This window comes from Cyprinus carpio, chromosome B3 (genome assembly GCF_018340385.1).
Source record: "Cyprinus carpio isolate SPL01 chromosome B3, ASM1834038v1, whole genome shotgun sequence".
In the NCBI taxonomy this organism is placed as follows: Eukaryota; Metazoa; Chordata; class Actinopteri; order Cypriniformes; family Cyprinidae; genus Cyprinus; species Cyprinus carpio.
In genome coordinates, this window is record NC_056599.1 from 4,439,672 (window position 1) to 4,511,080 (window position 71,409).

Below are 71,409 nucleotides of genomic sequence, written 5' to 3' on the forward strand. Positions count from 1 at the left end.
AAAAAACATTTTTAGGTGAATGATCATGCAAAGGCAAAAAGAATCTTATGCAAACTCTTTCGTGTCAAGTTTCGTTTTTAACCATGGCTTCCCCATTTAGAAGCTGAATAGTAGCCTACTATCCGGTCATGTGAAATGGAAGCACACAGACACAAACACAAACACATGGTGATAGTTTCATAGTCATTCACACAGTACACAAGTGATTATCCTCTGCTCATAAGCACTCTGTCTCTTTTCTCTCTTCATGTCAGATGTGAAAGAACTGTGAAAACAATCCTTAGACAGTTACATGACTCCAGCAGAAAGATGTGGTTAAATAAAGTCATAGAGTCTGTGTGAGGATGTGTCCTTCCGCCATTTTTACACAGATCACAAGTCCAAAATAAAGCACAAAACAAAGACAACCCACAACATTAACCAGCACGCTTTATATAAAACACTTCACATTGTGTTTTTAACAGGAAACGCCCATGTGGTTTCCTGCCTCACCCATCTACATTTGTCTTGATCACACATTATCTAAAAATAAGCTGATGCTTTAATTCTTGTAAATCCAGCTCACTGTCTAATGAAAGAAGACGGCGCAGAATCCAGATTTACATTCACGAACAGATTTTATCATAAGATAAAAATCACGCACCAGTGCGGTGCATCCAAGTCAAAACATTTTCAACATCCTTTTCTCCTCTTATAATTGTTTTATAAACTTGTTGATCAGACATTGCTACATATTGAAGAGTAACATGTAATCAGACATAATCAGACATAGCTACATACTGAAGAGCATCATGTAAGATGTACCTGCAGAAAGAATCTTGGACGTCCTAACACAGTGTGTCAGCTCATCAGTCTTTTACACAGGCCTGTGTCTTCCGGGAACAGTGTAAAGCACACAGAAACAGACCCAGGGTGGGTTTCCAATTAAACCCTGCAGATCTAATGAGCAATACATGAGTTTAACACAGCAGGGATTAGTATTCATTATGCATTAATTAGTTTAATACAGCATTTAGTGGAGAGATTAGAACAAAGCAAAGGCGGGAGCAGCTAAAAATGGCGTCATGGTGTTGTGTGGGTGGCGTTTCTAGTAAACTGCATGCATGACGTCCGAAGATGCACGACTCTGGCCAAGCAGATCATGAACCGAAAGAAGCTTGATCAGATTAAAAAAAAGGACATTAGGAGCATGATTCTGGACTATGGGATAGTGGATCGTGAGAAGATTGATGATTTTTAAGATTAGGACATTAGGAGCATTAGAAAATATATACTGATCAGTTAAAATAAGAATTGATAGGATTTTTTAACACTGTCTGCTTAAAGTTGTGTTTGATGAGAAATAAAAGCAGAATCTGAAGATCATAAGCGTTCACTTGTGACACTAAAACAAATTCTGGTAACACTTTACAATAAGGTTCCACTAGTTAATGATAGTTAATGTATTAACTAACCTGAGCAAACAATGAATAATACATTACAGTATTTATTACATTAGAAAATAGAGTTGTTCACTGTTAGTTCATGTCTAAGATTAATAAATGTTGTTTATTCTTAGTTCATGTTAACTAAAGTATTTAACTAATGTTAACTAATGAACCTTATTGTAAGTGTCACCCAAATTTCTTGTGTGTGCAAACATACTTGACAATAAAGCTTTTTCTGACTTCAGCACAGTTTGTGCTTAAATTACATTTACAAAACGAGCCTAAAGAAAGCATTTTTAATGAAAGTTAAGGTGCACATGCTTAATAAAGATGGCAATGAAATAAAAATATTCAGTGAAATTAAAAAAAAAATAAAAGTGAAATAGGGTACAATCTGTTAATATGAAGGGATATTCTGTAATTATTTTCCACAGGATTTTTACCTGCATTTTTAATTACTCATTGTATTTTGTGTTTTTGGATTACAGGGTTATGACAGATAATGAATAATATCCTGGAAAATTACCAGGACCTTTTCCATTTTTCTAGATATTTGTCTCACAGTGTACCAGCTGATCAACAATCACAAGTACAAGCTACTAACAAAGTGCACCATAAATGAACAATTATTAAATGACTAAATTATTATCGTTATTATTATTATTATTAAATTAAACAACTGCAAATAGCAGCTAACTTCATTCACGTGATGTGTGTACTACTATGCATCCTACGTTTTCTGTTTTTGTGTCATTTAAATGGTAAATGTTCTTTTATTATTTGAGTCACTGATCAAAAGTTGCTAAAAGTTGTCAAATAAATTATAAAAATAGCTAGATTTGTTGCTAGGTGCTTTTGGAAGAAGGGGTTGCTAGAGTAGAGTGAAAAGTAGCACTGTCTGTTGTTGCAGTCACTGCTATTGTGATGGGACAAAAAAACAAACAAAAAAAAGTAGAAATGTCTGTATTTAACAAATAAATAAAACCAAAACTTGGTTGGAAGAATTCATATCTATTAGATTGGGAGTCTGACTCTCTAACCATTAGGCCACGACTTCCCGTAAATTTGTTGAAGTAGTATCTCAAGGTATTGATACCTCCACAGAAAACTGCCTTGTTGAAGTGGCTTTGAAGATGACTTTTTAATTTGACCAGTTTCCAGTCCAAGCTAAAAGACCTGCAGCTCAGGTAATGTGTCACCTAATATATTTGTAATTATATAGGAGTTTGCAAATGGGATTAAAATAACTAAATTATAAAGCAGGGATGGGCAACTGGCTGCCCTATGGCCCGCTGGATTATATTAGACTCGGAAGATCAATTTTAAAACATTTGAAAAGCAAGTCATCTAAAGACTGCTTTCAGTTTATGATGTTAATACTGCCTCCAACCAGGAGAGGTCGCTAGTTCCCAACCGCTCACCTATTAATTACAGCAGAGTAAAACATGCACTCTAACACAAACATTCACTAACATTAGCAAGTAAAACATGAAAAACGGACCATTTAAACAGCATTTTCCAGTTAAAGCAGTCAGTTGGATTCATGTTCATAACTCTTCCCATGGGCTCATGTCTTCATGAACGATAAAGAACTGAGAGTGTTTAGGTAGCGACGAGAGATAACAGGGCTAATTTATTAACAGCTACTTAATAATTAGATCATTCTTTCACTTTTATTTTTATTTTATTTTTATTGTAGTGCTGTCATGCAAGACATGTCCATAATGTTTTAGGCTAACCCTAACCCTAGACACTAAAAATATTATTGATATGTAAGCATTAGCCCTTTTTTAAATGTTATTTATTCTTCATATTGTTAAAAAAAAAAAAACATTTGAGAAGACCAATAATAATAATAATAATAATAATAATAATAATAATAATAATAAAAACATATATTGCTTGGCAGTATGACCTAACATTTATTTCATAATAATGATGTACAATTATATATCACTGATTATTTTATTTTATGAGTGTTAATAAAAATAAGAACAAATGTGCAAATAACAAACACTAGGACAAATAAAGTGCAGGAAAAATAAAGAAAGATTTTTGTAAGTACAGTAGTGTGTATTTCCCATACAGCAAAAATATATATTTTTTCAAATATATTTTTACATATATTTTTCCCAATATTTATAAAAATGGCCAAAATATATATATTTATGTACATATATTTTATACGAATATATTTGATGACCTTTTCTGTATACATTAAAAAAATACAGTAAGAAAATGGTTAAATGAATGGCAGCAACAGCCACCAAACAAAAAACCATAAAACTAAAGTAAAAAAAAAAAAAAAAAAAACCTTTCACAAACATTTTCATTAAATGTTTTACAAAACAGGTATCTTTTGAATTATTACAATTAAATACCTTAATTTTAAGCTTGTAGAATTTAAAATGTAAATATAAACATTAAATTAACATAACTTGGGTGAGCAGATTTTGCTCAACTCTATTTTTTAAGTCCTTCTCCAGCAGGCTCATTTTCTCCAGAATAATCCTAGAACAAGAGAAAATGGAAACACTTATGAAAAATATTAAGACGGGGTGCAGACTTAACATTAGAAGATATGACACAGCAGGACATGCATACAAAATACTGAAGTGCTAAAGTTTGGTTAAAACATTTGTAGACATGACAGCACTACAGAAACACAACATAGAGAAAGACTATTGCCTTATAAAGTGGTTGAATTATAGTTTGTGGGCTTTGTCTTTTAAGAAAGCCCTGGCTTTTACCACTCGTTTCACTAGGTATTTGTGTAAATGAAAACACAATACTTACATTTCAATGTTAATTCCCCCACAGAACTCTCACCCGCAATCCGTCTTGGAATGCAGTCTTTGGAGGGTGCATCCTGAATTGGGACAGATTACATCATGATGCTGTGATGCAATCGCACTTCGGAGTCCGCACACTTCAGTTTGGGACACAGCTGTGGACTTCTGTGCATTCTTACTGATGCCCTGTGATGATCCCAACTAAACCAAACCAGTGCAAGAAACACACTGAACAGAACTGCTAAGTGATTGAAACTATGACTGCGCAAGTCTATAATAGATAAGAACACTCAAAAAAAGAATACTTTAAAAAATACAATAGAACAATATATTAAAAGAGATAACTGTATACAGGTTTAAAAAAAGAAAAGGAAAATAAATCAATAAGTAATAATGTGGAAGTGGGATAAACCCACTGTGCTGCTTTGACACAATTTGGATCGTAAAAAATGCTATATATATAAAAAATAAATAAAAATGAATCTTTCTGTGTCGGCCGTTTGCCTGACATCAGCACTCTGATCAGGCCTGGTGTTAGAAGTGTCCTTCATCCCTTTCTGGGCCTGCAACCTGACCCACCTGATGTAAGACTGAAATTAGTATTGATAAAGTTGATTAAAGTAGTCATTTCTTGGTGAAATGCTTCAACTGCATCTTGTTCGTCTTCATCAGGGTTAATGTTCTTGATATGCAGCAAAGTGCCTCAGTGTGATGTTTTCTAACTCACATATTTGGCAGTCTTCCCAGATCTGATAACACAAACAGTTCAGAGCATGTTTACGACTGAGCTGCTGGGCACTGCTGTGCACCGTGCTGGGGAAACTTACTTTTAAAAGAAATGCATTACAATATTGCGTTTCTTCATTAAAAAAAGTAACTAATTACGTTACCTTTTATGGAACGTAATGCATTATGTTACTTTTGCGTTACTTTTTAAATCTGTACAGGGCTGCCTTGTTTGTTTTTAAAATAAAAAAGTTATATTTTTGGCAAATATAATAGGCTTTTCACAGCAAAAGTAAAATTAATACGCAGAAAAAGCAGAAAAAGAAATTTCAACACACTTAAGCAATAAAAAAAAGACACACTAATGTTTGTCTAGAGTATAATTTTGCTTATTAGTATGGTTGAACTGGATCATCAAAGGTCAGAAGCAAATACATCAGTTAATAGAATGGGATTAAATACATAAAGGATATTTGTGTTGTTTAACATTTAATTATTGCAGGTTTGCGTCATATTCTGAGTTGCATTAATTTTATTCATTTTGAGGAATACTGAATCTGTGTTGTTTTTTGTGAGTGAGCTGAATTAATGCATATTCACATTTATTTTAGAACTACAGTAACATCTGATTTATCTCAACACGGGGACAGGAGACCTGTCAATCAATAAACACTTCCTTTATAATCACTCACGATCTCACGAAGTTAGGTGATAATCAATTAAATTCTCTACACTGCACAATGACTCTCTAGTTATAATGAAATGATTCGTACTGAACTGAACACCTGAACAAAAACAACTTAAAAGCTCATTCTAACAATTCGATTCAATTCTCATTCACAAGCTCGCGATTTGATTTGATTACTGATTCGATTCAATGTCGATTATTTGGATATTTATCAGGTACAGTACATGCCAAATTTTCTCAAGGAAAAAAATGCTGTAAAATATACATGAGAGTCATTTCTTAGAACTATAATATTGAAGGCTAATATTACACTTAAGTTTTTTAAATAATAAAGTTACAATTGCATAATAATATTTCTACTTTAATTATTATTATTTTTATTTTTAAATATAAACCAAATGGTGGCTGTAATAAAAAAATTATATATTTTCTCAAACATAAATTAAACATTGGAGAACAGTAAAGTTTATAATGAATATGTTATATGCCCCTCTCTACAGTTTATTTTTCTGACTAATGAGTTTATGGTTACCGAATATGTTTGTTTCTGAGGTAAATGTGACGTTACGTGACATTGTTTACAAGCAGTTATATTGGCGTCTTTGTGATGCTGAAGCACTGATTGAGCGATGAGACTGGATACGGATTGTAAAGTTGTGCTCTTTCTTTTAACTTACCTTCAGATGTTTAGTCATGGACAAGTATCCATTTATTTATTTATTTTTTTGTTCTAACTATATTTATACTCTCTCAGTACCACATCAAAATGTATTATCCCAAATTGTACATTAAACTTTTGATGACAAAATATATATATATTTTAATTACATGTATACAACTGGATATAATGTATAGAAATATATAACATTATAACCATACAATCAGAGCAGTAATAGTAATAAACCAAATTAAATTGTGCATATATCTAGCCAACTATTATTTTTTTTAGCAGGCAGTTGTTCTTTGAACTGATCTTACTTGTAAGTACTCCTAATGCTGTGTTCACACCAAACGCGAATAGAGCGTCTGGCGCGAATGATTTCAATGTTAAGTCAATGTAAAGACGCGTTTACGCGCGTCTGGTCCGAGCGGCAACCTCCCGCTCTCTCTCGTGAAGCCAATAAGGAAGTGACTAAAACTGTAATTCATCGACTGGCCGCTAGAGGCTGGCTGCAGAAGACAGTCAGTCCCATAGACTCCCCATGTTAAAATGCCCAACTTTACAGCAGAAAAAAAACATGTTTACAGCCTGGTTCCAAAAAATGATTTTGGTCTATATAGCTAATTTTGCCCTTCATGACAACTGTGAGGGGGGTGAATTTTTTTTATAACTAATCCGTTTAAATTATATTAAGCCTTAAAGTTCTGCATAATTAAGGGCGTGGTCACTTGAGTGACAGGTGGATTGGCGTTGTTTATATTTATGTTGTGATAGGTGGGCGTGGATTTTGCTATATGCTCCCGCTTTTTTGCCCATTTTCGATTATCCGGGAGAGTCATGCAGTGACGCGCTGCCAAGATGGCGACAGCCCGCTCTGCACACTTTGAGCTTCAAAACCGCTATTGAGAAGTCTATGGGTGACGTCACGGATACTACGTCCATATTTTTTTACAGTCTATGGTCTGGTCTCGCGGTGCGAATGAGGCGTTTAGCGCGGCAGACGCGAATTCGCCTCATTTGCGCGTCTAGTTCGCGCGAATAACGCGAATTGAGCGTCTGGCGCGATACGCGCGAATGTGCTTTTTGTGCATTTACGCGTTTGACGCGAATTCGCGTCTGCTGCCCGTGTTGAAAAATTTGAACTTTGGCGTCAATTTGCGCCGTGTTAACCAATCAGGAGCCTGCTCAGGAGTCACTCATTCAACATGGAGGAACGACTGATATTGTCAGTGAGCAGTCACCCGGAGCTATATGACAAAAGTTCATATTTCTATAGAGACAGGAATAAAAAGGACCTCGCTTGGAAGAGTGTGTTGTTAATACACATTTAACTTTTGAGTCACGTACATCGTAAAGAGGACTTCGCTTCGTTTCTACAACTATTTTCCCCCTAATATACAGCTACTTTTCGCTAACAAGATGTTTATTCAGAGGACGTGTGCAGGAAAAAGTGGAAAAGCCTCGAATGCTCGATCAACATCAGCCATCTTGCAAACAGACAACCGCCTAGCACTTGCCCCTCCCTCAAGAAGCGGATTTCGCCTCGGACACGCGTCAATTTCGCTTCAAACTCTTGCTTTCTACGCGCGTCCATTTCGCTCTAGACGCGCGAATGCATTCAAAATGTTCAAGCGGCAAACTAGACGCGGTAGACGCGAATTTGACGCTCTATTCGCGTTTGGTGTGAACGCAGCATAACACTAAGAAAATATCTCCTTCTGGATAGTGAGTGGACAAGAAGAGGACATGCTTATGTTTAGAGTACATTTATTGTATATACTTGTCCTATATTGTATATTGTATATACTCACCCTCTTTGAATGCCTTGTGGCCTAACATGATCAGTCTACATACTGTAGCATGAATGATTACTTAGAGACTGTTTAGTGACTATAAATGTTAACTGTTACCTAAACACCCCCCCCCCACCCCAACACACACACTCTGTTAAATATATATATATATATGCTCAATGTTTTACGTTACAGGCTATGATGGTTTATGATTAGGATTGCACTCAAAGTTAGATACTAACTGGTGTGTGTTTATCAATATCAAATAAAAGTAGACTGAGAGAGTTCAAGAAGGTGAATGGTTTACAGTGAACCCACTCAACCATTCTTCCTGGGGATTTAGTATACAAGGCATTTCCTTCAACTAACATCCTGGCCTCCCGGGCGGGCTGCTCGATATGTCCCACCATCTCTTCCTGTTTCAGTCGAAATTACGTCACCACACAGAATAACTCTGTGTGTTTCCAAGCACTTAAGGGTACCTTTAAGCATATCAAGCATTTAATTTTCTTCATTCAAAGGAGAATTTTTTTCCCTCTTGTTGTTCCTCATTGTTGTGCCAGTTTTCATGCCATTCCCCACTATTATCCTGTCTTCTTCTTTCTCAATGAGGTTTTATACTCAGTAAGTTAATTGAAAGTAGTTAGACACCACCTACATCTATCGGACGAAACAAGCTATCATATACTAGCACAGCACACAGTGAAACTAACCGATGTTCCTCTAGGACCCTGGTGTGCTACATGAAAACAAAAGAGAACTGTTGCGCAGCCTCTCATTGCTTTCTGGATTTGGTACTGTCATGTCTACACTTCTCATCTTTAGAAGGGTCACTTCCATCTGACTTCCTTTTAGGAATCAAATGAATGACATTGTGGTCTGACCGGCCAAGCGGGGGTCTGCATTCAGATCTATAAGCCCCTGGTACATTCCCATAGCATTGATCCAGGGTGTTACTGTTTCTGGTTGGGCATGTGACATATTGCTCCAGGTCTAAGAGATGAGTGATGTCACAGTGGTTGAAATCACCCAACAAGAAAACAGGACCACCAGGATACTGCTCCAGAACATCATAGTAAACAGCAGCGATGTCAATGGCAGCTCGAGTCATATTAGTTCTTGGAGGGATATACACATGGATGAAGGTAAGTGGTGGCGCATCCTCAGGGTGGTCATGTGGTATAATGGACACAACCATTAACTCATAATCTGGAGTAATCATGATGTTTTCCACCTCCACATCAGTCGCCCAAGCCTTGTTCACAAGCACTATCAATCCCCCTCCTTTACTTTTCTTAGTAAGCCGTGCATCACGATCAACCCGGAAAGACTTATATCTATCTAAGTTAATGCTGGGCGAGTTCCTGTTCAACCATGTCTCTGTGAAGAACATCAGATCGGAATTAACGTTTTCCACATCTTCCATCATTTCTTGGAGCTCCTCTATTTTGTTCGGAAGAGAACGTACATTAGACATCATTATTTTAGGAAGGCGGAACTGAAATTCCTTAACTTTTGTTTTAGACTTGTGTGGTGGTTTCCTCTGAAAAGCAGGTTTCCTCTCCTGGTTAAGGCTCCTATCTACAGTTGAAGTAGTCTTCTTCTTCCGTCTTTTGTTCTTGTTGTCACCTGATTTGTCTTTGCCTGTGGAACAATTCTTAGTTACTCCTATGTCTTTTGTGCATAGGAGAATAAACCCCTGTGTCTTCCTGTCCTGCTTTTGGCTCTGTTTATACTCCATACAGATGGTGCCTCGAGTGTATATTTGAGATCCAAACATCTCCTGAGCCAAATCAATGTGACACTCCATTTCAGGGATTTGATTGAGCATGACTCTGAAAGATCCAGCAGTGAGTCATAAATACAAGATCTACCGTATTATTAGTGTGTTAAAGTAAGCAGTCTTACTCATGTTGCTTACTCGATATACCATGTACATAAAATGTTCAGAGAAACACTTATGTACTTACTGCAATTCATTCAATGGCTTTTTAAATTTCTTCACGGTCTCACGGATTTCATCAGCTTTTGTCTTCAGATATGTGCTAGCTTCAGTCTGATGTTTGTTTTTAATCAGTTCTTCACAGTTATCAATCAGATCAGGAACTGTTAATATCAGCCCAAAGATTCCTCCTGCGGCCTGCAAAGATGGAAAAATTATATATATATATATATATATATATATATATATAAATTCCCAAAAATTCCCAAACCAACATTAAGAAACCATGGGGGGAGAATATAACATGTAGAACCACCTTTAGCAACAATTATTTGAAGGAAATGTTTTCTTTAAGAGTTTATCAGTCTCTCACATCATTTTATGGCCCACTCTTCTTTACAACATTTCTTCAGTTAATTCATGTTTCAGGGCATTCATCAGTTGTTGTCAACTGAGGTTTTTATTGGTATATAAAAGTTGGTGAGGACTTCACAGTTGTTATTTAGACCTTGATGATGAAAAACATACTGTACTGTATATACATATGTGTGTATGTGTGTGGATTATATCTATGAGAAAATACCTGGCCTGTTCCCTTTAACACAGTTTTCATTGAAATATCAGCCATTTCTTTAGTAGCTTTCACAAGAAATGGAGCATAATATTTTTGTCCTTTTGTTGCTGCTGTTTTCAGAAAGATGGTAGAATATCCAAGGTATGTTATGAAAGAACTGACGGTGTAGAAGAATGCACCGTGTAGAATAAACTTTGGATATCTGTGATGTGTATACATGCCATCACTTCTCAAGAGGTGTCTTAGGCGACTGAGGGGCAGATCTCTACCACTGCGTTTGGCCAAGGCTCTCAGGATCCTCGCTGTGATTTCACACTGCACGTCATCGGACGATGACACTTCAAACCCTTCACTCTCACACTCCTTCTGGAGTTTCTTCTGGAGCCTTTCGATATTGTTCTGAATCTGTTTGATTTTGTCAGCAGTCTTCTCTGCATTTTCCATTGTTTTACTGGATTTCCATTTCTCCACAAGCGTAAGTGTAAGACTAGTTGCAGTACCCACTCCGGCTGTGATTCCAGCTGCCAGTGCCAGCGAGGGTGCAGCCAGGCCTCCAGTCAGAATTGTTGCAATGCCTGTCCCAACAAGAGCGGCAGACCCAAGCACAGTTGCTGTGTTTCCCACCAACTGGCCTGCAGTCATCACCTCCCTCATGTCCTCCAGCTCGGTGGCCAAAGCCTTGAGATGATCTGCACATTGCTTCTGCTGATCAATCCAACGGAAGAGCTCTTCACACAGTTCGTCTGCCACACCCATAGTACAAGATAGAGGAACTGGAATTAGAAAGAGGAAAAAAAACTGAGTTATTTAGATTCTGAAAAATACAACCCGAATTCCGGAAATGTTGGGATGTTTTTTAAATCGTAAAACAAAAGTGCTGTAAAAACTGCAGTGATGGCATAAGTTTCAAAATATTTGATTTAATAGATTTAACTAAATAAATGTAAATATAAAAAGAGTCTGATGGTGAAACAATGGAAAAGCTAGTTATTCAACCAGAATCTCCATCACAAGAAAGACTTGAGCAGGACATTTCTCATTGTGAGTTTTTACTCTATTCTAAACACTCAGTACATAAATACATCAGTAATTAATCACACGTTGTTGTTCAAATACAAATATTATTTGGGAATTAGTAAGTTAAAAATTAAAAATGTTTTACAATTAAAAAATAAACAGCATTATCTTGACTTGATGACTTGATGTCGATAACACAAAACAACTACAGTGTTTGAGGGTCAAAGTAGAAATTTGCAAATTTGTTACATGCCGAAAAATTTTAGAATTTAAAAGATTAAGATTAAGTTTAAAAGAAATCAATTAATCAAAAGTTTTTGTTTGTAAATCAGATATTTCCATTGAGTCACGACCCATAGCTTTCATTCCCTGCCGTCTTATTGTTTTTGCAGTTGCAGGTCTGAAGAAATAGCCTACATTGCAGTAAACGTTAAACCAAGTTAAGATCACCTTGTTCATTTTAGAACATCCATAATTCACCTTTAACCTTTGTGAAATATAGAACATAACCTAAAACATACATTTAGACTAACCAAGACTTTCTAAGCTTTATTCTGGAAACATCCCATGAATCAGAAATGATTTGTTTTAATAAAAGTCAAATAAAAAAAATTACATATAAATGTAAAACAGTCAGACCTGAGGAAACCTGTGTTCCAATCAGCAGACTGGGTTTTCTTCAGGATATTATATTAGAGATGTGTTTTGTGTTCTTGAATTCTCTTGCTGGAGTCTTTTGCCACTGCACAGGATTTATATAAGTGTACTCCTGTTGCGCAAGACACATGTCAGCCAATCAGAAAGGATCTGTGTGCTACAGAGATATATCCGGGGTCTGCTCTCTTTCCAGAAAACCACATGACTTTCAGAACAAAGGCCACAACGGATGGGAGGGAGGGTGGGGGCAAATGACTTCCATGATCTGTGTATGACCAATGAATGTGCTTGCATAACTTGTCTTATTTTAATGTGAGAAGGCTATATATTATTATCATTTGGGCATGTTTTACACTCTGTAGTGTGGACACACATGAACACTGAGCACTGTGATTCTAACTCAGGGAATTTGGAGATGGATCATTCAACCTGAAGCTGTTTTTAAACCAGAAAGTTTGTGATTATTATTTAAAATGTTCTATTACAGTTTTTCCTCAACTGCTTAAACACTATAACCAGGTTTTTGAACTAAAATTTCAAGACCATAACACCATTTATTAAAAAGCACACCCATTTCCCTAAACTATAAACTCTATTCCCCTTTTTGACACGTGAATCAGATTTGTTGAACTGTTACTGCAAAACTCTGCACACAAATCCCTTCATTTCTCATTGTCTACACTATGTTGTCATGTAGTAAGCACTAGCATTCAATACTGTTTACTCAAGTCATCATATCTTGAGCTCAATTAGCACACAGATACCCACGTGGAAACACTTAGAGTCAACATTTAATCACACACCAATCAGAACCTTCAATAGATAGATAAAAGAGCGCCAGTCAGTTCATTCAGTTTTGGAACAATGGATCCAGAGAGACGTGACTGAAAAGATCGAGGACATCAGAGAGGAGGAAGAGGATGAGGAAGAGGCTGAGGATGAGGGGCAAGGAGACGAGGAGTCCTTGTCCTTGTCCATGGTATGACTATGAGCGAGCGAACTTAAGTTTCTTCACCGTCGCCTCGATCATAAGAACATTTAGGGAGGTGTACCTCAGTGTACTCTACTGTAACGCTTCCAGACCGAAGATGTGATGCTGGGGCATCACACTAACCCTAAACCTACCCTAACAGTCTACTCTGAGAGTTAGTAGACATGTACTGTAGTTGCAAATGAATGAGACCTAGTTGACATGTAGTTGAAATGTAGTTACAAAGTTATAGTTAGTAGAATGTCTAAAGTGGATTATTATAATAAAGTGTAACCAAATATACATACATAAATCATAGCACACTTACCCCAGCATGAGTGGGAGCAGAGAGGGGCCCAATGCAGGAAGTGCTTCAGCAGATTTGGCATAAATGAGGGAGAATGATGCTCATTTGGCTCCCCCTGCTGGTGCCTCGGCAGTGATGTACTCGAAGTGCCTCTGAAAAGGTGCAGGTCCCATATCGAGCTGACAACTAATCACATTTTATAAACATTTGATGTGTCATTTTTCAGCAGTACTGTATTATGTGTGTTATGTATGTAGGTCAAAACTTCATACAAAGCTTTACAAAGTAATTCTAACATGCACAGGCATGCATGGTGTTTGTCAGGGATTCAGCCAAGCTAACAAGCTCCCTATCACCAGCATTATCACTTTTACCTGTTGCAGCCAATCAGCATTCACATATAGCCACTCACACTCCCCAGTATAGTGTCTGGTGTCAAGGTTACTATACCTGCAACACTTACCTGACTCATTCTAGCTAGCTGTGTTCCCCTCAGTGTTCGCCTGTGCTCCTGCGATCCTCTTGCTCTGTCGTCACCTGGAAAGGAAAAAGACTGAAGTTACTAACCCAGTTAAGTTCTGTTACCAACTTCTCTGAACTGTTGATGCTTACCTGCCTCCACCATCTCGATCATCTGCTCACCTGCAAATAAACCTGTTGTTATTCACTACTTACCTGAGTGTTCCCTGTGTGTTGTTGACAGTGTTGGGTAGCTCTTTGAAATGTTTTTTTGTTATATATATATATATATACCTGAGTGTTCCCTGTGTGTTGTTGACAGTGTTGTATATGTGTGTGTGTGTGTGTGTGTGTGTGTGTGTGTGTGTGTGTGTGTGACCGTGCTGAGTGCTGAAATTTTTTTTTTTCTGACCTTATAGCCAATAACAGCCAGCGGCCTCAAGTTCTTTTTAATGTATTTAACTCTCTTGTTAACCCACGTTATTCAGATTGTATTTAGCCATCTTTAATATTATGTGACAACTTTCTGAAATATTTTGTGGACAAAATTTCTGGTCTCAGTTTTCCACCCATCACGGTTATCAGTAACTCCCCTGATTTTTCCTTTTGCCCAGCTCTCTTTCAGCAGTTTGAGCCGGTTACATTCTCCTATCTTTTTAACATAGTTAAACAGCTACGTCCTGCAAACTGCCCTCTTGACAGTATTCCTGCACGCTTGGCTAAAGATGTCTTTGACACTGTTGGGCCAAGCATTGTATCTTTGGTCAATACATCTCTCAATTTTTGTCATCTGCTGCCCCTCTTTATTGTGGCGTCCCCCAAGGGTCAGTATTGGGCCCTATGGTGTTTTCTTTGTATATGATGCCCTTGGGGTATTTTTTTAGAAAGCACAATACCACCTTCCATTGTTATGCGGATGATGTACAGATTTATTTGCCTTTCAAAACAAATGACAAAGCTTAATTTTTTGTCATTACTTAATTGCCTGAGAGATTTAAAAATATGGCTGGATCAGAACTTTCTTTGTCTTAATGAAAATAAGACTGAGATTGTTGTGTTTGGTCGTCCTGGGGATTTAAGTGCTTGTGTAGATGCACTTGGTAATTAAGGTTTGTATGTTCGTCCATTTACCAAGAATCTCGGTGTGATTTTTAACAGTGCTTTTACATTTGAAAAACAGATTAGCTCTGTTGTAAAAGCCAGTTTCTTTCAACTGAGACTGTTGGCTAAAGTCAAGCCCTACCTGCCACATAAGGAGTTTGAAAGTGTAATTAATGCTTTTATAACATCTGGACTAGACTACTGTAACTCTTTATATGTTGGTTTGGATCAGTCATCTCTTCAACGCTTAAAGTTTAAAGCTTAAAGTCCAAAATGCAGCAGCTCGGCTTTTAAATGGGACTAAAAAGTATGAGCACATTACCCCTGTCCTAGCTTCACTACACTGGCTTCCTGTCCGCTTCAAGATTGATTTCAATATTTTATTGTTTGTTTTTAAGATTTTAAATGGGTTGGCCCCTACGTATTTATCAGAGCTTTTACATGTCCACGCTCCTGTTAAAGCACTGAGGTCACCAATCAGGTGCTCCTCAATGTACCAAGAACTAGGTTAAAAAATAAAGGTGACAGAGCTTTTTCAATGGTGGCACCTAATTTGTGGAATAGTTTACCTGTACACATAAGAACTGCTCAGACAGTTGGAATTTTTAAGTCATTACTTAAGACACACCTATATTCCATGGCTTTTATTTCAAGCTGAGCTGAGACATTGTGATGTTTTTACTGTATTTGTCTTATTTGTGTGTGACTTTTTATTTTTATAAATAATTATCAAAAAAAAAAAAAAGTTGAACATTTGCATTTGGACTTTTACAACAGGGCCATTTCATAATATGGTCTTAATCTAGTGTATCCAAATATCTATAAATCTTAAAACAAAACTCAAAACATCACAGAACTATGTAAAGTTATGCATTACATGATTCTAAACAATCATGCAAAATTTTATGGAGACTGGACAGAAACTGACACTGTAATAGTTATGAAGGGTAAACATTTGAGACATTTTAGTCTTGACAATTATGCAACATTATGATTAAATTTAAACCTGAAAAATATCATAAACAGGACACTTCCAGTAAGCATTTTATTACCTGCAAGTTATTTAAAAAAAAAAAAAAAATCCATATCTACAACATAATGTGTGTCTGTGTGTGAGCATGTTTAGTCTGTATTAAGTAATAGACTGTGTTAAGTAATAAAGTTAAACATTTTCATTACTCTATGATGACCCTCCCCCCAACACACACAATGTTTTATGTAATAATAACAATGTATTAATAAAAAAGGTTACATTTAATAAATAATTACTCAGATCTCTCTCTCCTACTGACAAGTAGGAATGCGTTTTGTAGCAAATTAGCTCAAAAAGGGAAATGCATATTGTGACGCGTGTCCCGATGCCTCATCAGCGTCACCCTGGAAACGCACGAGTAGCACCTGGAAAACTCATCACCGGCTGATCGGTCACGGCTGCCGACAATAAGCCGCCGCCACTGACACACAAGTGAGTGATCACTCCAGAAGACTGGATGCTAACGATGTTCTTCGTGTTCCCCTACAGAGAGCTTGTGACCGATTAGCACCCCACGCACGGACACGCCGCACCTGGAACACCACCACGATCAGCGCACCAGCACTTCCCACTTCCGACCACTAACGTTTGCTTTATTATAATAAATCCACCCTCCGGGGCCTTACTTTGCACTCCTCGCTGTTGTGTGATTCTTCACCCTGTTACACTGGTGGAGAATGCAGGCAGAAGCGTGAAGAATCACCGACAGCCACCCTCACTTTGCTAAAAAACAAAACAAAACCTTTTTTACCCTCATTGCTGTTTTCTTTTCTCCCTTTCCCCGTGCAGGCGGACGCTACTCCCCTCATCATGGAAGAGCTTCTCAAGCACCTTACCGAGGTCAGCATCCGCCAGCAACAAATTGCTGAACACCTCGCCAGCCGTCAAGGGGAGACAGAACATGAGCTCGCCATCCTCCAGGCAGGCCGACACGCTCCGCCGCTTGATCCCCGTGTCCAGGCCGCGCAGCTGATACCCAAAATGACCGCCCATGATGACGTGGAGATGTTCCTGCAGATGTTTGAGAACGTTGCCATACGAGAGCGTTGGGAACGCCCGGCACGACTGCTCGCACCCCTCCTGACCGGCGAAGCGCAGCATGCCTACTTCTCCCTCCCACCCGAGGTCAGTGAGAGTTATGAGGAACTGAAGCGGGAAATCCTGTCTCGGGTGGGATTGTCGCTGATCGCAGCGGCACAACTGTTCTTTGACTGGGAATACAATGCACGGTCCCCAGCCCGGGCCCAAGCAGCAGAACTCTCCCGGCTCGCGCAGCACTTGCTGCTGGCCGGGGGATCCCACCGCTAGCCAGGTGGTGGAGTGTGTAGTTATCGACCGGCTCCTGCGCGCACTACCCCGTCCCCACCGTCAAGCGGCAGGAATGCGGAACCCCACTACTCTCGGCGAGCTGGTGGAAGCCGTCAAGCTGGCGGATGTGGCCCAATGTCAAGAGGCTGGGGAGCGAGTGCCGCTGTTTCCCCGGAGGGTGGTCCAGGAGCGACGCATGCCGGAGAGCGCTTCACGACCAGTGAGCAGGCCGGCGGCTCCCACACCCCAGGACGAGCCCATGCCCACCGAACCACCCCGCACTTCCATGCAGACGTGGCTGTCAGGCCGCATTGTCCACCGCACCCCACCCGGGGGGGGCCCACGAGCCAAGGTGAAATTAAATGGCCACCCATTAAATTCCTCCCCAAATTAAATGGGGACGAAAAAACCTTGTTGGTGGTGCCCCGGACGAAGACAGAGACGGTGATGGAGCTGGCCCACTCACATCCCATGGCCATCCACCTCGGGGTCCAGAATACCATCCAACAGATCCGGGATCGCTTCCACTGGCCCGGACTGGACGCTGAGGTGAAGCGATTCTGCCAGGCATGCCCGACCTGTCAGCGGACGTCGCCATGGACCCCTCCCCCCAGCCCGCTGATTCCACTACCCATCATTGAGGTGCCCTTCGTGCGGATCGAGATGGATCTAGTGGGGCCGCTGCCGAAGTCCACCCGGGGACACGAGCATATCCTGGTGATTGTCGACTACGCCACCCGGTACCCTGAGACTATTCCCCTGCGGAAGGCCACCGCCAAGGCCATCGCCCAGGAGCTGTTCCTCCTCTGCAGCCGAGTCGGCATCCCAGCTGAGATTCTGACCGACCAGGGGACCCCCTTCATGTCCCAGCTGATGGCGGACCTCTGTCGGCTCCTCAAGGTGAAACAGCTCCGGACCACGGTCTACCACCCTCAGACGGACGGCTTGGTCGAACGGTTTAATCAGACCCTCAAACAAATGCTGAGACCTGTGACCACTGAAGACAGACGGGATTGGGACCAAATGCTGCCCTACGTCATCCGAGAGGTCCCGCAAGCGTCCAGGAGTTTCACCCCCTTTGAGCTCCTGTTCAGGCGGCAGCCCCGGGGCCTCTTGAATGTCGCAAGAGAGGCGTGGGAGCAGCAGCCAGCTGGCCACCGGTCGTCGATCGAGCATGTCCGTCTGATGCGGGAGAGGGGTCGACAGAGTGATGCCCTTGGTCCGGGAACACCTCAGTCAAGCGCAGCGGGCCCAACAACGCCACTATGATCGGGCAGCGCAGCCACGGGAGTTCCAACCGGGAGACCACGTCCTGGTCCTGGTCCCCAATGCGGCTTGCAAATTCTTGGCCACCTGGCAGGGGCCGTATACCGTGACCGAGAAGGTGGGCCCGGTCGCCTACAGGGTGCGTCAGCCCGGGCGAAGACGGGAAAGCCAATTGTACCATATCAACCTGTTAAAGAAATGGATTGGAACCAGGACCCAGCTCACCACCCTTGCCACCTCCTCTCCCGTGGTTGTGGACATGGAGCCCCAACTATCAGCCGCCCAGAAGACGGAGCTGCAGCACCTGGTTGGTCAGTTCTCCGATGTGTTCTCCCCCTCGGAATTCGACGGCTATCCAATGCCCAGAGTGGACGAACTTCTCGTTCGGCTTGCATGGGGCACCGGCGACCTTCCAGCGCATGATGGCCATCCTTCTGCGGCCCCATCAAGCCTATGTGGCCGCCTACCTGGACGATGTCGTTGTCCACTCCGAGCGGTGGGAGGACCACCTTGAACGGCTCCGGAGGGTGCTAGGAGAGCTTCGGAAGTGTCACCTCGCCCGTACCGAGGCCAAGTATCTGGGTTTCCAGGTGGGCCGCGGCCTGATTAAACCCCAGCAGAAGAAGGTAACAGCTATCCTCTCCGCGCCACGTCCCAGCTCCAAGACGCAGGTACGGGCTTTTCTGGGGTTGGCAGGGTATTACCGTTGTTTTATCCCTAACTTCTCCTCCTTAGCAGCCCCCCTGAGAGACTTGACCAGACAGGGGCAGCCGGAGAAGCCATCCTGGGGTCCTGCAGAGGAGGAGGCATTCCGTCGGATCAAGGCAGCCCTCACGTCGGAGCCAGTCCTGCGGGCCCCGGACTTTAACTGCCCCTTTCTGTTGCAGACGGATGCCTCGGGCAAGCCGTCCTCTCCCAGGTACAGGACGGCGAGGAACATGCCGTAATCTACATCAGCCGGAAGCTGACCCCCGCGGAACAGCGCTATGCCACCGTGGAGAGGGAGGCGTTGGCCGTCAAGTGGGCAGTCCTGGAGCTAAGGTATTATCTATTGGGAAGGAAATTTACCTTGATTAATGACCATGCCCCCCTGCAGTGGCCCGGACGAAAGATACAATTAATTACAATTAATTATGATTATTTACAATTACGTATATTAGATGCCAGTAGTAAATGTAGCAGAATTAAATTGCCATCAACTAATCTTTAATCAACTCTAAGAAAGGATATTTTTGTGGCCACAGAATATAACTTTGTTACAGAACTAATGCATTAGAGCATGCAGCTACATCGGATCGTAACAGGGACATTATTCACAAGCAGTGACAGAATCAGAAACTCATGTAATCTGTGCACAAGAGTTTTATTAACTAAACACTAACACAAACTAGTCTAACACATATCTGAACCAATAGAGATCTACACTTTCGGAGGGAAAGTTTACGACTCTTTGTCTTGGCAGCATGGTACTTTGCATATTTAATGGGATTGGGTGTTGATGCACAACTAGTAAAGATTCTCAGAGCATTAACATGTTGCGTAGGTATCAACATATAATGCACACTCTCACTTAGATCATCAAAACACGAATTCAAAGAGACCAAACATGGTATAGATGAGGTTATTTTAACTAGTGATCTACCATAATGCATGCATAAAACAGTATACAATACAAAAGACAATATATGAGAACAGTAATAATATACACAGTGACCTGACGATATGCGTGTTCATTCAAAGAAAGTCTTTTTTCCTATTAATTCATTAGAATTTTTATGGGCATTATGGGTGTTTCCTATGGGGAAAGGTAGTGAGAGGGAGAACTCTCGACATGCCATTAGGTCGTAAAGTAAATCTGGTCTGATAAAGGTGTCCAGGTTGCCATGGTAAAAGAAAGATCTTAACTTTAAAATATTATCTCATCTGTTTGATAACCATGATAATTTTAGTTAGGACCACATTTAGGACAAAAGCTACTACAGAAAAGAGTCTACCATTGACTAATGCTGTAGTTACGTTTTTTTTTTTTTGCAAAAGTGAAGTAGCTTCTGTTATTCTGTTTCCCTCATCAGCAGCTCGCGCAGTGTTGGTTGCTTGGTAACAAACCTGAGAGTGGATTGTCGAACTTGATGCCATTTAAGATTTCCTAACTAGAGATAAGATACGACTTTGTAAGATGAATCCTAAATCAAGTTAAGATTTGCTTCTGTAATACGAATTTGCAAGAAAAAAAAATCCTAATTTAACATATCATAGCTTAAGTTAAGACCTAAGATAAGAAGTTTTCTGTAATACGCCCCCTGGGATATCATTTATATCATGAAGCAAAATGATGTACAAGAATAAACTTTTGTGACATTGTTCTTTGGAGATGAACTCCATCTTTGAGTTGATCTGAATCACAGTTGAATCTACTGGTTTTGTAGATGAACTTTATTCACTGTGAAAACTTCAGATAATGTTTCGTTATGTTGCTTGTAATGGATGCAGCATCAGATCTGAAAGTACTGGATCTGAAGATTATCTACTTTCTGTGAATGTTTTTTGTATGATTGTGTAGAGAAGATGAATTATTGAAACACTTCCCACATTCAGTGCAGTGATACGGTTTCTCTCCAGTGTGGATTCTCTCGTGTATTTTCAGGGTTCCTGACTGACTGAATCTCTTGACACAGTGTGAACACTTAAAAGGTTTCTTGCCAGTGTGAATCCTCTCATGTCTTTTCAGCTGTCCTGAATCACTGAATCTCTTTTCACAGTGTGCACACGTATAAGGTTTCTCTCCAGTGTGGATCCGCTCATGTTTTCTCAGACTTGATGACACACTGAATCTCTTGTCACAGTGTGAACACTTGTATGGTTTTTCTCCAGTGTGGATGTTCATGTGATACTTAAGGTTTGCTGATTGTGAGAAACTCTCCCCACACTGACCACATATATATGGTTTTTCTCCAGTGTGGATCATCTCATGCTGTTTTAAACCGCTCGCTGAAACAAAAGTCTTTTCACACTCAAAGCACATGTACTCTTTCACACCAGTATGTGTTTTCTGATGTACTTTCAAATATTGTATTAATGGAAAACTCTTTCCACACAAATGACATGAATGTGGTTTCTCCTTTGCATGAAGTTTCAGGTGTGTAGTCAGATTTGAAGAAAACAAAAACATTTTCCCGCACTGATCACATGTGTACAGTTTCTCTTCTGTGTGGATGTTCATGTGTACCTTGAGGGTTGATGATTGAGAGAAACGCTTCCCGCACTGTTCACAAATGAACGGTTTCTCTCCAGTATGAACTCTCACGTGGTTCGTAAAGCTTCCTTTTATTGCAAAACTCTTCCCGCACTGATCACATGTGTACGGTTTCTCTCCAGTGTGGATCCTCTCATGTTTTTTCAGATTTCCTAAATGACTGAATCTCTTGTCACAGTGTGAACACTTAAAAGGTTTCTCTCCAGTGTGAATCATCTTGTGTGTTTTCAGATTTCCTAAATGACTGAATCTCTTGTCACAGTGTGAACACTTGTAAGGTTTTTCTCCAGTGTGAATCCTCTTGTGTGTTTTCAGACTTGATGACACACTGAATCTCTTGTGAATCCTCTCATGCTGTTTTAAACTGCTCGCTGAAGTAAAAGTCTTTTCACACTCAAAGCACATGTAGTCTCTCACACCAGTATGTACTTTCTGATGCACTTTTAAATGTTCTGGATGTGAAAAACTCTTTCTACACAAATGACATGAATGTGGCTTCTTCTTTGTATGAAAAGTCAGGTGCTGCTTCTTTGTTTGAGCTTTCAGGTGTGTTTTTTTGTATTGATTTTATGTTTTGGGTTTCTCTCCAGTGTGGATGTCCATGTGTAGCTTAAGGGTTGATGAGGATGTGTAACTCTTTTCGCACTGATCACAAGTGAATGGTTTCTCTCCAGTATGAACTCTCATGTGGTCTGTAAGGTTTGCTTTTAGTGTGAATCTCTTCCCGCACTGATCACATGTGAACGGTTTCTCTCCAGTGTAGATGCTCTGGTGCTTTTTAAAACCGCCCGCTGTATTAAAAGTCTTCTCACACTCAAAGCACATGTACTCGCTCACAGCAATATGTATCTTCGGATGTCTCTTCAAACTTTGTAAAAATGAAAAACTCTTTCCACACAAATGACATGAATGTGGCTTCTCCTTTGTATGAACTCTAAGGTGTTTCTTCAGGACTGAAGCCCACAAAAATGTTTTGTCACATTGATCACATGAGTACAGTTTCTCTCCAGTGTGGATGTTCATGTGATCTTTAAGGTGTGCTGATTGTGTGAAACTCTTCCCGCACTGATCACATGTGTATGGTTTCTCTCCAGTATGAACTCTCATGTGACGCTCAAGAATTTGTTTTGTATTCGAAACTTTTTCCACACTGAGTGTAGGTGAAAGATTTCTTGCAAATTATTTTCTTTAAATCGTTCGGTTTTTCTACATTTCTGACATGATTTTTCTCCTCATTGTCTTCAATCAATTCTGAAACAAAAGTAAAAACAGTACATTTGTCAGTAACTGGTTAAAAAAAAAAAAGTGAAAGGACATAAAGATGAACCCTGATATAACAGCAGAAAGTAGACAATTGCATTACAAAATTTTGATCATTTTGATACAGTTTTATAAATTATACATCTTTTTCATGAATGAGGTACACTGATTCAAATCTTCAAATTATTAGTTTTAACATATTACAGGCACAAACCTCGTGTTTCTATAGGGAGAACTATTAAATATGTTTGATCAACAACATGAAGGATCTGAGGATCCTCAAATACAATCTGCATCAAGAGAGCAACCATACACGGGTTTTGTTTTTCTTTTTTTTATTAATCTATAATCATTTATTCATATACTAATTTATAAACATTACTCTTTCATGTAATTTTCTGTCTGTTTGTTTTCTTACTGACTATTATTGGAGCAATATCATCAATGTTATAGTCAGTAAGAAAACAAACAGACAGAAATCAGTGTGGAGAAGATCAACAGCAGTTCAGACTATGAAAAGACAATGCAGAAAAGCCGAGCGGATGTGGTCGAAGACGAAACTTGAAATTCACTATAGCATCTATAAAGACAGCCTTCATGCTTTTAATGTGAAGCTAGCCACAGCTAGACAGAATTTCTTCTCAAACCTTATAAACAGTAACTTAAACAACACTCCTACTCTTTTTGCCACTGTTGAGAGACTGACAACCCCCCAAGTCAGATTACCAGTGAAATGCTCTCAGACAGCAAATGCAATGAGTTTGCTTCCTTCTTTTCTGAGAAGATCATCAATATCAGGAAGGAGATTAGCACATCCTCAAGCAATGCAGAGGTCAGACAGATTTGGCCGCAATATCAAAAAGATACTATATCTATTTTTGAAGCAATTGATAGCAAAATTTTGGAAGACATATTGCAGCACCTAAAATCATCAACAGTTGAACAAGTACTTAAACTCAAATGGATACCTGGACAATTTGGATACAAATGGATACCTCGGGCTTTCTGGGATGGTACTCAAATGGTTCAGGTCATACTTAGAAGGGAGAGGTTATTATGTGAGTCTAGGAGAGCATAAGTCTAAGTGGACGTCCATGACATGCGGAGTCCCACAAGGCTCAATTCTTGCACCACTCTTGTTTAGCTTGTATATGCTCCCACTAAGTCAGATAATGAGAAAGAACCAAATTGCCTATCACAGCTATGCTGATGATACCCAGATTTACCTAGCCTTATCGCCAAATGACTACAGCCCCATTGACTCCCTCTGCCAATGTATTGATGAAATTAACAGTTGGATGTGCCAGAACTTTCAGTTAAACAAGGAAAAAACTGAAGTTATTGCATTTGGAAACAAAGATGAAGTTTTCAAGGTGGATGCATACCTTGACTCTAGGGGACAAACAACTAAAAATCAAGTCAGGAATCTTGGTGTGATTCTGGAGACAGACCTTAGTTTCAGTAGTCATGTCAAAGCAGTAACTAAATCAGCATACTATCATCTAAAAAACATTGCAAACATTAGATGTTTTGTTTCCAGTCAAGATTGGAGAAACTTGTTCATGCCTTTATCACCAGCAGGGTGGACTATTGTTATGGTCTCCTCACCGGCCTTCCCAAAAAGACCATTAGACAGCTGCAGCTCATCCAGAACGCTGCTGCCAGGAAATCTATATATGCTCAGAAAATCTGAGCATATCACACCAGTCCTCAGGTCCTTACACTGGCTTCCAGTTACATTTAGGATTGATTTTAAAGTACTTTTACTCGTTTATAAATCACTCAATGACCTAGGAACGACATACATTGCAGATATGTTCACACAAAACAAGGGGAGTCCGCCCTCATTTACTATGCCGCCCGCAGTTGGAATCAGCTTCCAGAAGAGATCAGATGTGCTTGTTTTATTTTTGTTATTTTACTTTCTTTTATGTTAAGCACTTTGGATTACTATTGTGTACGTAATGTGCTATATAAATAAACTTGCCTAATTTAGTGTTTGTATTATTTACCATTTATAGGATTGTATTATTTGATCATTTATTATTTTATAATGTTTTATATTTCATATCCCTTATTATTTTCATTGTTTAATCTAATTATTGTGAGGTTTCACTAACTGTTTTGTCTGTATGAATAAGAGATAAGAGGGAATGTTTTTGGAAACCAAGGTTTATGGGATGTTTTTGTGAAGCAGTTTGGTAAAACACTACTTGTTGGATGTGTACTGGTCAGATTAAGTGTGAGGATTGAAAAATATCCAACTAATATTTTTCTATAAACTTTGCTCCTTTTTATCATCATCACGTCATCTCTCCTGCTTCTGCTCTTCTGTGGCTTTGCTCAGTCAACTTCTTGCTTTATAGCGTTTCATCCAGGTCGCCAGTAGCAAACACTGCAATGGAATTACTACATAATTACACCATTTGCAAGCATTTTATCTGCATTTTATGTTCTGCAGAAAAAAAAAAATTATATTGGCTGCATTTATGCCGATATATCTGCAACAGGCTCATATCGGCCGATAAATTCGACGAAACTATCAGTCGGGCTCTACTACACTGAACAAAATTATAAACGAAACACTTTTGTTTTTGCCCCCATTTTTCATGAGCTGAACTCAAAGATCTAAGACTTTTTCTCTGTACACAAAAGGCCTATTTCTCAAATATCGTTCACAAATATGTGTTAGTGAGCACTTCTCCTTTGCCGAGATAATCCATCCACCTCACAGGTGTGGCATATCAAGATGCTGATTAGACAGCATGATTATTGCACAGGTGTGCCTTAGGCTGGCCACAATAAGAGGCTACTGGCCATTGGCTACCAAAAATAGCTTACCCCACCTTTAACTAGGGATGTAGATTAATGTGCCGGTGTTGGGTAATGCGATATATCACGGTAATGAATATGCACAATATTGTTATCGTGGTCACTTCTAAATACCGCAAATAATTATATATTACAAATTATTCAGAATTTGGAATACATTTTAAGAATACTTTTCCTATCAACTGGTCAAAATGCACAACACTGCTGTATGCTGCTTGAAAGATGTGTGTTCGCTCTGATGTTAACAAGCACGCATGAGCACACATGCCAACCCTCCCGATTTTTCCGGGAGACTCCCGAATTTCAAAGCCCCTCCTGAAAATCTCCCGGGCCGACCTTTCTCCCGAATTTCTCCCGATTTCCACCCGGACAACAATATTGCTACACCATCCGTCACTGGGCGCCGTTTCAGACTGAACAATAATAAAGGTTACACCTCGAAGTCAAGCGCGGCAAATTCAGAACGGAAAAAGAAGCAGAAGAAGAAGGGGAAAAGGAAGAAAGAAGAGACATGGCGAATAAAAAGAGAAAATATGCCTGCAAATTCCTAACTGAATGGAAAAAAGAATTCACGTTCATCCAGGACAGCTCGAAGGGGAAGGAATATGCTGCCTGCAAATTCTGTAGATCAGACTTCTCCATTGAACACGGTGGCCGAACGGATTTAATTACACACATAGGGTCAGAAAAGCACAAGGCTGCGGCAATGCAGCACCGGTCACAGCCCAGTATTTTGGGCCATCTTTCCAAAGGTAGACCCGATGGTGTTATTTATGCCGAGACAAAGATGGCAATGCTGTTAGCTACAAACAACATCCCGTTCACATTTGCGGATGTTTTCAACAAATCCGTGAAGAATATGTTCCCGGATTCAGATATTGCTCACCAGTACGCAAACGGAAGAACAAAGGCTACTCAAATAGTGAAAGGTGAGTGTATATAAAATAATACTGTTTTCTAAGAGTTAGGGTTGAGACTTGTCCCTTCATAATACGGATTTGTCCCGTATTTTAAGATTGAATTGTTAAAGAGTATTAATTCTTTCTTAGTAAGCAGCAAGTACAGCACAGTTAGTAGAAAAACTGTGTTTTCATTACTGTGTACTTTTATAGGTGCCATTGCCCCGGAATTGGACAGGAAAGTGATCAAACTGTGCCTTGACCAACCCTTTGGTCTGATGTGTGATGAAAGCACAAGCAGAGAAACACGGATAAAGTATGTATTTTGTATTTACACTTCTCTTGTAAGTAATTTGTGGCTGCTGTCAGTGAAAATTTCTCTCTAAATATATATATATATTATTTTTTAAAGGAGTTTGTAATATTGGCCAGGGTTTGCGATCCGAAAACTCAGGAGGTGGTGGCGAGGTTTCTGCACATGCCAGTGTGCAACATTGGCACAGCAGAGAACCTCTTTCAGTCACTGAACACAGTGCTAAGGTAAAATTAAAGTCACTAATGTCCATGTGAATACATTATAATATGCTTGGAGACAGACAACTAATAAGTAATGTTGTACTTTGTTTGTTCCTAGTGACAGAAAAATTGACTGGAAAAACGTTGTGGCATTTAATAGTGATAATGCCAGTGTCATGAAGGGGAAGCACAATTCTGTTGTCAGCAGAATTAAAGACATGCAGCCATCCCTAATTGACATGGGATGCATCTGTCATCTGGTCCAGCTGGCCACAGGATGTGGCATTAGGGCTCTACACCAGCCTATTGAAGAAATCCTCAGCAGCATATATGCTCACTTTGACATAAGGTACGCATATTGATATTCCGCCCGGCCGTTACACTTGCACATAAGTTAAAAGAGAGGCTCTGTGCCACAATTTGATATTTATTGGATGTCATTTTGGTTCCCTGGCTTTTCATTATTTAACTATTTCTTTCCTGTTTTTTTTTTTTTTTTTTTTTTTAACCTTCCTCAACTTTAGTGCCAAACGTTGTGAAATCTTCAAAGAGTTTGTGGAGTTCACAGACTCAGAGACTCTGAAGATACTCCGATATTGTGCAACCAGGTGGCTCAGCTTGCTGACTTGCATAAAACGGGTGCTCAGCCAGTGGGATGCACTGCAGGCATATTTTTGCTAGTCATGAGGATGTGGAGAAGCCTGGCAAAGTGAAGATGCTGGCAGAGCATTTAACCAGCAAGAAGACAAAGTTCTTCTTCCTCTTCCTCTCCCAGGTTCTGAAACCACTGGCAGAGTTCAATGTTATGTTTCAGGTCAGCCAGCCTATCAAAAGATAAACTTAAATAATTATAATAAATAATGCTGATATCATCATTTTTCATAACAGATCATCCATCATGTGTTTGTAGGCTGAAGGAGTCATGATTCATAGGCTGCACCGGGAGATGACCAGCTTGGTGAGAAGATTCATGGGAAGATTTCTCCCTGCCAGCCTTATTGCTGACGTCCCACTGAAGGACATCAAGTTCAAGGAGGCCAGCCTACAGTTTCCAGACAAAGAACTCTTTCTTGGAGCAGCTGCACAAACCTTCTTGGAGGACAACATGGATGAACTTTCCTCTTCTGTGCCAATGATGATAAAGTAAAACATTATGATTATTGTGTTATCCAAATCAGCTTACATCCTAAGAGCTAACAAACTGACATCCCATCATACAATGCCTGTACTTTTTTATGTGATCATGTGTCAGAGCAGTGAGAGACTTCTTTGTAGCTGTGACCACAAAGATGATGACTGCATTCCCCCTCGACAACATCATCCTCCAAAACCTGACCGTGTTGGACCCAGAGTCACAACATCAATTTTCCCCAAATTCAGGTGCATCCCCTTTTTTAAATGATGTGGTAGTTGTTTAATAATCAATCAGACGTTACAGATGATAATAGAGAGAGAGAACAGAGAAAGAAATTTTATCCCCAGCTTACTTGTGCTTAATTTGCGCATTTTCAATTGCAGTTATTGAGCTAGGGAGAAGTCTACCGCAGCTGCGGTTGGACCTGGATAGTTTTAGGGAAGAAGTAGTGGAGTACCAGGTGCTTGGCAGGGAAGATCTTCCTCAGGAAGCAAGGATCGACAGGTTTTGGGCTATGCTAGGGAGAGATGGAAGATTCCAGACTCTGGTGCATTTAATGAAGGCACTTTTGTGTGTGCCACACAGCAATGCATCATCAGAGAGGGAGTTCAGCATGGTTAGAAAGATAGTGACAGAGAATAGAACAAGGATTGACAATTCAACGCTTAACTCACTACTTTCCTGCAAATTGAATTTCACAGGTGCTGCTCATAGCTACACTCCTTCAAGGGCTGTGCTACTGGCTGCGAAGCATTGCACCTTCAAATACAACCATCAGTAGAGGAGTGTTGTTGTTATTGTACATAATATGTATGTATAAATTATGTACAAATAAATGAATTATATTCTTCTTTACGTTTGTTTGTGTGTGTGATTATATATGAGGCCCCCCCCGAATATCTCCCTAATTCTGAGGTCTCAAGGTTGGCAAGTATGTGCATGAGAAGCACATGGGGAACATGTGAGAGGGACGCTGAATGTAAGCACATTCACTCTCTGACAGCAGATAGCACTAAACTGCAGAAAATGCAGCCCTTACCCTGAAAACCCCACAAACAAAGCATGCTTCTAAAACGTATTTAAACAGCCATTCAGATTTGTGTATTCGCTATGATGTTCATCACAGCACCAAATACTTAAATATTTAGACTTAATAGGCTATTAATTTAACTTTTTTTACATTTTAATCTGGACTACAACATGCCCTAGATGTTGTTTGAAAGTGTTTTGATTCTTTATTGCTCATTCACACTTTACATTAGGGCTTCATTGGTTAACATTAGTTAATTCATTAGTTAACATAAACTGCCAATGAAAAATTATTCTGAACATTCATTAATCTTAGGTATTCCAGTATTTAATAACACGTTGTTTAAATCGAAAGTTGCAACTGTTATTTAATGAGCTAACACGAACTAAGACTTGTATTTTTTAACAAAGATTAATAACTTCTGTAGCAAATGTAGCTGTTGCTCATTGTGAATGTTAATGCATTAACTAAGTTTAACTAATGAGGTCTTATTGTAAAGTGATAACTATTGATCTTTATAGTTGTTTTGCACTTTAATCTGTGTAAAACTTTTAACTTTATATATTTTTCTGTATTGCTTTATCGTATTTAAATGTTCAGTTATTTCTGCTATAAGAAAAAAGTTATTAAATCTGTTATACTGTATTATGACCAGTTTTTTAAAACTAAATTTAAATACCGTGGTAATACCGTATACCGTATAAAAGCAATTAGCAATTAATCGCAACATGAAAATCTGATACCGGCATATCCTATAGGGATGCACCGTATATTCAGCAAATGAAATTATTCAGCCAGAAACAACAAAAATATCTCTTTCGGTGTTCGGCTGAATAAGCGAAAAAGGATGATTTATGTGTTCGGATGAATGAGTGAAGCGGTTGATTAGTGTGTACTGGACAATGAGTAACACTGTCGGATGTGTGAAAGTATTTAAAACTATCAGAGAAATACACAGAAATCATTACAAGCACGAAGCACCGACAGCAAGAGACTGTTTAGTGCTGCATCACGTCTCTGATGAGATGAAGAGGTGGCTGATGCTGCTGGTTAAGCTACTGTGTGATGATTGAAATCACGAAATTACCCTTAAACGATTAGTAAATAAACTGCAGAATGTTATATTTTCTAAAGCACGCACAAATTGCATGTATTCTGACAGCGCTGCACGAGCTCGCGGCACCAGGGCTCAAAGTCCAAAGCGCGAGGAAAATCTGCACTGAACTGGTTACTCGTCAAGTGCTCAGTTACATTTCTGTGAATTTCTTTAAAGGCGTGTGACAATGTGATACATGCGACAAACATCTTCCCAAATTTGTAATGAGAATCATTTATAAATCATCATATTGTCGTCAACAAAAAGAAGCACTAAGATCTTCCTGCGGGTTTCTTCCAAAATAAAAGCCAAGAAAACACAAGAACTCCATCGACTTTCATAAATGATAGTGTTGTAATTTTACTGTCGTTCTGTAAAATAAATTAAAAAAGAAAATAATAATGATGATAATAATAATTACCCTACAATGGCTCTATTAATATATTATAACATTCACACAGTGTTCAAATTGGGATCTGTAATATATTATAATGTTTTAAAAGAAGTATTTTCTGCTCAGCAACTTATTAATGTTCATTTTAATTGTGCTTTGTTGGTAATAATGTCTGCTAGAATGTAAAAAAAAAATGTTCAGTGTTAAGTAAATATTGTTAAATTGCTGTTTTGTAATTGATTTTTATTAGAAAAGCAAAACAAAACAGTAAAAAGCACATTTTAACAATTTAATTAATGCAATGGTGAAAAATAGGCCTACATGGGGAATTTTTTTTTTAAAAACCGTGTTCGGCCTTCGGCCCAGTGTTTCGGTGCATCCTTGCCTTTTAACTTATAGAAATTACACTGTACAGTATTCTTTTAAATTTTGGAGGGATATGACATTGTTAATTACAGTACAAGATCACCATGACACATGCAAACAAATTATGTGTCCAGTACAAAAAAACAACAACTAAGGAAACAAATTAAAACAAACATGAGGTGGCATGAGCTCGGCAGATGGAGCAGATTTGGTAGGCACTGGTGGGGGGGGGGGGGGGGGGGGGGGGGGGGGGGGGGGGGGGGGGGGGGTGAATGCAGTTCGCTTCTAGTAATGGAAGGTGAAAGATTTGTCCCAGTTTATGTTTCCATGTACACAGCTGAAGTGTGCGGTCATTTGGGCTTTTGTGGTAACGTCCACTGCGGGACTGTGGTGCTGCCAAAGAGTTTAAGGGTCGCCCCGCGGCTGCAGCTTTCTCTCATTTTGGGGCCGTTTTTGTGCAGTTGGTGTGGTGCTCGTTTGACGTTAATTTTTTTTTTTTTTTTAATTAAACTCTTTGTGGCTGTTATGTTTTGAGCCCAAACTAACTCAGATAGTCATAAATATATGCCCTTTACATTGCACAAGGCTTAATTTCTAGGGGGGGGGGGGAATTAAAAAAATTAACCATTTAAATTAATTAAACAATTTAACTACGTGACATAATAATATAAAACCAATACTAAAATGTTCAGAAAAACATCCCTGTTATTGCACAAAGTTCCGTTTTTTGAATTACCGTTTTATGTGTTTTAGAATAATTTTACAACTTTTAATGTTTGCAATAATATAAATCCATTAAACGACAACACCATTTGATCTAAAGGTATCAAACCAACTGTAAAATATATAGAATATTATTCAGCATAATGCACAAGGCTTAGTTTTTCAGATTATGGCTTTATTGTTTTATATACAGTACTGAATTCATATTTTTCAAAAGTTTTATATACAGTACACACTTTAATTAAACTCTGACACCGTTTGAGATAAAGGTATCAAACTTTAATAAATGTAATATATTCTGTAATATATTCAGAATATTATTCTTTATAATGCACAAGGCTTGGTTTTTCAGATTATGCCTTTATTGTTTTTATATTGTTTTATTTTATTAAACTAAATTAATAGGCTAAGAACACTTGATATGACAGCAGGCCTGGGAAAATACAACGTGGATATGACAAAGTGAACAAGCATAGTATTATTTAGATATTTTCTGCACTTTTTCATGTAACCTCTAGCTGAATACAGCAAATCTGTGCACATAATTTAAAAGTGGCATTGGATCTGTGAATGTGATCAAAAAGTTATGCTTGCTTGTTGTCTGTTATTTTTTTTTTACTCTTTTATCCAAAGTATCCTGCGACACATAAGCCACGTCGATTAGAACATTTTATGTCCAATTTCCTTGAACCATGTAGATTATGTAGACTTACAAACATGTTTGATGATTATCCAAGTTTATTAGGCTTCTGGTGCTGCTTAGAGAAATCCAGTGTTAATCAATGTATGTACAGTTGAGGGGCTCGTTAGCCTAATATTGGATGTTATTTCTTTACAGCTAATTATGAAAAGGAGAAAGGGGCCCAACACACAGCCAGGTCTAGCCAGACAGCACCTCCTGGACAAGTATTGTGATGTACCAGCTCCTCATATTATACAAAATGGAGTTGTTGGGGGGCAGAGGGGTGGGGGCATTTGTATGTCAAGCGTGGGATTTGGGTGGCAACAGGGCCATTTTCAATGGGAAAATTGAAACTTTCCATGCTAAAAAAAAGAAATACACTGTTGGCTATTGGGCCATGAGCGGGGAGCGGTATGAATTTGATGCCCATGACACTGATGTGTCCATCTATGCGATGGCAGCAGACATCATCTTGGATGACTTGGTTGTACAACAGCCTGTCAATTACCGGTTATCAACTCAGCACAAGTACACAGATTGCATGTATATTTGTCGTTTCAGTGAGGTACCATGGGTCTGATGCCCATTCCAGCTAAAACAGTAAATTTTCATGATTTCATTTTAAAGAACTAACAAAATTCTACCTTCTATTCGCAAATGCAAATATCTGATAAAATGAGGAAGTTACACAAAAAAAAAAAAAAAAAAATGTGTGAATAGTAAGCATTTTCGGTCACATGACTTCAAATGTAATTAATGTATACTATTTTACTATATTCCCCGTTATTAAAAAATCATAACTTTCGCAATCCTCAACTGATCTTCACAATCCAGGTGTCGTCGTAAAGGGAAATTTCAGCTCTGTCTAGTCATGTGATCCGTTTTGAGCTTAGAGGTGTTTGGAAATTTTGTCATCATACCTACAGATTAACCAAATACAGTATTAGTTCAAATGTATTGTTGCTCTATATGGAAACAGTAATATAATACCCCGAGTTTGGACGTCAACATGGACAGATTACACTTATTTGCAACGGAAAACTTAAACTGCAAAAACTCGGACATAAGACAAAAACAAAGGAACAATTGCATGATTCCAGAGGAACAGAATCGGACGCGCGCGCTTACAACGTGTCTCTCCTCTCTCTCAAACTGTGTCCTGTGCAACTCTCAAAACTCTCTCACATTTGTCATTAATATAACGCCTTACAAAACAATATACAATCTGATTCGTTGACACAGGCTACCTATGAGCTTGCTGCATGAATCCGTGAGTACAGTTTACAAACCCGAGGAACGGTGCGAAAGAGTGCTTTTCTTTTGTTCTCTCCTACAGGTGACTTCTCTAGCTCCGTTAGCAAATAATAGACAAAAAAGAAAAGATAAAGAGCACTCGCACTCACCGTACAACTCTCGGTACTCTCGCGCAGCTCCGCTCACTTACCCGCGCATGCGCACACCGAGTGATCCTCACGAGCGCTGCTGCAGAGTGACGCCAGAGCGTCTCGATCGCCCCCAGCGGCTGGACCCAGTATAGCTCACAAACCCCGCCCTCTCCATCTGATCTAACGGGACGCGAGACTCTCTAAATAATTACATTACACTTACAATATTTGTTTCCAAAGATGGGTTTTGACTTTGTATGTAGTTGCGCTGATGTAAGTTCTGTAAGAGAAGTAACACAACATACATATATAGATGATCACAGTGTTTTCAACTCAGTTACATTCATAATAGCATCAAAGTAACAGAGACAAAGAAAGAAGGAAAAAAATACAGGGGATAACTTACAAAAAATGTTCATTAGAAAAGGATTCAAAAATTCTATACATCCTTTTTGCTTTTTTTAATATTTTATTTCTTAGGTCTTTTAAAGCTGTAATGTAATGATTAAGTTCAACTTTAAATAATGTAATGTTAGATTAATTATTAGACCATTTTTGTTTGTGTATATGGTATTTCCCAAACATAACTATTAAACTAGTCACTAAATTTAACTCCAAACTTACAACAAAAATGAATCTTTACCAGAGAATTGAATCTTTAATTTTATTAATGTAAATATTAGATACTCAATATCAATCTAAAACATTTGGGTAAACATCAGGTACTCTTCCCTAAACACACAGTAAGGGAGTCTCTTGAATGAGAGAAAGAGAGAAAAGACTAATATTCAGCTTATTCTTTAACATACAGACATATAAAATGACCAAAGGGACACAGACACATTACAGCAGCAGAATACCTACACTCTTAGAAAGATGTGTAGAAACAATAACACACTGCATGTGTAGCACTCTAATTTACACATTTTGTGTTAATATTAAAGGGGTGATATGATGCTGCTAAGAAGGACATTATTTTGTGTAATGCAATGTGTTTATGCGGTTTAAGGTTTAAAAAACATTATTTTCCACATACTGTACATTATAGTTTCTCCTCTATGCCCCACCTTCTGAAATGCGTCGATTTTCACAAAGATCTTCGCTCTGAAAAGCGACATGTGCTGTGATTGGTCAGCTATCCAGTGCATTCTGATTGGCTGAATGTCTCAAGCGTTTGACGGAAATGTTATGCCTCTTAACAAGGCAGAAATTTTCTAAAATCAGGCTATAAAAATCATGCTGATGTGAAAATACTGAAGACCAACACCTGTGCAAATACAACACATGGAAAATACAGAAAATACAATACGGAAAACAGAAAATACAAATATAGAACTGTCAATCACACTACAATAGGCTACTTATTTATCGGTACAAATTATATCAAAAGTGGAAAAAGTTGTATATCTCTCAAAATGAGAGATGTCACTCTTAACAGCCTGCACTGCAACACAAAATATACAAGCAGCTTCTCTAATTCTCTAACATTCTTCTTATCACAAAGAAACACCCGTTTCCCTTTTTAACCTGATCATCTCTTAATTGCTCAAATGTTTTAAATACCTGTTTGCAATGTGATTCATGCACAATTGACGATGCTCGTTAAATTTGCACTAATCTAGTATTGTTTTTAACAAACTATATTTACAGTGTGCAGCATAACGCAGGCTACTCTTTTTTCACTTTTAGTGGAAACACAGTAATCTGAGGATCTGCTGAAGTGTACAGAGATTGATCCAAACATAATTACAAACCACACAACAAACAAATCATATAAATTAACAAAACATAACTCGGATATGAAACACATATTTAATACCTTAAGCGGATCCTTGGCCAAAATAAATGATGAAAGCTGAAGCATTTTCTGCAGCATTGGAATCAGAGGAACAAATAACTAACAGAGAAGATTTACAAGCAATATTACAAACCATACCAACCTCTGAAAGTGAATTATCATATTCAAACCGTGGGATATTCGTGTAAAACATCTAATAAAACTGATCGAATACAGTTAACTCTAAAATATTCCTACGAAAACAGAACTCAAGAGATTCCTAACCTAGACTCAGTAAAATACAGAGGATATAAACAGAAATATTAATGAATTCAGTTTCTGTTGATTTGAATTGTGTTCCGTTACTCCGGAAGCGGAAGCGTCATCAGTGAGCGTTGCGCCTCCTGCTGGACACTCGTCGCATTTCTCACTTTAACTTCTCATTTACACTTTATTATTTCAGATACACTGTATTTACACGAAACACAGAAACTAGTGAAACACGGTAAAAATCTGAATAGTTTCCCCCTGTACGAATAAATTCTGTTATATACAGTGAAAGAGTAGAGATAATCACACAGATTTCTGTTTTTGTATATGGCATTTTCTCCATAAAGATTAACAAGGCCACATTTTGTGGTTTGTGTATAAAAAAAAATAAATAAATAAGCCCTGTCTTTTTTTTCCCAAGAATAAACTTTCATGCGTTTACAGCGGAGGCCTTCTAAAACATTCTGATAGAAATGCAGTTAAGAGATAAAAGTAAAAATAAGAGCACATTATCACACAGAAATCACATCAATACTACACCTAAGAAAGAGTATTTTAACAGATGAAGAATTTTAAAACATACGTCTCATATCTTATGTGTTATGGGATATTTTTCCACTCAAATTTCGATTGCTATTGTTGTATTTATATTCTGTCTGAATAAGTAAGTACTCAAACACACATCTCCACAATCCAAGACCCAGTTCCTCATCAGAAGATCTGTCCTCACCTTCAGATTGAGAGCGCTGTCGTCTGCTGAGAAATCCTGAGCGTGTGCGTGTTAAACTCAGTCAGGTCCAGCTCTTGAAGATCGAGTGAGGAAGTGTTCAGATAACAGCTCATGATGTATAACAGCATCTTTATAACTGCTGCTGAACCACAGAAACAACTGCTCCTCTCCTTGCCTCGCCTCGACAGGAAGCATGTTAGACGGCACTGGGGCCCTGAAGCTGTTTTTATATATATATAAGGGGATATAAATGCAGAAGATACACTGCCAGACAAAAGCTGAATAAGGCCACTAGAAATGGCATCTAATACTTCTGCAAACTCTTTATCAGTTACAGAGATCTTATGATAATGAAGGAACTCAGGTTTTAGTTAATGTGATGCTATAGGAACGGGAGTGTGTGGTCATGATTGACAGCTTCTCTGAGTGAACCGAGGCGCTGAAGGACTTTATCAGGATCTTCAGGAGATCTGTGTTGTGTGTATCTTGTGTTAACACACACCTCTTGTACAGCAATCAGCACACAACAACTGGAGCAGTGAGGATAATTAAAACAGGGTTAGGGACGTGTCACATCTGAGGGACACGGCTTCACTTCACTCACTACCACAAAACTGTATAATGTAAAAAATATATATATCTGAATCTCTGTTAAACTGTAATGTATTTCTGTGATGCGCAGCTGTATTTTCAGCATCATTACTCCAGTCTTCAGTGTGACATGATCTTCAGAAATCATTCTAATATGATGATTTGGTGTCAAAGTGTTTTTTATTTTTTACTACTGTTTCCTTTTAAGTATTATTTGTTTATTTATTTGTTTGTTTGTTTTTAAATGTATTTATTCATGCATTTATGAATAAATAAAGAAGATAAGTTAAGTTTCAGGAAAAGTTTCTTCTTTTTTTTTTCTCCCTGAGGCCATATCCAACCTGAACAATAAAAACATTCATAACTATACATTGTCCTTCATAACTGACACATTAATACATACTGTAGAAAACTGAAAACTGTACATTTGTAAACTACACACAGTGCATGAATTAATTTTCTACATTGTGTGTGATTTAAAACACGCAACTGTAGCTTGAACTCTTATTTGCTGTTAATCTGACAGAAGGTGGTGTTTAGCTTCGTGACGTCACTGACTCCGCCCACACATACACATCACTTCCTGCTCTCGCGACGGCAACAAGGAAATAATCAGACAGGCCTAAACAGGATGAAACCTGCAGGTATCAGATTTCCCTTTAAACACTCTATATGTAATATGAAATCTAAACATCAGATACACTAAAACATGAGTTTATTTTAATAATCAGTGTTATTAATAAGTGTGTGAGCTGCAGGAACATCAGAGAGTTTCACTTTCGTTTCAGTCACAGAAGCGTACGAGAAACAAATCTGTGAGTAAAAGACTGTGTTCAGTGTTGAGATGGATTCAACTGTGTTGATGAGTTCAGTAAACTTCTCTTAAACTTCTCTCAGTTTAATCTGTTTTATAGATGGTTTCATCGGGCGCACGCGCCTGGTCTGAAGTTAACTTCCGGTTTGTGTCTGTTTAACGGTCTGCTATGATGCTGTCTACAAACGCTGGTAAAGTGAAGGTGATGAGTAGACTGAAGTTGGGTTCAGGTGGTTGTTCTGTGGGATGTGTTTCCCATACATTTATTTATTTGTGGCACTCACAATATCAAAACCGACAGATTTTCCAAAAGGCATCGTTGAATGAACATGAGCACGTACTGCATGTTTAAAAATCAAAATGAGGCACGGGTGTTTTTATATCATTCTGAAGGAAGACTATCTTTAATTAATTAGTCTATTAAATTGTCGATGTCATTTTCATTTCATCTTGCATGTTATATGGCTCAAAAAAAATTGAATATCAAGTCAAGTCAAGTCATCTTTATTTATATAGCGCTTTAAACAAAAAAGATTGCGTCAAAGCAACTGAACAACAATAATTAAGAAAACAGTGTCAATAATGCAAAATGACAGTTAAAAGCAGTTCATCATTGAATTCAGTGATGTCATCATGCAGCTCAGTTCAGTTTAAATAGTATCTGTGCAATAATTTGCAATCAAGTCAACGATATCGCTGTAAATGAAGTGTCCCCAACTAAGCAAGCCAGAGGCGACAGCAGCAAGGAACCAAAAACTCCATCAGTGACAGAATGGAGAAAAAACCTTGGGAGAAACCAGACTCAGTCGGGGGACCAGTTCTCCTCTGACCAGACGAAACCAGCAGTTCAATTCCAGGCTGCAGCAAAGTCAGATTGTACAGAACAAACTTTCTTATCATAGAAAAGGTCTTTATTTTTTGTAATTTAATTCAAAAAAAGCAAACTTTCTTATATTCTAGATTCATTGCACACCAACTGAAGTATTTCAAGAGTTTTTTTGTTTTAATTCTGATGATTACGACTTACAGTTTAGGAAAATTAAAAATTCAGTATCTAAAAAAATTTGAATATTCCATTTTGAGCTTGATTAGTTTGATTAATTTAGAGTATAAATACTGGGTACCTCTTGGGCTAGTTTAGAACATGCAACAGTTGTTCAGAAGATGATCATCGACCCCCTCCACAAGGAGGGTAAGCCACAGAAGGTCATTGCTGAAAGTGCTGGCTGTTCACAGAGTGCTGTATCAAAATATATTCATAGAAAGTTGATGGGAAGGAAAAGGTGTGGTAGGAAATGGTGCTCAAGCAACAAGGATGACCACAGCCTTGGGAAGATTGTCAGGAAAAGCCGATTCAAGAACTTTGGAGAGCGTCACAAGGAGTGGACTGCATCAAGAGTCACCACGCTCAGACATCTTCAGGAAAAGAACTACAGGTGTCACATTCCTAGAACCAAGCCACTCCTGAACCAGAAAAAAACATCAGAAGCATCTCACCTGGTGTAAGGAGAAAAAGAACTGGACTGTTGCTCAGTGGTCCACAGTCCTCTTTTCAGATGAAAGTAAATTTAGCATTTCATTTGGAAATCAAGGTCTGGAGTCTGGAGGAAGACTGGAGAGGCACAGAATCCAGAATCCATGGTTTGCTGTCCATGATATTACTGTGCTTGATTGTCCAGCCAACTCACCTGACCTGAACCTCACAGAGAATCTATTGTGAAGAGGAAGATAAGTAACATCTGACAGACAATACAGAGGATCTGAAGGCCGCTATCAAAGCAACCTGGGCTTCAATAACACCTCAGCAGTGCCACAGGCTGATCACCTTCATGCCACGCTGTACTGAAGCAGTAATTCATGAAAAACTATTGAGTGCATAATTAAACCTGCTTTGGAGATCTTGAACATTTCTATTTTGTAAATCTTTTTTTGATTGATCTTTGAGAAAATATTCTAATTTTTTTGAGATACTGAATTTAAAATTTTTCTAAGCTGTAAGTCATAACCATCAAAACCGCAAAAGAGCGCATGGACAGTAATGCATTCACGTCGTGGCCGCATCACCACCTCAAGTGTGCCTTATTTTTCTAATAATTCAATGGCCCGTCGTCAATTATTCCTTACTTATATAATTCAGAGAGTGTCTTATTTGATTATATATGAATGTGTTATCAGTGTGTGTGTTCAGTGTGACTCACAGCAGTTTTGCAGGAAGATCTTCATGATCTATAGATTCTCAGCTCAATCTGCTGCAGCTAAACAGAAAACTGAACAAACTACAGACAGAAGAGTGAAGGAGCTTCACACAGTCTGCATGAATGAACATCACTACAATCTCTTACAGGACGATGAAGAGAGACGTCAGGAGTCAGAGAAGAAGATCAGCTGAAGACTGAAGAAAGAGACGAGGACAGAAACCAATATCAACATGTCCACCACAGATACCAGAGGTGAAAATCACAGTCAAATCATAGATTCAAATTATAATTCAGTCCATTCTTTCAACAGTATTAATGATTTGATGAGAGTCAAATATTAATGTAAGGCTTCCGTTTCATACAGTGATTGTTGCCCACAATCCTCCTCGCAGGAGAAAACAGAGCAAAAGCCCACCTCCTGATAGTAAGTCTTTAAACAGATGAAGAGATACTTGAAGTGATGAAGAATGTGTGGAAATTGTGAACAGTTTATTAACCTTCAAAACTTAACTTAATATGCCTCTTACTGGTGCATTTTATTTATTTTTTATTTCTGTGATGTTCTGTGATCATAACATGTTACATGTGTTTCAGTGAGTGATCTGAGGATTGTGGTTCTGGGTTCGAGCGTGTCAGAAAACAGTCTGGTGGGGAACTTCATCTTAGGACGAGCAGCGTTTGACAGTGAAGCTCCTCCAGATGTTGTAGAGAGAGTCGGAGGAAGACTGAAGGACAGACACCTGATGATCATCAACAGTCCTCAGCTGCTCCAGAGGAACATCTCAGATCATCAGATCACACAGACAGTGAGAGAGTGTGTGTTTCTGTCTGATCCAGGACCTCATGTGATCCTTCTGCTCCTCAAACATGAGCCGTGTTCAGCAGAAGATCAGGAGCGTGTGGAGAAGGTGCTGCTCTCTTTCTCTGAGCAGGTTTATCAACACACCATGGTGCTCACAACTCAAGAGCCCACAGAAACCATTGGCATCCTACAGAACATCATTCAGAAGTGTGCAGACAGACACTTCAGTCTTCAGAGGAGCAGCTCTCCTGAGGATCTGCTGCAGACGCTTGAGCACATTGTGAAGATGAATGATGGACGTTATCTGCACTGTGCTGAAGCTTCACAGTGTTTCACCATGAAGAAACAGAGCACAGAGAGACGTGAGTCTGATGATGTGTGATAGTTTATAGTACTGCTGTCATGATACTAACATTTAGACTTCAATACAATACTGGACTAAAATATCTCCAGACTGAACCGATATCACAATGAAAACATACAGTAGAACAACAGGAAATGGTTTATCTTTGTTATTCATAATAATAACATAGATGCAAGTTATAAACTAAAGGACAAATACGATAAAACAAAGACACAAATTAAATAAATAGGGCCCTATAAAATGTTCCCAAATTCTGTTTTCATTTTTTCCATTTAAATATTTCTGGATACTGTTTTACCATTTTAATTTTTCTAGACCAGGAGTCGGCAACCTCTTTCATCCCTTAATTCAGGTTTTTTTTTTTGACTGGATCCCATGATTCCATCTGCATTTTTAGAATCATAGGGCCCTATAAATAAACAGTGTTTTACTCAGAAACTGTGGCTATCAAAATGCATTCTTAAGGTACCGTTATTAGTAAAATGTGCAATCGTACTGTTTTCAAAAGCAGAGTATCACGATACCTTTTAGTGCCGGTATGTCGTGCAACACTAGTTCTGGTGATAAATGAAGATGTTTCTGTCAGTTTCAGAGGCTGTGAAGCTGAATCTGGTCGTGTGTGGGAGCGACAGGATGTTAAAATCCTCCGTATCAGAGCAGATCCTGCAGCAGACAGACAGAAGATCAGACGTGGAGCTTCATGATCGTCAGATCAGTGTAATAGAGCTTCCAGCTCTGACTCGTCTCTCAGAGGAGGAAGTGATGCGTCAGACTCTCCGCTGTGTGTCTCTCTGTCATCCTGGAGTTCATGTGTTCATCATCATTATTCCTGAGGCTCCTCTCAATAATGAAGACAGAGCAGAAACAGAGAAGATCCAGAAGATCTTCAGCTCCAGAATCAACAAACACATCATGATCCTCATAAAGCAGAGCTCAGAGCATCAGACAGAAGAACTCAGTGAAGAAACACATTCTGTCATTCAGAGGTTCGGAGGACGACATCAGTTCTTTGGTCCCAAAACACAGGTGTCCACACTGATGGAGAACATCGAGCAGATGCTGGAAGAAAACAGAGGAGAGTGTTTCTCCACAGAGACGTTTCTGGAGACGCAGATGAAGAAACTGATGAAATATGAAGAGATGAAGAAGAAAATTCATTCACTAGAGACAGGTTTACTCTCACAAGGTAATGAGCAGAAAACTAGTTTCGGTCTTAAAATATGGAGCTGGAAACATGACAAAACAGATTTGTATTTTTCGATAATTCGGTAATTAATAAACTCTGATGCATTTCCTCTCTTCCAGGTTCGTCAGAGAGAGAAGATGATCTGAGGATTGTGCTGCTGGGAAAAACTGGAGTTGGGAAAAGTGCAACTGGAAACACAATCTTAGGAAGAGAAGCGTTTACAGCAGAAGAATCTTTTGAATCAGTGACTAAAGAGAGTCAGAGAGAATCATCTGAAATCAGCGGTCGACGTGTCACTGTGATCGACACTCCAGGACTGTTTGATACTGAACTCAGTAATGAGGAGATCCAGAGAGAAATCACTCACTGTGTCTCCATGATCCTGCCTGGACCACATGTGTTTCTCTTACTGGTTCCACTGGGACGATTCACTAAAGAAGAGGAAACATCAGTGAAGATCATCCAAGAGACCTTCGGTGAAAACTCATTAATGTTCACCATGGTGCTCTTCACCAGAGGAGACTCTCTGAAGAAGAAGACCATCGATCAGTGTTTGGGAAAACCTGGATCTCCTCTGATGAAGCTGATCGAAGCGTGTGGAAACAGATATCATGTGTTCAATAATAATCAGACTGAAGACCGAACACAGGTGACTGATCTACTGCAGAAGATAGACGACATGCTGAAAGAGAACGGAGCGAGTTTCTACTCGTGTAAGATGTTCAGAGAGATGGAGAGAGAGAAACAAGAACTACAGATCAAGATCCTGATGGACAGAGTCAGAGAAAGAGAGGAAGAGATGAAGAAACATGAACAAGAGAAAGAGAGAGAAATGAAAGAGGAGATGAAGAGAGAACGAGAGGAATGGGAGAAACAGAAACTAGAGGAAAAGAGAAGAAGAGAAGAAGAGGATGAAAAAAGAAGAGACAAAGACAAACAACTCGAGGATTCAGAGAAGAGACTGAAAGAAGAAAGAAAGATGAGAGAAGATCAACAGAAGAGTCTTGAAGAGAAACTGAGACTCAGTGAAGAACAGCATGAAGAAGAACTGAAGAGAAGACGAGTGCAGTGCAGAGAGGAATATGAGAGAGAGAGAGAGGAGATGAAGAAGATCCGCTCTCAAACTGATCCTTCACTGCAGGTGAGTCTACAAGACTCTGGAATTTGGTCTTTTAGGTTTGTTCTGTTAGTAGTCACACATTAATAATAACCCAAAAACACACTAGGGCTGCCCTCGACTAAAGATGTTTCTGGTCGACTAGCAGTCATTCATTTTAAGCTTTAGTTGACTAATCGCACGCTTAGACTAGCCGTTAACAATCGGTTCGTCGCGGACTGCGTGACTTCACCACTTCCTCTGTATTTTTTTTTTCTGCGAGTAAACGACTAATAAAATTTTGGTCGACTAAAACCGCGTTCAGACTGCACGATTTTAGCCCCGATTTTGGCTCGCCAACAGGTTTTGAGAAATCGCCGACAAATGTCCGAAATCACAGGCAAATCGGTGCTCGTTCACGCGAGTGACAATCACGCATGAATGAGCAAAGACGCGATCTGAGAGAATCGCCGACGAGTCACCGACGCCCGTGAGATATTTGGCATGCTAAATATCTGGACCTGTCGGCGATTCAAAATCCTGCTGTGTGAAAAGTGTTCTGGCTGAAAACTACGTCGGCGATGACCGACAGCCAATGAGAGAGCAAGATACAGAGCAGCTGGGAGTTCGGGGAGGAGTTATAGACCACAATATCAGCAAGCATGGCTTCTTTTCTTTTTCTTGTTTTCGCTGCAAATCAGCGCACAGGCAATTCGTATTGCAAGCTTCTTGCGGGCTACCATTTTTAATAATAATCCCAGTCTCACGTGAGAACTCCGGTCTTGCACGCATGATATTGCGTTGTTTCCTTGTCACATCTCGCGTGTGTTTGGTTGTGAAACGTAGTTTGCATGCCAGACAGAGTTGTCGGCGATTCTTCCTATTGTAAAGTCATGCAGTGTGAAACCTTCTGTCGCCGATCCATCGTGCAGTGTGAACACAGCGACTGAATGCTGGCCAAAATAGTCATGCAGTGTGAAAAAACAGTGATCCGACTACTTTGAAAATCGTGCAGTCTGAACTCGGCTTAAGCCTCTTCTTGCCGACTAACAGTTAGTTGACTATTCGGGGGCAGCCCTACAAAACTCAGACAACTAACATTTCAAATGTTATCAAAACTATTTATTCAAGTTTTTACTTACTGAAAGATATGTGTTCAACTCCAAAGGTCACAGCCTACAGGAAACTGGAGACAGAATACAGGAAGTGGTCCTGGAGTCTCCGCTGTGCCATGATGGAAACTGAGAACAAACTACACAACAGAATAGAAAATGAAACAATTCATGAGGTTGAAGAAACTGATCTTCAAAGAGAACTGAAGAAGACAAGTGAAGAAGTGAAAAAATCAATGTCTGAATTCTTTGAGAAAGACAGAGATAAATATATACTGATTCAGTGGAAAACATCATTTGAAATCAAAATCAGAGAGCTTCAGGAAAACATTGTGAGAGAAACAAAGAGGAAATTAAATGAGATTGTTCAGCAGCGAGACCTGAAGAAAAAGATTGATGATCAGAGAACACGTCATGAAAACACTCTCTATGAAAAGAGCAGAGAACTCGCCTTAAAACTCAGAGACAGAACAAATGAAGAAACACTGAAGAAAGAGTTTGATTTGTTCTGGGAACAAAATGTGAATATGATTATCAGAGACACTCCTTCAATCAGAGACATTGATATAATGAGAGACGTGAGAGAGATACTCAGTGACATCTATGAAAGTGTTCCTGCTGATCACCGGAGGAAGAGCAGGGATATTTTCACTGTGAAGAGTTATTCAGATTATGTGAGGTATAAGAGATCCAGTGGAATTACAAAATCTGGTTTACCTGGGTTTTTAAGACTTTTTGGTTTCTTTCTATCTGGAGAGGATGAAGCCCAAATAAGATCATTCGTCACAGATGTTGTTCAGCAGACAGACAGAATGATTCAGTCATTTAACATTTCAGAGATTGGCTACAACATTATCTGTATTCAACAAATCACAGATTACATCAGAGCAAGAGTGACACAACATGAGGAAGAACAAGAGAATTATGTGTTCAAGAATGAATTCTTCATACACTTAGTTCTGTCCATCTGTAAGAGAGCAAACAAGATGATCACTGACCAACACAGACTGTTCAGAGAAACCAATGATCCTGTTCTCTATTTGAAGAAGAAGAGAGAAGAGTATTATAGTATTTTCGAAATACTGTCATGGAGCTGCATCAGCTGCTATGTTTGGAGAGATCATCTGTCAGAAACTGAAAGAGCCGATTGAGCAGAGCATCTACAAGAAGACTGCCAGAGATTTAGCAGATGAAATGAGAACAAACTGTGAATCGCTGAGAGGAAACAGATCAAATCTGGAGAAACACATCCGGGAGACACTGGCAGAAGAGGAGGATTTGAACAAATACATGAACTACATTCATAATCCCAGAGATCACTTCAAGAGTTTCATCAGAGATGAAGTCAGTCGGTACATCACTGATCAGTTCAGTGACCGTGTTTTACACACGATGAAGGAGAACATTGAACTCCTGGAGCAGAAGATCATGAGAGCAGCTCATCAATCTACTGAACATGTTCAAGAGCACAGAGGAGATGAATCTACTGAACGTGTTCAAGAGAACAGAGGAGATGAATCTACTGAACGTGTTCAAGAGAACAGAGGAGATGCTGGTTTGTGGTTGAAGAGTTTCACTCAGCAGATCTCAGATGATCTGATCTTCTCTGAGAAACACCTCAGTGGAGTCAAACATGATGATGTTGATGATTTTAATCTCCTAGAAGATGTGATGAGAAGAGAACTTACTGCTATAATGACTGACATCAGCAGCAGATTCAACACAAATACATTTCCAGTGAAACTGGACTATAAGTTCAGACCAGATGAGCTTCTGATAGATGACTTCTGTCAGTGCTGTTGGGTTCAGTGTCCGTTCTGTAAAGCTGTCTGCACAAACACCACAGAAAACCATCCTGGAGATCACAGTGCTCCTCTCCACAGAGTGAGAGGAATTAATGGCACATGTTATAATTCAACACAGAACCTCTGTACTGATATTTGTACAAATATGGAGGCAAATAATTTTAATGTTAATACACCAGATGGAAGATGTGTTTGGAAGAAAATCAAAATAGCAGGGGCTCAAAATGCCATCTGGAGCTTCACTCCTGGCCTCTCTAATCTAACCTACTGGAAGTGGTTTGTGTGCAGATTCAAGAGTGATCTGGAAACATACTACAATAAAACATTTCAGGGCAGTGGAATGATACCAGATGGATGGAAACAATACACAAAAACAGATGCTATTAAGAGTTTGGATGAATACATCTAATGTAGAAGATAAATTAAGACTCAGATTCAGTATCTCCTCTCAGAATCTTCTCAAGATGGCTGTGTTGAGTGTGGCTCTCCATCTGCTGCTCTTTCTCATTTTTAAATTTTATGATTCTGTGCCTGTCCCTACTAATTACAGACTGTTATATGTCACTGGTTTATGACCGCCAAACACTGTTCAATATTTGCATGTCTATCGACTCCGCCAAGAGAGACATTGGTGTGCCTCATTGATTTCCTCTACCTGCCCACACCCCCTGCTCTCCTGTGCTGCATCCCGCTGATCTTCCCTGGAGGCGACGGCATCAGAGGAACCACAGCAAGCGGCATGGAGCTGCTGTTTGGCTGTGGCATGTGTTTTGGACCCATGCTGGCCTATGAACAGCGCATCCTTTGGTGTCCTCTGAGTGCATCTTATTGGCTTCGACCTGTTGTCCCACACTCTTCGTCTGTGCCTTCACACAGTTTCCCCCCCCGCATTTGTCACCGTGCAGTGAATCTCTTCAACCTCTGACTGCTAAACCGAACAACAAAGCCTGAGGAAGCTACATAGCTACTTAAACAAGTACATGGCCTGTTTTTTTTTAAAATATTTATCAAATCAGAAATCATACTTGTAATTATAGGACCAGATCTTCTTCTAAATTATGTTTAATTGTGCCTAGAGCATATTCTGAGTTTGACACAACTGCCTTTTCCTCTTCTGCTCCTAGCTTATGGAATGTCTAGTCTTAGAAATCTGTCATACGTGAAGGAAATGTGCATGTTTTGTGTAGATTTATATCTCAATGTAAACAAACTTTATCTAACATATCTTACAAACATTATCTAACCAAAATAATGAGAATTACATAAAATAAAGTACTTTATAAAAGGATTAGTTGCATTCCTCGATTTCTGATTGGTCAGCAGCTGTGTTTTTTTCAGGATACAGCACAGCTATGCCCGCTTTACCCAACCAAAAAGTATATAGAAGACCAAGAGGTGAAACTCTGATGTTTTTTTTGTAACAACCACTAGGTGGCGCTTCAGAACCCTGCTGAAAAAAACAGCATATGCTGGTAAGGTATGTTTTGATGCTGGTTTATGCTGGTCCTTTTCTGGTTTATGCTGGTCCTTTTGTTGGTTTATGCTGGTCCTTTGCCAGCACATGACCAGCATAAACCAGCATCCCAGCATCAAAACATACCTAACCAGCATATGCTGTTTTTTTCAATAGGGAAGCGCGCTCGCCATTTTGGAATTAAAATCCCAACTGGACAACAGCACAGATACACAGAAATAGACAGAATAACAATGAAAGAGAAGTCAAAGTGGAATAAAAGAATGCAATGCCAGGCAATCCACTGCAAAAACAAAATCAGTGTGACAGTAAAAATCTTTCCTTTCATTGTTTTCCCAAAGACCCTGACAGGTAATTATTCACAAAAGTGTAAAAATGTTTTGTGTTTTGAAGTGGGACGTACAGTAGTGCTGTCTTATGCATCTGCTAACTTGAACTGTTTTTGGTCTAGTAGTAAACTCAAATCCTTTTAGGAACTGCAGGTCCTAGCCATAGAAACCATAATAATGATTTATATGGATATGACACCAATGAGCTTATGCAACTGTACACATTTACAATTGCTTACTATATTATTATGTACTATTACTCCACTAGGTCTAAAATATATATTGCACGTTTTAATCCCCTGGAACACATTACAAACATAATGATCTAGATTAGATGATGCATTGCTGTGTCTCTGTCATAATTAAATAATTAAACCATTTTGGAGAAAGTGGCTGTATGTGTGTTTTTTTTTTCACTACATAAAAAAAAGTTGTTGTTTTTTTTTTACAGTTTTCCTTTAATGGACATTAATATAAGACAATACTGCAAAAACAAGGAGGAATCAAGAATTTGTATTTTTTCCTTTACTTGTGCACAGAATAACACTGTGCTTCATATGGACATTAATATAGCTCTAAATGATCAGGCAAAAGGTGACTTACAATCTTTACTGGAAACAAATAAGAACAAAAGCTCAATAAAAAATGAAAAAAGGAACAGTTTTTAACCAAGTAATTCATCATACACTTTTAAATCTGTTTGTCCAACTATCCCTGTTAGTTTGATCCTTCTGTAATAGAGATAAATTTGATCTTACAAGTTATTTTGTAGAGAGCATATTAGTCCCTTGACTACTTAAAAGTTTTAAGTGTTCAGCATTACAAGCTTGGCGATTGGATTAATTATTAAATGTAAATATATGTGATGTTGAGCAAGTTACTCCAAAGAAAGTAATTATGATTGCAAGTTATTTTGTACTTGTGTAATCAGATTACTGTACTAATTACTCTAAAAATATTGCATTACTTAATTTTTCAAATAATAATGGTTAAATTATTCTTGGACTGACAAGAACACACATTTTAATTTTAAACTTGAGACGTGTTTGTTAAATTTACTATTGTTTTACACAGAAATGTTGGTAACGCTGTAGATTACAGCCCACAATGTACCACGAAATTAAACAGAATTTACAGCGTACCTATAGAGAACCTCCACAGTACCTGCTCATAGGTATAAGGGAATGTTGGAAACTCAGAAGCGAAGACCAGGAGACTCTTGGGTAATCTTCAGCAGAATTCTTTATTGAGAACGCTCTGCTTAGCGCTACAGTCATCAAAAGTCTAACCAAAGCAGTGATACTTTGGAGTTTATATACATTTCAAGGGGGAGGGATACATAGAGGTGGAGACAATTTAAACAAAGCAAGCAAATGGAATCAGGATTCCCAGCCTTGATCTCATCAGCATAACAGTGTCATTTAAATACAGAGGTGCCTGACAGTATCACCCATACCTTCACATTATCATAGAAACAAAGGCACAGCTGTGCCTTGAGTTTATGGTCAGGAAGAGCAAACAAAAGGGTCAGTGTCTCAGAAACCTGGGCTGCTTGACTTGGTCATCTCAGAATGTCATCATCTTAACCTCAAAATGTAAAAACACAATGTACATACTATTACATTGGAACCTAGATTTAACATTTTATAAATTTGCAATCCCACAGGAACAATCTGCAATGTTTGGGGAATAAGGGGGTAATAACCTGCAAAATTATAAAGTATTTATACTGTAAGTATTTTATAACTAAAGGGCACCTATTCTGAAACTGATGAAATATGAAGAGATGAAGATGAAAATTCGTTCACTAGAGACACATTTACTCTCACAAGGTAATGAGCAGATAACTAGTTTTGGTCTTAAAATATGGAGCCGGAAACGAAAGATTTGTATTTTTTTTTTTTTTTTTTTAATTCTATTGTGATAATTAACAAACTCTGATACATTTCCTCTCTTCCAGGTTCATCAGAGAGAGAAGAGTGAAGTAATTGCTTAATTTTCTGTGTGGATGAGGCTCAAAGTAGCGGTGGCCTGGTTTCTCAAGTTGAAAATGATCTTGTTAAAAGAATTCACTTGGGAAAGGAGCAGAAGGTTACAAATGCTGGTCATCCAAAGAACAATCAGGACAGTGGTGTACAGTCTGAGGGATCTAGAGTCACAGCAATGCCTTGTTTTGACACTGGATGATCTATTGGGAGCAGAGGAAGCCATCGTTCGCTATTGTCAGCAAAAGGAATTTGATAAGGACATTTTTGCTCTTTCATCTGGGAAAGTGACAGTGAATCAGCAAAGTCCTATTTATCGGTTGGATCCATTTTTGTCTGATAGACTGTTAAGAGCTGGAGGAAAACTGAGTAAAGCAGCCATGCCTGAAGATGTCAAGCATCCGCTTATACTTGTTATGTTATGCACAGTTAGGAGGAAATTTTGGATTAGTAACTCCAACTCAGCTGTTAGGAAGATCATTTCTGGGTGTGGCTTTTGTAGACGCCATAATAGAAGAGCAGCTGAACAAAAGATCTTCCAAAGGAGAGGATCTTTCCCGATCTACCACCATTTACCAACACTGGAGTAGATTACTTTGGACCAGTGGAAGTAAAGAATGGAAGAGTAACCTGTAAAAGATATGGATAGTAGTATTCACCTGTATGGCAAGCAGGGCAATTCATCTTGAGGTAGCAAGTTCACTAGAAACGGATGCATGTATTAATGCATTACGACGTTTCATTAGCAGAAGAGGACAAGTGATGCATCTAAGATCAGATAATGGGACTAACTTTATTGTAGCACAAAGAGAGCTGAAGGAGGCTCGTGCTACATTGAATCATGATAAAATTCAAGGAATGTTTGTCACAGGTTGGAATTCGTTGGAGCTTTAATCCACCAGCAGGTTCACGCCTTGGGGGTGTATGGGAGAGAATGATACGCTCTGTAAAAAAGGTTCTCAGCTCTGTGCTACATCAACAACAGTTAGATGATGATGATGGACTTCACACAGTTTTCTGTGAAGTGGAATCCATTTTGAATGATAGACCAATTACCAAGCTATCGGACGATCTTAATGATCTGGAGCCTCTCACACCTAATCATCTTCTTCTCTTGAAAGGATAAAGATGGCTATGGGAGTACCTGCCTTTGCTTCAAGAGAAACGGAGTTTGGTCGCTGGAGACATTGTAGTAATTATGGACTCGTCGGCTCCTCGTGGTTCCTGGGCTCTTGGCAAGGTCATAGAGGTTTTTCCAGACAAGCATGGTCTGGTGCGTTCTGTGAGGTTGCAGACCAAAACCAGCATCATTGAAAGACCAATAACAAAACTTTGTCTATTACATGAAGCTTAAATAAAATTGTTTTCTGACTGGGTGTATGGTAATGTTTTGGCTCCTTCTTTTTCATTGTATTTGAACTGTTATGTTTGTTTAACATTAACAATTAGGGGTTGGTGTGTAGGAGCCAAAATATGTGTAAAAAGGTGATGTTATTCTCATTTTGACCATTGAGTGGCGCTGTGAACCTTCCAAAGATTTTAGTGTATTTAGGTAGGTGTTTGACCCGAAAGGGCAAAAGGTTTTGACTGCAACAGCACGAAAGACTTTCCTTTAATGTGTGTATTAGATACTAAATTTGACATTATGCATGCTGGTGGTTTGTGGAACCAATAAATTGTGTATGGTTATGCAGAAGAATGGTCTTCTCGTTTCTAATGAAGGAAGTAAACAATGTACATCAAAGAAAGCGCATAAACCTAATAACTCCGGGATCAAAAACTCAGTAGCTTAAAGTATTTGATTTTGCTCCTACAGTGCTCTTCACCAGAGGAGACTTTCTGAAGAAGAAGACCATTGATCAGTGTTTGGGAAAACCTATTCAATAATAATAATCAGACTGAAGACCGAACACAGGTGACTGATCTACTGCAGAAGATAGACGACATGCTGAAAGAGAACGGAGGGAGTTTCTACTCATGTAAGATGTTCAGAGAGATGGAGAGAGAGAAACAAGAACTACAGATCAAGATCCTGATGGACAGAGTCAGAGAATGAATGACAGAATCATGAAACAGAGAGAAAGAGAACAGAAGAAGAGTTTATTGAGAGAGAAGAACGATATTATGATGGGTTCAGTGTCCGTTCTGTGGAGCCACCTGCAGCAACACCTTAGAAAACCATCCTGGAGATCACAGTGTTGCTCTCCACAGAGTGACTGGAGTTTCTGGGTGCTCTTATAGGGGGACAACAAACTTGACTATTGACATCAGCAGTATCAAGCAGCACTGCCTTTTTCTTTTATCCCAATGCCTCAAATGATACATTTCTATATAGAGAGTACAGAAGAGCAGGAGGAGTGTATGCAGACTGGAGCATCACTCCTGATCTCTCTGAACAGCCCTACTGGAAGTGGTTTGTGTGCAGATTCAAGAAAGATCTGGAGAAATACTACAGGAAAACATTTGAGGAGAGTGGAGAGATACCAGAGGAATGGAGAACATACTCAAAACAGGAAGCTATTGAGAGTTTGGATGAATACCTTTAAAATATATAAACTTATAGAGCAAAGCAGCACCCTTTAAGACACTTAATTACAAATCAATATAAATGTGCAGTTCCAAGGGAACTGAAAAATGTAGTTCCTTCAATCTGTTTTAAATTATAGCTAGGGAAGTTGTATTTATAATAAATCAGATTTTATTCACTATACCTGGCAAACCTCAACATCATTTTCTGAAGTAATGGAGTCCTGTAGAGCCTGCACTGTAGTAGATTTCACATACAAATATTAACAACAAATAAACACAATTCAGAAAATTATAAATAACTTTTTATTGATTTAAATTTAAAGCTTTTTATCATTACAACTTATTTAAAATGTAACTGTACCATATCTAATAATCTTCAAATAAATCATTTTATCTTATTTGGCTGGTATTACATTGTGTTTTCCAGAAATAATTTCCTGCTTGACAAGATTGATCTGAAACGTTTCTATATTATAGACGGAAATGTTTGCATCACATGATCAGTTGTGTGTCTGTTGATTGTGTGATCATCTGTTTACATTTTCATAATAAAGTCTTCTCCAACATTCAGCGCAAATCCAATGTTCTTTTATACTCAATAACAATGCATTTGAATTCATTTACTGGAAAATAAAATAAAATTATGAGTTTTGAACATTAGATGTTTAGGTATGCTTAGGTACTTATGTAAACAAAATAATAAAAAAAAGAAAAACTAACAATTGTTATATACTAGTACTGAACCTACATAATTTGCCTTTATTTGAATCTGCACAGAACATCATCTGTGTGCATCTGTTATGGCCTTCAGTGCATGAAACAAGAGAAATATTGTAGTTAGTTCACTCTACTGGACATAAGAAACGGTAAATAATAACTATTCATGCTGGACTCACCGAGGGCCTTTTATAGGAGTATTTGCTTTAAAAACAATGCTTCATAGTCTTTTAGCCCTTATGAAACTTGTTTGAGAGTTTGAGAGAATTTAAAAAATGTATGTCTATAAAAATATAAAGCTCTTTGATATGAATATTACAATAATGCACTTAGTGAACCAGGAAACTGATTAGGGAAGATCTCTTCTACTTTTACTTCCAGGAGATAACAGGAGCATATCAAGGACACAAAAAAGGAAACCAGCAGCTACTGTGCTGAGCAAACATGAGCTGCTGAGATCTTTCTTTGTCCACACACCTGATGAAAGGTGAATACACCTGTGAGAATCACATTAAAGCACATGTTGATGCAGTAGTTCAGTCTGTGGTCTGTGTCTCATCTCATGTATAATCCACATATTACACACTGCAACATAAGTCATTATGCATAAAAGCATCTGACAAATGCATAAATGTTGCAGAGCGTCCCTGACCTCAGGAAGTGAGTGTTTACTGATTCTCTCTGAAAGACACTGTCTGCTCCGAGAGACTGAAACGACTGAAGATTCAGGGAACTACAGATCCACTGATTTCAGCCGATGCCACACAAAGACTGATGGAGTCCCAACATTATACTCTCAACCTCTCCACACAGAGATCATCGTCTGTCCTCCAGAAACATCGTCTTTCTCTCATCTCTGAACATGGGCTCCAGTCTGAACTGAAATGAAAGCATTAGAGCAGCATTTATAATGTCATGATTGTTTCATTTATAAAACATTTTATGTTCGTCTTAAGTCAAATCAAAGGATCATGCTCATCATCACTTCTGTGTGTTTAAATACTGTATGAAAACAGATGAATGTTGTATTTACTCCATCATCAGAATCACAGATGATCTCATGATTCAGATTCACACAGTGACATGACGATCACACAACAAATTATTGCATTATATTATTATTGGCAAGTGTTTTATTGAAATAAACATTTAAAGATCTATGGAAAAAGGTCATTTAACAGGGAAAATGTTAAGAAGATTATTATTATTCTATTATTTATCATATGCAAATGTACTTTTTATTTTTATTTTTTAAAGCACATATATTGAAGTATGAAACGTTTTAAAGAATATTGCACACTTAATTGGATAAATATGTTAAATATGCTGCATGTTAATATCTAGATTTTAAGTATATAAGTTAGTAAAACAATATACACACATATAAATGTTTCCCCACATAAATGTTTACAAGCGATTAATGAAGCAAATATGAATGTAAATATTACATTTGTTCTATTTAACAGACAAACTTGATTAACTCCGTGGATGTTATAGTCTTTTGTTCAATGAATTATTTGTTGAGCAGCTGTTGATGAAATGTCTTTGTCGAATGGCTTTCTGTTGGATAACTATAAAACATTTAATCAGAGACTTAGTGAACACACATTTTGAAATTAATAAAGATGTAGTTAATAAACAATGGAGTTTTGGCCCTTTTTGTCTCGTCAAATTATAAGGCAATTACTTTTATTTTTTATTTTTTCATCTTGTGGCTTTATGGATTATTGTTTTGTCTATTTTCACTTTTTGGAAAAGCGTTCTTTTTTTTTTGAAATAGGCTATGTTTATAATCAAACTCTGTCAGTAAATATCGTGTGGTAGTGATTACAATCGAAATCGCAATCATCGTGATAATGTTTTGTTCGTCATTGAGGGAAGATGAGTGCTGCACAAATCAAGTCTGAACTCAATCAAATCAGAATAAACTGCGCTCTCGCATCTTATACACATCCATTACTCTTTTCTTGAGTACTTACAAATAAATCAAAATAATGCTTTTTTGGGACTTGACAACTTTCACTTTAATTATCAGCACACTTACGAAAATTTACAATGGTTTTATTATAGCAAAAGTGTAGAAAGTGTTAATTATTTTGGCGTATTTAATACAAAAACCATGGTAAAACTATGGTTAGTGTAGCTAAAGCAGGCTAATTTGTGGTTATCATCGTTTGACTATAGGCCTATTAACCTTATTTTATTATTTATTTGCAGAATCAGCCTAAATTAAACTAAAATTCAAATTCATTTCAGATTTCTTAGTTTCTTTCATTTCATTATATTCCAACATTAGGCCTGTTGAGAACGAAGAGTTTTACAATTTGTGCTTGAGTTATGAATATTACTTTTGACAGCGACAAAAAAACAATGATTTTAGCAGTTCATGGCATAGTTTCTCACCAGGAAGTGTTTCATTTCACTGAATCTGATCACAACATAACAGAGCCCATGAAGGAAGGCAAATCTACAATGTTTTATAAAAACTAAAAAGCAGCATATGTGCATAAAACACATAGTAGCGGGAAATAATGTCTCCAGGAGTCTCGAGCTGCTGTTCATCTTTACTTTCACTTTCGCTTCCACGTGACGTAGTCCTCTGAGCTGCTGTGGTGACGTCACCTGATCCTCCCGCCTCTTCTTCTGCTCAGACGATGGTAATAAAGGTGTATTTGAGATCTGCTGCTTGCAGACGGATACAGAGGCTTTATGAATGAAAGCGTCACGTCATCAGTTTGAATGGAGATTTGGCGCCATCTGCTGGACATCAAACACAACACAAGACTGAGAAACTTCAATCAGTAAAACAACCCTGCATCAGTAACATGCTCTGAAGTGTGATGAAATCTGTCACTAGTTCTGCCTCAAAGTCTAGTGAGCTTCATCGCTCCCTACATAGACAGCTCAGATCTGACTGGTTTATTAATGTAATTCACAAACAATAAAGTAACAATGCATAGTGTTTCCTTTAAAATGAAAATATCATAATTACCTTTATGCCATGGTCTGTCTGAATACTCGATTCTGATTGGCTGGCAGGTGTTGATTAAATTCGTTTATCTGCACAGGTAGTTCCAGGTCAGTTTAATCACGTTCTATATTAATGCGCTTCCTATAAACATTGGTAACCATAGTAAAATACAGTTACAGTTGAATAGTAATACAGAGTGAGACAGTTACAGTAAACATTTCCGATTTACTTAGCTAGGCTAAATGGATGATTTTTCGCCTGGCATTTAGCTTATACGGTCATTATGTCAATTTTGATAAATGAGCAGAGGCACAAGATGAACTGGACGAACTGGAGAATATAACATCAAAAGAGAAATGTAAAGAAAAACGGTAACTTTACAAGGAAATAACACCAGCAGAGCTGAAGCAGATTGAAGACGACAAGGATGAGGTTAATACAAAAAAAAAAAAAAAAAACACTGAATGTGGTAATTGCCCATTTAGTAAAGACTTTTTGTATCAGAAAAAAAAAATGATGCTGTTCAGACTTACTCGGCTTCTGAACTTAATGAGACATTGTGAGAATGTTATGTCTCTGTTCAGACTACTACCGGCCGAGAATACAGTGTTGCAAGCCTGAAGTGTATCAGAGTGGGTATTAACAGTTACATCACAAAACACAACATCATACATGATAAAGACTTTAAATCAAGCAATGCCATCTTTAAATCAATTATAAAGCGCTACAGGAAAAATGGAAAAGACACCTGCATTCATCACCCTCGTGTCACTGAGTCCGAACTGGAGAAAATTAAAAATTCACCTGCGCTCTCCCCATTCACACCCATCGGGCTTGTACAGAAAGTTTGGTTTGACATACATACAGCTGTGTTTCACACAGAGGGGAGAGAAAGAAACCGCGACCTATCTAAAGAGTCTTTCGTTCTCCGACAAGACGAGAATGGCTTGGAATACCTAACCTTGGCACATAACCCAGAAACATAAAATCACAAAGATCCTACTGCATCTGACAGAGAAAATTTACGAGGATTTATGTTTGAGTGCCCCGGTGACCCCGGTGTAGTAGACACTCTCTCTGTGTGGACTTCCTTTGTCCACATGGGTGCATTCAATAGACAATAATATATTTTCTGCATTTGAGTATGCATATATTTGTGTCTTTCTAGTGTCGTGTGAGTCTGTGTCTTGGTGCATTTCTTATTGTTGGTATGTCCTTTGCCCACTTCTTTTCCATCACAGTGGTAAGCAGGGCCCGAGTGGGACTCATTTTCAGCCCTGGAGTTTCATGCCTTGGACCGGCCCGCTTTAGTTTACAACTGACTATAGGCCTATTAAAATAATGTTATTAAAACCTCAGTATATAGGCCTACATCTGCATAGTGAACTGTTCCCTACAGCCTTGTGATTCATTGTATTTTTGCTCACATAAATTCAACAACTGACGCTTTTTTTAGCAAGGTGCCTCTGTCGGGGGAGTTAAAAGATAATTACGTCATCATTAGGGCTGCCAATTAACTTCAGAAATGGAAAATAAGGGACAATTGTGATTCTTTAAATAAAGGGACAGAATAAGGGAAGCTCAACATATTTGTATCATAATGTCTGCCTAAAAAGTTCTCAGAAATAATAACATTTGTTTTGCTTTACCTATTAATGTACAATTACCTATTCTAAAACAAAAATGACTGCACAAGTAGTGTAGTAATATAGGAGGTGAAAATACTGTGAAATTACATACATACAAATTGCATGAAATTTGAAGGCATAACAACTGAACGTCAATGAAACATAAATCAATGAAGCATAAACATTTTTTACCTAAAATTTGATTGCAATCATATAGCCTATGAATGAATGAAAATGCATATTTTTTAATTTAAGAAAGCTTAGAGAGTGAGCTACTTCTGGTCTTTGGATTTGTACTTGGGTCTAGTTTTAAGAATACACCAGAAGTTAATTTTTATAAAAAAGTAGTCAATTTTTTCTCTATTCAACAGTATTAATTTGCAATGAAAGACATCTTCCCTCGGGTAGACTGAATGTTTTCCTTCCTTGCTGGATGTTGGGCTCATGATCAATAAGTTGTTTGCATTCGCCCAAACTGATTTGGCAAAATCAAAGCACTGATGGTGGAAGGGAATTACCGTAAGTTCCGCTCACTGTGAAGTGGAAGAATTTCGCTTGCAAATAAGGGACAAACTGCGTTCCGTAGGCTATAGCTTTCATACGGGATGCTTCTTTGATGCCTTAAATACGGGACGATTCCGTGTTATACGGAGCAGCTGGCAACCCTGTGAGTGAGGCTGCGAGAAGATAATAAATAAAAAGAGTGGGGCTGCTGTGAGTGGATGCAGCACAGCGTATCTCAACCCCAGTGGCATGACAACACTGGCCCTCGCAGCCAAAAATAACAGACCGGCCCACCGGGAATTCTCCCGGTCCTCCACAATATGATCAAACATATTGTGGAGTGGAAGCTTGGTTGAGGTAGACTATAATTTCTTACAGTAGCTAATATATTTAATAGATATTAAATTTTTCACCCTATGAATTTAAAGTGTTTGTAGATAACCTGCAGGGCCGCTGCTGGCCAGATGGGTGCCCTAAGCAGGATTGTATTTTTGTGCCCCCCTTACTCAAATATTATGGAAAATTACAACAAATAAATAAATACATCTACTATAGGAGTCAAAATAGAACTTGAATAAAACAAATAAATAAATAAACTGTATTATTTACAAATTAAAATTGTAGCTCTCGACATTTACCTATGGTTATGACTTTATTATGACTCTAATTTATTTTATAGTTTCTCAGAAATCATGCAAAAGAAAATTAAGCAGTTTTACTATGAAAGTGAAAGTGAAAAAGTGAAAGTGAAAGTGACGTGACATACAGCCAAGTATGGTGACCCATACTTGGAATTCGTGCTCTGCTTTTAACCCATCCAAAGTGCACACACACACAGCAGTGAACACACACACACACCGTGAACACACACCCAGAGCAGTTTTTGATACAACCATGATACAACCATGGTTTATTTTTGTAAGGGTTGCGATGTCCACATGTTTTTTGTTTAAGAAATTATAGAGGCTGTGTCATCTATAGCAAAAAAGTGGCCAAAAATGAAAGATAAAGTGAATATTTGAATTAAAGCCTAAACAAGGATTTGATCCTCCTGTAAGTGTAACAACAGCAATTACCCTCTGGCTCCCTTTGCAGGCATTTGTAATAACATGTTATGTACATAATTTGTTTATTTTGTATTAGCCTAAATTATGTATTTTAACATTGTTATTAACCAATCATAATTGCCTCCTTGTTTTTTATTTAATGCATTTTAAGTCATTTTAAAGGCTATTGATGGCTTAGGTCTGTTTTTATAACCAATTAAAAAAAAAAAAAAAGGAAAGTTAGAGAGAATATTAGATGCATTGTTGGTGGTGAAATTATTTCCGACATTAAAACTTGTTATAGGGCTTGGGCGCCGCGTTGCATTCTGGGATGTGGCAGCCATGTTGATGGCCTCGCGAATGTAAACATACAGCGAACGAGAAGAAGCAGAGTTGGGAAAAATAAAAAATATGTTAAAATCGCGAAAAGGTTGTGGGATTTACAGGGATACGCTAAGTAGGGATGCCAGGGACCGGTATGTGGACAAAATTGGCACTATTAACGGTGTGGATCCATATGAAATTCCCAACAAAGAGTGGCGCACCGACGACGAGTTGCTGCCGCACTTTTGCATTACAGATATCTTCGGCTACCTTGTTTGTTTTGTGAGCGCCTACACTTCAGAACAGTTCCGAAGCTACAAGTCATTGGAGTCTCATGTGCAGTTCACAAATGGATGGGTTCAGGAGCTGCAGATCATAAAGCAAACAGTGGGAATACAGTAATCCGGACAAAGGTAAACTGTGCTCCACCTAGCTGCTAGTTTAGTAACCGTTAGTGCTAACAACCATTCACACATGTACTTTTAACTATGTGTTTCAAAAGTGTAGTAAGTAGCTGTCAACCCTCCCGTTTTTTTTCCGGGGTTCTCACGTATTTGAGCTCTTTCCCGCTGTCTTCCCGTTTTAGTATTTTCCTGTAAAATATCCCGTTAGCCCTTCCATCAGACCTGTCAGTCTCTGTACTGTTGTCCTGTTGCTACCCCCTTGCTTGAGAAAAGACTTGAGAAAGATAACTGAGGTGACAATGCAAATTGGAGAGCATCCTCCAGCATTTGCATCCAGGTTGTGGGAATTGTTCAGCTGTCAGCAGAGGGATAGCAACAGAAAGATGAATGTTGAAATTTTCCCGTATTTTGGATGAGTAACCCGGGAAATTTCCCTTATTTTCAATGTTCAATGTTGACTTAAGCTATATAAATTAATATTCAGATGTTATACTTTATTACTTTGTAATCTTGGATACTTGGTCTCAGTGGTCACGCCTCAAAGCAGGAAAGCGGTGGAAAGTTAATCCATTTTCATTTTTTTTCCCATGGCGATTATGTGTTGCGCTACCCAGACAGCAAGCAGTTTCGGCCCAGATCCGGCCCGCATGGTTTTTATGCGGGCCAGATGTGGGCCGGATCTTGGCCAACACTATGTCGCTGTCTGGGATATTACACCCCACAATACAGCAACAGTTTACCATGGTTGAAATAGATTTTTAATTAATCAAATTAAGACACACGGCTGAGAGGGAGTACGTCTAAACACTGCGCAGTAGTCCGAGTAGCAGTAAAGGAGGCCATCAGCATGGCGGCCACGCCAAGTAATGACGTCACGACGCCCAAGCCCTATTAACGTCAACAGCCAAAAAAGTTTCACAGGGATGTGCCTGAAAGTGATACAGGGGCCTCGTTTTTACCTAAATGATTTACAATTTATTTGAATAAATATTAAAAATGTATAAGGTGTGCATTGTAGTTGACACCTAGATGAACAGTTTACAGTTGTTTTTATGACTGTAAGTCATTCTCCTCAAATGCTATTGACGTTAGAAAAGTGTATGTAACTTTAGAGATGGTCCCTAAATTTGCAAATATCGAACGTCCAAAGTCAAGCCAACTTTATGCCAGTTTTTTTTTTTACTTTCTTCCATTTTCTTTTCTCTGCGCAGTGCGCCGGATTGCTGATATCTTTTCCACGGGCATAGATGTCCATCCATTCAATCATGAGCAATCAGCCGCAAACATGAGGTGCGAGCATTTGCGAGCGCTGTTGGTGTTTTTTTGTTTTTTTTTAGCAACTGGGATGGTGCCCCCCTGGGAGTTGGTGCCCTACACAAACTGCATACTCTGCGTATAGGGAGCGGCGTTACTGATAACCTGTAATATTTTCCAAATCTAAATTGTCTTTCAGGTGGAAGGTATCACTGAAATTTACACAAACCATAGTCCGTGTAGCGCCATTTTGGCAAATCTGAGCAGAATGCAGGCAGCGTACACTCTTCTGTGTCAGACGCGCTGCGCCGGTGTGCTGTTTTCTTTCAAACCAAAGCGTAAATACACATAAAAAACGTATCCTTGTGGCGCGGCTGATACAGAAGAGCATACGCCGCCTGCGTACTGCTCAGATTTGTGAAAATGGCGCTACGCTGATTTGGAGAGACACAGAGGAGAGGAATTGTTGAATAAAGTTGTTATTTTTGTTTTCTTTGTATACAAAAAGTATTCTCGTCGCTTCATAACGTTACAGTTGAATCACTGATGGCAGATGGAGTATTCTGACGATGCTTTTCATACTTTCCTGGACCTTGACACTGTTATTTATTTGGCAGTCTATGGGACAGTCACAAGCCTCCCGGTTTTCATCCAAAATATCTTAAATTGTGTTCCAATGACGAACGAAGCTTTTACGGGTTTGGAACGACATGGGGGTAAGTGAATAATGACAACATTTTCATTTTGCGGTGGAGTAACCCTTTAATATAGCAATCGTCATTTACTCCCGACATCTGAGCAGCTGAAGACGACTTTCGTTTTTGTAAATGTGCCGATCTCCAATCTGCCTAAATGTGTCTATGTTTGCACAAATAATTTGTGATCCAGCTTCCTCTACAGTAGAAGTGGGTATAAGGGTTTTTTATGAATCTTTGCAAATCGCCTTTTCTAATACTTAGCAAGTTTTGCGGCCGAAGTTTATGCTGCATTCCAGGCAGGTTTTTGAGCCCGTAAGTCACAACTTCAAACCACGACTCACGACTTTGTAGCGTTCCAGGCAAGTCATGCCAAACTTCCTGAGCACAAGGAATTGTAGCTAGATTATTAATTTTACTGCAATGTTCTATTGTACTAAAATCAATTTTTCAACGTGTACCACTTGTATAAACACTGCATCCGTAGGCAATATTATCCGTAGGGGCTGTCATTGTTGTTTTTCGCGGGCTGTGTGACGTCAGAGCTCGGATCTCGGAGTACATCGATCTAGTATGAGTTCACGGGTGGGAAGTCACGGGTTTGACTGCCGTTCCAGTGCACTTTCACGGGTAGAAGGTTGGAAAAACACGGGTTACAGATTGCCAGGAACGTGGCATTACAGTCTGCTGATCACCCCACAGAAGAGAGGGGCGGGGTCAGCAGAGCTCATTAGCATTTAAAGCAACATAGACTAGAACAGCGTGCTGAAAACAGAGCTGATTTTGACAAGGTAAAAAAAAAACATGGAGAGATTTTAATCAAAGTATGTTATAGACTTTTCATTAAAACCCTAAAGAATCATATCAACTTGTGGAAAATGAGCATCCGATGACCCCTTTAAATGTTTTCTGATAAATAAGTTAATGGAAGAGCAATGTTTTTATAATGATGATTAAACGTGTTTATCATTTTAAAGCTGGCACGAAGCAATATATTAACACTATGAACAAACAACACTAGCATATTTACCTGATTCATAGAACCTACTCTTCTCAACTCATGTTTTCAGATGTGGTTTACCAAAGGGAACCAGAATATTTTAGTTTAACCAGAGACACGAATATGAATGTTTTTGCATGTGAACATCATGGTTTATTTTACTCTGTTTGTGAAGCATGTTTTGACCTGATTGTGAAGCAGAAGCGAGGGAACTAATGACCAAAAGTCAGAATGTCATGTGACCAAACGTGACAACTGACATTTCAGTAAAGCGTGCAGATCGTGTATAATTCCCATTCAATGTAAATTGTGCCAGTGCAGAACAAGTTTAATATAAGGCTTCAATGATTTACTTCAGTATGTATATGAAACTTATTTATTACCATCACTACATAAATGTCATTAATGTGGTCAGTTGAGTTGTTTTTATACCGATTGCAGAAATAAGCACAGTTAGAATACAATTTGAGTTAGACTACAGTATATTGCACATTTAGACATTAATACTGAATCAAAACTAGACTGCGCATTTTTTTTTAATAGAAAAGATTTATTAACAGTATGAAATAAGGTTACATGTGAAATTGCTACAAACCATGTCACTTCATGACTTTTAAAAATAATCATTTTAGTGTAAGTACATGAATCATCTAAATAAAAAATATCAGCTTTAGCTGTCTAAAAGAACGCTATATATTACATACATAAATTTAAACAATCATGTTAACAAGCTGAAGCTGAGAGAAAAAGGGAATTGAGCTTTTCTGCAGCTTTAATGTAACATTATGAATGACTCTTCATCTTCTGTGTTGCTAGTTTCTCCTCAGTCACAATAACATGTTTTACAGACCCAAGATTTGTTGGTAATACATGTTTCAGAAAGAAAACTACAGCAGTTATGCATATTCACAGAAAACAGCTGATCTACATATGTGTGAAGTAGATGGTAAGTTGACAGGCTGTATGGATATTTTGTTCTTCGGGTCTCTGCGTCAGTCACTGAAAACTATAGAACAGAAGCAACAATCACTCTCAAACCTCTTTTGTGTCGAGGCTAATCTGCTTAACTCTGCAGTGACCCATTTGTGCTCCACTTTCTCATCCAAGTTCTCTTGAATGTGTTTCATGCCAGTCTTTAATAAATCCAGGTGTGTGGATCAATGAGATCTCTTTACCCATCCTGACACTGGTTTCTGAGCTGCTCCGTTTCGTTTCAGAGTTTGAAACAGCTGAAGATTCAAACAGGTTTCTGTTTCCAGTGGCACTTTTCCCAGATCCAGTTTCTCCCAGCAGAACCGGCCTGATCTGGTCTTTCCTCTTAGGAATCACATGAATCTCATCTGGATCCTCTGCTGGAGACTCACCTGAAACTACAACAGAAAGATCAAATCACTCATCAGATCACAATGTTTAATCAGACATCGCTCATTGTTATTCATTCTGCACAGGAGTTCAGTATATGTGCTATATCAGCAACCAAATAAAGCAAGGAACTCGGACATATTTCACTGTGTCTGTAACATCTGTCCTGTAATTCTGTTATAGGGAAATTTCATTTTGAAATGGTGGTTTCTGTTTGCAGTTGTTTTGCTAGTAGTTGTTATCCCCTGTGAATATATAGTTCTCTTTTTTTTGGTTCCTTGTGCAGTTTTGGCTGATATCCCTATCATTTTGCTTTTTGTTTTTGTTCTGTTTTCTTGTGTATTTTATTATTAAATTAGATTATGTTGTGTTTGGATCCAGTCCCTCCCTTGATTCCCCTTCATCACTGTGCATCAGAGAACTGGAACAGAAACAATTGGATTTAAAAAAATGTCACAGAAACTTCACATTATAATTCTACACAGCTGTGCCAGTTTCATATTTTCACTGATGTGACCAAACCTGGTTCTTGTGACTTTTATCTCTGTAAAACAGTGATGTAATGTCACAACAACAAAACAACTTACAATTGACAATGCTGGCCATGCTGTGCCTCTTCCTCATTTGTTTAAATTCCCCTCCGTTTTCCTCCATTGTTCCTTCAATCTTCTGCAGTAGTTCTTGGACTTGACCTTCAAATTTCTTCTTGTTATTGAAACAGTGAAACTTTCCTCCACATGCCGTCACCAGCTGCTGGAAATCTGCATGGTTTTGTAGATGTTCATCAATGGTCTGATTCAGATCCTCCAGGTCATCTTTGTGTGTGAACAGAATCATGATGTATTTCTGAACCTCAGGACCAAATGAACACTTCACATAATCCAGGATCTCTTTCTCATTTTGCACAGGTTCCAGTAGAGGAACGGTGATCAGAACTGAACTGAGACCTGCTGAACATCCAGAGACCAGCTGCTCTTTATTCAGATCTGGATCCAGTAGATCTGGACAATCAATCACAACAACCTGCTTGCCACCAATCTGTGTTTGACCCTCACACACTTCGGCTTCATGCTCTTTAAACAAGTTTTCTCCCAGTATGGTGTTTCCAGATGAGCTTTTCCCAGAACCACATCTGCCCATCAGGAGAATCCGGATCACTGGATCATCTGGACTGAAGCTCACCACTGACATCTCTGAAAGAGACAGACAATACTGTATATGATAGGCCTATACATAAAATATAATTACATTTTTACATTTAGCAGATGCTTTTATCCAATGCAACTTACAGTGCATTCAGGCTATACAATTTTTTACCTAACACGTGTTCCCCTGGGAATCGAACCCACAAACTTTTGCGCTGCTAACACAATGCTCTACCACTGTATTTTGCTTGTTAACAGATGAACAATCTTGTGGATCTTTATTTTAATGCTAGTCTGGGTCTGCTGAAGGCTACAGGTTGTCCAGGCAGAACAGTGATGTGTCTCACTCAAAATTATAACACAAAATGTTATCTTTATTAAATATGCATAGACATGTGGTTCTGTAAATGCAAAATATTGAGCATATAGAAAATACAACATTAGCAAATTACTAATCAATAGAGATAAAGGTAACATATTCTTCTTACTGTACCTGTATAAGTCGGAATGGATGTCCAATACAAAACATAAACACACAAAGAATGTGTGCACGAGGCTGCATGGACTGTCCGCGTGAGCACAGCTGCTGCCCACATGCAGAACTTCTGTTATAAACAACTTTAGAGCGCATGCGCGGTCTGTCACACAGAGAACGTAAACAACTTGAGCAGGTTTCACAACTCATGCAGAGAAACTGTTCACATTTATGCGGAATGGCTTGATTTTCACAGTTAAACGTTCAACAATATTTTATGTACCTATTAGCAATGCGATTCATGCACAATCGATGACGCTTCTTATATTTGCACTAATCTAATATTGATTTTTAACTAACTATTTACAGTGTGCAGCCTAACGCAGGCGGCGATTTGTAATAAATTGAACACCTTTTTCACATTTAGTCTAGAAACACAGTAAGTCTGAGGATCTGCTGAAGTGTACAGAGATTGATCCAAACATAAGTACAAACCACACAAAAACAAACTAAAAAAAAAACATACGAACAAAACAACAACAACACGCATATGTGAAACATTCCATACCTTAACCGGATCCTTGGCCAGAAATAAACAATGAAAGCTGAAGGATTTTCTTTCCGAGACTGAGGGTTTTAGCGTGCGCGCCTGTCAGCACAACATGAGAACAAAGTGCGCTTTGTTTACTGAGAACGCGCCAGAAAAGAGAGGAGTGGCTCTTGAGCTACTGAAAACATTCTGTCCCAGCATTTCGACTCAGAGGAACAGATAACTTACAGAGAAGATTTACAAGCCATAGACAAACCATACCAACTTCTGAAAGTGAACTATCATATTCAAACCGAGGGATATTCGTGTGAAACGACTAATAAAACTAATAGTACAGTTTTGTAAACTATCGTTTACTCTAAAATATTCATGCAAAAACAGAATGCACTACTTTTAAGAGATTTCTAACCGAACCTAAACTCAGCAAAATACTTGAGAAAGTTTTACAGTAACATGTAGTGTTCACAAGTGAAAGACTTAAAGTGACAATATTAAGTGTGATTAAATTATGTGATAAAATTAAGTTTAGTTTACTAAAAATGGTTTCACGACATCTGTATCTAAATATTAGCATATAGGTGCATAATATAATATAATATCCAAACTCCTCATATCGCACGGCTCTGTAAATATCTGTTTGTTTCTGAACGCACTGCGACCTAACCAAGTGACGCAGCAGGCAAGCAGAGCGAGCGCAGTGCTGCCAACTTAGTGACTTTGTCGATAGATTTAGCGACTTTTCTTTTCTATAAAAATGCTTCTAGGACAAATCTAGCGTCTTCTTGGACAAACCTTATTTAGTCTCTGAGACTCTCCAGTACTGCTGCACGAGCGCGAGCTCTCTCTTTCCCAGCGCGCGCACCTCTCTCTCTCTCTTTTTTTTTTTTTTTTTACAAAAAATTATATATATATATATATATATATATATATATATATATATATATATATATATATATATATATATATATATAATTTTTGGAAAAAAACAAAAAACAAACAAACAAAAAAAAACCACGGTGTAGTGTTATTTATATATTTACATACCAGTCAAAAGGTTTTGAACAGTAAGATTTTTTTAAAGAATTCTCTTCCATTCACCAAGCCTGCATTTATTTGATCCAAAATACAGCAAAATCAGTAATATTGTGAAATAGTTTTACTATTTAAAATAACTGTTTACCATTTGAATATATTTTAAAATGTAATTTATGTCATGAGTCCGGACCCGGTGTTTCTCCCTCTCACCACCAGAGGGCGCCATTTTCCGTTCTCCCGGACTCATTTACATTTACTCCACACACCAGTTCACCCACTCACACACACACACCTGGTGCCCATTGTCACGGACTATATATTCTCCTCTCACTCACCACTCTGCCTGGCTGAATTAATTGTTAATTGCGAATTGTATCTAGTGTGTACTTCTAGTTATGTATGTGATGGTGTTTACCTGACATCGAGTTCGAACCTGTTTTGTTTTGCCTTGTTGGCCTTTTGTTTATTAAAGAGGAGTTCTAACCTGCATTTGGACCCAGACCTGGTTTTTTCCATGGTGTTCACGTGACAATTTATTCCTGCAATTTCAAATCTGAATTTACTCCAGTCACATGATGATTCAGAAATCTTTCAAAAATCCTGATTTGCTGCTCAAAAAACATTTATTATTATTGTGTTGAAAACAGCTGAGTATATATTTTTTTAGGTTTCTTTGATGGATGGAAAGTTCAGAAGAACAGCATTTATCTGTTTTTTTTTTTTTAACAATATAAATGTTTTTATCATAACTTTTGATCAGTTTAAAGTATCCTTGCCAAATGAAAGTATTATTTTCTATAATTTCTCATCATTTTTTGGCAGTAGCATGTGTACAGTACATTGTGTAAAAATTGGTCTTCAGTGTTACTCTTTGAGTGAAAAGCCTATGGATAATTTCTGGGGATGCATAAAAGAAAAAAAAAAATCATACAGTTGCGAACCCAACCATGCATACAAAAAAAAAAACTTTCAAGCACAACTATGCACACATACAGGCACGCACACACACACATTTACTCACAAATATTAATAAATCACACTCACTTAAATCACCCCTCTCTCTCTACCTCTCACACACAGAGATTAATAATGTACATTATAAACAGGTGCAAGGTTTGTGTGATTCAAATATTAATATTTTTTCTTGTTGTTGTTTATTGTTGGGGAAGTCATGGCCTAATGGTTCGAGTCTCGGGCCGGTAATACCACGACTGAGGTGTCCTTGAGCAATGCACCGAACCCCCAACTGCTCCCCGGGCGCCGCAGCATAAATGATACCCACTGCTCCGGGTGTGTGTTCACGGTGTGTGTGTGTGCACTTTGGATGGGTTAAATGCAGAGCACGAATTCGGCTGTATGACATCAGCGTAGCGTCATTTTGTTGAATATGAGCTGAACTCAAACTGCGTATGCGATTCTGTGTCAGCCGCGCCACAAGGATACCTTTTCTAAATGTATTTATACTTTGGTTTGAAAGAAAACAGCACATCAGCACAGCGTGGCTGACACAGAAGAACATACACCGTTTGAATTCAGCTCATATTCTCCAAAATGGCACTACGCTGATGTCGAGAGACACAGAGGAGACGACTTGTTGAATAAAGTTATTTTTGTTTTCTTCGAGTACAAAAAGTATTCTTGTCGCTTCATAACGTTACGGTTGAGTCACTGATGGCAGATGGAGTATTCTGATGATGTCTTTCATACTTTTATGGACCTTGACACTGTTATTTATTTGGCAGTCTATGGGACAGTCTCAAGCCTCCCGGTTTTCATCCAAAATATCTTAAATTGTGTTCCAAAGACGAACAAAGCTTTTACGGGTTTGGAACGACACGGAGGTAAGTGATTAATGACAACATTTTTTATTTTGGGGTGGAGTATCCCTTTAATGATGTGTTAATGTCCCATAAAGGTGATGCCTGTTTGAAGAATGCCATTTGGTGGCATAGAAACCATTTTACGTGAATTGTTTAATACTTTTTCATGTTTTTCTTCAATGTTTGAGGCATATTGAACCAGATCTACCTAAATACTTTTCATGCTTTTATGTTGGACTAATTTCAGTTACATTTACATCGTAGGCTATGTAGTTTTAGGCTATTTATTTTAATTTATTTTAGATTTTTATTGTATTAACAACTCAGCTGTATGTGGAAACTTTTTGAGTAGAAATGCATATTGCAATTTTGTTTTGTTGCAAATAAAACTCCCATAGTCCATAACTACTGTAGTATTAACTTAATTTAATATATAAATTCAGTTAAATCATCAAACATTTGTATGACTTGCACATGTGTGACTTACTCCCACCTCTTGATGATATCCATATTTCAAAACTGAAAACATAAAGAGTTTTTATAGAACAAATATTAAACCTTTAACTATTTGGCAAGGATGTAATTATGTGCCTTTAAAGCACTAGTCTTATATTATAAGTTTATCACCCATGATAAAGGGCAGTTAACAAGAAGTGAATCTGTCGTCATTTTCTCTCGTTTTGTTCCTAGTGTCACGATCATTAGCTGGAGTGCCCATAAACTCCAATAGAGGGCACTCCACTCAGGACTCTGGCATTTTTGCGTCCATCCCCTTTTTCGAACTCCATTTCCCATCCTGCCTCATTCCTGGGACTGATTGCACACACACACACACACCTGCATCTTATTACACACACACACACACACACACACACCTGCATCTTATTACACACACACACACACAAGCAGCACACTCACGTCAACACATTGCGAAGTGTTATTTATTTCTGTCTGGCATTTCCGAGCGGTTTCCCTAGTGTTTGTTCCTTCTGTGTTTGATCTTGGATTGTGTTACCGCCTGTGATTCTGTGCCGCTTGCCCCGACCTCTGCCTGGTACTGATACTGATTCTGGATATTCCCTGACACTGTGTTATCTGAATTCTGGCTGTCTGACCATTCTCTCT

General features: G+C 38.6%; 5 protein-coding genes across 15 annotated transcripts; 2 read left to right on the forward strand and 3 right to left on the reverse strand.

The window, feature by feature from the left end:
* Positions 1-8,044: 8,044 nt before the first annotated feature.
* LOC109098065 lies at positions 8,045-12,375 on the reverse strand. 2 transcript variants are annotated; one of them, XM_042721177.1, is made up of 4 exons: positions 12,260-12,375; positions 10,613-11,376; positions 10,058-10,227; positions 8,045-9,922 (listed from the first exon to the last, which is right to left on the reverse strand). In XM_042721177.1, exons 2-4 carry the CDS (start codon positions 11,357-11,359, stop codon positions 8,863-8,865), a joined length of 1,977 nt encoding a protein of 658 aa, XP_042577111.1. In that variant the 5' UTR covers positions 11,360-11,376; positions 12,260-12,375; the 3' UTR covers positions 8,045-8,862. The 2 variants fall into 2 exon arrangements, with proteins under 2 accessions (XP_042577111.1, XP_042577112.1); XM_042721178.1 differs by having other exon boundaries at positions 12,270-12,353.
* A 7,690-nt stretch (positions 12,376-20,065) lies between these two features.
* Positions 20,066-34,629, reverse strand: LOC109050954 (zinc finger protein 91-like). Its single transcript, XM_042721125.1, has 3 exons — positions 34,311-34,629; positions 22,556-23,225; positions 20,066-22,513 (listed from the first exon to the last, which is right to left on the reverse strand). The coding sequence occupies exons 2-3, from the start codon at positions 23,079-23,081 to the stop codon at positions 21,246-21,248; spliced, it is 1,794 nt and encodes a 597-aa protein (XP_042577059.1). The 5' UTR covers positions 23,082-23,225; positions 34,311-34,629; the 3' UTR covers positions 20,066-21,245.
* On the forward strand, positions 28,162-29,397 carry LOC109065270. Its single transcript, XM_042721126.1, has 6 exons — positions 28,162-28,295; positions 28,392-28,624; positions 28,734-28,861; positions 29,000-29,106; positions 29,202-29,232; positions 29,318-29,397. The coding sequence occupies exons 1-6, from the start codon at positions 28,197-28,199 to the stop codon at positions 29,395-29,397; spliced, it is 678 nt and encodes a 225-aa protein (XP_042577060.1). The 5' UTR covers positions 28,162-28,196.
* A 3,606-nt stretch (positions 34,630-38,235) lies between the features above and the next one.
* On the forward strand, positions 38,236-48,325 carry LOC109065279 (scaffold attachment factor B1-like). 7 transcript variants are annotated; one of them, XM_042721159.1, is made up of 9 exons: positions 38,244-38,304; positions 38,449-38,475; positions 38,558-38,676; positions 40,819-40,924; positions 41,037-41,096; positions 41,267-41,836; positions 42,425-43,024; positions 43,144-44,165; positions 45,289-48,325. In XM_042721159.1, exons 4-9 carry the CDS (start codon positions 40,903-40,905, stop codon positions 46,381-46,383), a joined length of 3,369 nt encoding a protein of 1,122 aa, XP_042577093.1. In that variant the 5' UTR covers positions 38,244-38,304; positions 38,449-38,475; positions 38,558-38,676; positions 40,819-40,902; the 3' UTR covers positions 46,384-48,325. The 7 variants fall into 7 exon arrangements, with proteins under 7 accessions (XP_018937821.2, XP_042577093.1, XP_042577092.1 ...); XM_042721158.1 differs by having other exon boundaries at positions 38,449-38,676; XM_019082276.2 differs by lacking the exons at positions 38,449-38,475; positions 38,558-38,676 and having other exon boundaries at positions 38,236-38,304.
* Positions 48,326-64,426: 16,101 nt separating this feature from the next.
* Positions 64,427-68,268, reverse strand: LOC109073858 (GTPase IMAP family member 8-like). Of its 4 annotated transcripts, none has more exons than XM_042721260.1 (4): positions 67,448-68,247; positions 66,898-67,042; positions 65,847-66,452; positions 64,427-65,267 (listed from the first exon to the last, which is right to left on the reverse strand). In XM_042721260.1, the coding sequence occupies exons 2-4, from the start codon at positions 66,998-67,000 to the stop codon at positions 64,996-64,998; spliced, it is 981 nt and encodes a 326-aa protein (XP_042577194.1). In that variant the 5' UTR covers positions 67,001-67,042; positions 67,448-68,247; the 3' UTR covers positions 64,427-64,995. The 4 variants fall into 4 exon arrangements, with proteins under 4 accessions (XP_042577194.1, XP_042577196.1, XP_042577195.1 ...); XM_042721263.1 differs by having other exon boundaries at positions 65,124-65,680; positions 67,448-68,268; XM_042721262.1 differs by lacking the exon at positions 66,898-67,042 and having other exon boundaries at positions 67,448-68,238.
* Positions 68,269-71,409: the final 3,141 nt, after the last annotated feature.

Excerpts from the sequence above, each read along its gene's own strand:
- LOC109098065 (XM_042721177.1), bottom strand. The coding sequence starts at position 11,359 with ATGGGTGTGGCAGACGAACTGTGTGAAGAGCTCTTCCGTTGGATTGAT. Across the intron at positions 10,228-10,612 it reads TGTTAAAGGGAACAGGCCAG|GCCGCAGGAGGAATCTTTGG; the intron begins GTATTTTCTCAT and ends CCATCTTTGCAG. Across the intron at positions 9,923-10,057 it reads AAGCCATTGAATGAATTGCA|AGTCATGCTCAATCAAATCC; the intron begins GTAAGTACATAA and ends TGGATCTTTCAG.
- LOC109050954 (XM_042721125.1), bottom strand. The coding sequence starts at position 23,081 with ATGAGAGTTCATACTGGAGAGAAACCATACACATGTGATCAGTGCGGG. Across the intron at positions 22,514-22,555 it reads GGACATCCACACTGGAGAGA|CTCAAACAAAGAAGCAGCAC; the intron begins AACCCAAAACAT and ends CACACCTGAAAG.
- LOC109065270 (XM_042721126.1), top strand. The coding sequence starts at position 28,197 with ATGCTGGCAGAGCATTTAACCAGCAAGAAGACAAAGTTCTTCTTCCTC. Across the intron at positions 28,296-28,391 it reads AGTTCAATGTTATGTTTCAG|GCTGAAGGAGTCATGATTCA; the intron begins GTCAGCCAGCCT and ends ATGTGTTTGTAG. Across the intron at positions 29,233-29,317 it reads CAGAGAGGGAGTTCAGCATG|GTGCTGCTCATAGCTACACT; the intron begins GTTAGAAAGATA and ends TGAATTTCACAG.
- LOC109065279 (XM_019082276.2), top strand. The coding sequence starts at position 40,903 with ATGTCCACCACAGATACCAGAG. Across the intron at positions 40,925-41,036 it reads GTCCACCACAGATACCAGAG|TGATTGTTGCCCACAATCCT; the intron begins GTGAAAATCACA and ends CGTTTCATACAG. Across the intron at positions 41,097-41,266 it reads CAAAAGCCCACCTCCTGATA|TGAGTGATCTGAGGATTGTG; the intron begins GTAAGTCTTTAA and ends CATGTGTTTCAG.
- LOC109073858 (XM_042721260.1), bottom strand. The coding sequence starts at position 67,000 with ATGTGGGCAGCAGCTGTGCTCACGCGGACAGTCCATGCAGCCTCGTGC. Across the intron at positions 66,453-66,897 it reads ATCCATTCCGACTTATACAG|AGATGTCAGTGGTGAGCTTC; the intron begins GTACAGTAAGAA and ends TGTCTCTTTCAG. Across the intron at positions 65,268-65,846 it reads CATGGCCAGCATTGTCAATT|TTTCAGGTGAGTCTCCAGCA; the intron begins GTAAGTTGTTTT and ends TTTCTGTTGTAG.